Here is a 72,089-nt window from a genome sequence, read left to right as displayed (position 1 = left end):
TTAGTCTTTAAGGTGCCAGGAGAGCTTGTTTTTTCAGCCACTAATGTTAATCCCATGAATGCAGTAACAGCAACAACGAAGAGTTTTTAGAGTTTACAGGTAATCTTTTTTAAGAATCATCAAAGAGCAAAACAAATTATGAATTAGAGGGAAATTATATGGCAGATGATTCACACAGGCAATTTCAGCCAAGCAAAGCACAAGTCTACATGCAAGAACAAAAGCAAAAGGCATCTCCTTGGAGGAGAAAAGATGCTTATTGTGGGAAGGGTTTAGGAGAAGCAAAAGAGGAAAGCCCAAAGGCAGTGATTACAGTCATGAATGGCTTTGAACAAAATAAATAAAATGACCATGGTATGAGAGACCAGCTATTATACCCCTCCTCTTCCGAGGAGACACCTGTATATGTGCTTTTGTTGAGGGATGTCTGGTATGAGGCTAAGCCATCGACATCAAAGTAACCTAAACAGTATAATAAGTGATGTAAAGTGATGAGCAGAGGTGACATAAATCATCTGATATCCAGGGGATAGAATGGAAACATACCTCCATAATAGGTCGTTGGCTGGGCCGTTGGTAAAGTTCAAGGTGAAAGTGACAATGCAATGTAATGCCCCTTTAGGGGGTGGTGTCAAATGAAGAGGGACATTTTACTTTTCCTGCAAGAAACAAATGGGGCATTCAAATGGGGAACATTTAAAGACGCATTTTGTAATAAGCTGCTTTAAGCATCGCAAAGAAGGGGAAGTGTGGGGAACTTGTGCTTCTGCTCCACATGCTTCTGGGTTTTTCTTCTTGCTATCAAAACCACAGATCTTTAGAGTGGGAAGAGATTTCATAGGGCACCTAGCCTGAAATTTGCTCAATGCAGGATCTGTGGGGCAGGATGCAAGTACAACATCCCCAACAGATAGCTATCCAACCCTTGTCTTAAATACAGTGGAACCTCGGTTTACGAACACCTCGGTTTACGAATTTTTGGTTTACGAACGCCACAGACCCACCTGGAATGGATTAATTCACTTTTCATTACTTTCAATGGGAAAGTTCGCTTCAGTTTATGAACGCTTCAGTTTATGAACCAGACTTCCGGAACCAATTGTGTTCATAAACTGAGGTACCACTGTACCCCCAGTGGAGGACAGAACCCCACATCCTAGAGATCTGTTGATTGAATCTTGCTGTTAGGAAGGTTCTCCTAATGCCTTGGCACAAAGTGCTGCCTTGACATTTTCTCCTGATTGGTTCTAGTGCTGCCCCTTGGAGCAAAATGCCATATCTTCTGCAAAGGGTGTAGAAAACCTTTGGCTCTCCAGATGGAGCTGAACTACAACTCCCTTCAGCCCCAGCAAGCATGACAATGGCTAGGGGTTGTGGGAACTGTAGTTCAGCAACATCTGGAGGGCCATAGGTTCCCCAGACTTATGTCTATGTAACAGCCCTGTTTGAAGATGGATGTCCTGTCTCCTTTATTCCAGTGGTGGCTCCATGTTTTGGGTGTCCCTTGGTAAGAAGCCCTCAATTGAGCCCTCTCTGAGGGACTCCACTTCCTCATTGCTACTGTGTGCATGGGTCAGCACCACCCATATAAGTGAATAACGTACCTGAGTGAGTGAAAAGTCAACAGCTTTTCTGTTGGTGCTGGTGTCTGTCACAGTACAGGGAAGAAGACCATTCTCTCTTGTCTGGGGAGAATGCACAATCTGTGGGAATTTTCAGGGTGACAGGAGAAGATATATTGTTTATTAATATCCTTCCTAATTTGCACTATCAAGTTCCTTTACTTAGCAGAGTTACATTTCCCTTTTTACATGCACAGCAGATAGCTGGTTGCAGGCTCGTTTGAGCCTCTCACTATTATACAATTCAGTCTGTCTCAGATTGAATTGTACGTTCCTGGTAGGTAACCTTGAATCTCTCTTAAAAGAACAAAGACACCACAATCTTATTCAAAGTCAAAAGAAGTTTACTCACATCAGTTCACAGTTGGATCCCTGAAGGCAGACTTACTTACAAATATGTACATGCGGATCTACCCCATATGGGGGAATAATCCCAGTGCTTCTGCTAGCTGAGAGCTAGCAGAGCAGTCCTGGTCAAATGAAGAAGGAAGTCAAAAAGAGGAAGGGTGCTGCATGATTCATCCTTTTGTTACCTGGACAGGTTAGGTCACGCCCACCTTCTATCACATGCAAAAGGAAGGATGCTCCAGCCAGGAGGAATAGGAAGTTTCAACTGGCTGGACCAAACATTCCCTCACATGTCTTCTCCGGCATTACAAGGAATGTTGTAGTTGACTGCACATCCCACATCCCACACAATCCCCATACAAGGGCTGCATATATAGAGGGAGGAGTAGTGCATGAATGCAGCCCACAATAGACCATGTAATGCAAATATTGCAAAGTGGGCTGACGTTCACAGATGTTCTTCCTTAAGGGAAAGGGAGCCTTCCAATGCAACGGGAGCTTCATAGCTGCCAAAGGGTGCAAGTATAGAGCTGTCTCTCTATTGGAGCCTTTAGAAAAGCACACTTGGCGTAGGATGTCCTTGTCCACCTTGGAGCCCCTTCTCTGGGTCTCTGACTATGCAGGTAATTGTGTGATTGAAATCAATATGGGGAGAAATAAACATACAGAGGATAAAAAAAAAAATATCTCTGTGGGCTTTCGGCTGAGTGCCTCGGATCATCAGCGTCTCCTGCATGGCATGGAAATGGTTTGTCATCAGGAGTTCAGCGTGTGGCATGTGCTGAAGAGATAAGATCTCTATTTTTTCCCCTTACCTCCGAAATTAACATGCTAATACATTGTCCCCAAAGAAACAAGGAACATAATCAAGCCCTAAGTACATAATTATTCCTATTTCCAATTTAACATTATCTAGCTGGGGTGGCTTGAACTCGGGCAGGAAGCCAGTTTCGTCTTCCTTCTTCGTGCCAGTTTCCTAGGGTGTCTTCCTGTCTGCATTATATGAGCATAATCTAGGCACATGGTCTCCACCGGTATCATATATTTGGAATTTATTTTCTCAGATGCTGTGCGGCCGAATATAATCCTTTGGCAGGGAAGTTGGTGGGCGGGGGCAGTTGGTGGAGGGAGAGCAGGGGCTCGTTGATGGCGCATGAAGTCTCCTGTTTGGAGCCGTCTTCTTTAACACAAAGCACACATGATGCCACAGCTCAGAGCTGCACTCCTGAGCTGTCATCTCTAAATTGTGGAGGTCACCGCAGGGATTGCCGGCATGTTAATTATGTCAAACAAAGGAGACAGTGACTGATTTCATATTGTCAAAGGAGATAAAGTTGTATGCTCGTGAGGCTGTGACAAATATGAAGGGTAACTCTGCAGGAAAAAAATGCCTTTGAGTGATTCCCACTCCGTGCCTGGAATTGTGTAAAAATAGTATCACACGAAATAAGTTGGTGTTTGTGTGTATCTCGTGCTCTGTAGCAATCTCTTTATCTTCATTTTTAGTTTATATGCAATAGCCGTTAAAAACTAGGGGTTTGTACGTGCCTCAAGGTTTTCCTTTCTTCTGTATCCGTGCTTAGAAAAAAACACACTGATTTGCTTCTGAGTCACTCCATCCACTTTGGCTTGCAATTTGGCTTCTAAGATGCTGCTTAGAAAATGAAGTTCTGTGACCCTCATTCTTTCTAACGGGCAATCGAAATACTGCTATGATCTTCCTGCCACTTTTAGCCAAAGCAGGTTAAATTTGTAGGTACAGGGAGGCCCTCCAGAGTGGATTAAGCTGGCCACACTGTAGATAAGCAAGTCTATGCAAAAGCCTTTGACTGTGTCGACCACAGCAAACTATGGCAAGTTCTTAAAGAAATGGGAGTGCCTGATCACCTCATCTGTCTCCTGAGAAATCTCTATGTGGGACAAGAAGCTACAGTTAGAACTGGATATGGAACAACTGATTGGTTCAAAATTGGGAAAGGAGTACGACAAGGTTGTATATTGTCTCCCTGCTTATTTAACTTATATGCAGAATTCATCATGCGAAAGGCTGGACTAGATGAATCCCAAGCAGGAATTAAGATTGCCGGAAGAAATATCAACAACCTCAGATATGCAGACGACACAACCTTGACGGCAGAAAGTGAGGAGGAATTAAAGAACCTTTTAATGAGGGTGAAAGAGGAGAGCGCAAAATATGGTCTGAAGCTCAACATCAAAAAAACCAAGATCATGGCCACTGGTCCCATCACCTCCTGGCAAATAGAAGGGGAAGAAATGGAGGCAGTGAGAGATTTTACTTTCTTGGGCTCCTTGATCACTGCAGATGGTGACAGCAGTCACGAAATTAAAAGACGCCTGCTTCTTGGGAGAAAAGCAATGACAAACCTAGACAGCATCTTAAAAAGCAGAGACACCACCTTGCCGACAAAGGTCCGTATAGTTAAAGCTATGGTTTTCCCAGTAGTGATGTATGGAAGTGAGAGCTGGACCATAAAGAAGGCTGATCGCCGAAGAATTGATGCTTTTGAATTATGGTGCTGGAGGAGACTCTTGAGAGTCCCATGGACTGCTAGAAGATCAAACCTATCAATTCTTAAGGAAATCAGCCCTGAGTGCTCCCTGGAAGGACAGATCGTGAAGCTGAGGCTCCAATACTTTGGCCACCTCATGAGAAGAGAAGAATCCTTGGAAAAGACTCTGATGTTGGGAAAGATTGAGGGCACTAGGAGAAGGGGACGACAGAGGACGAGATGGTTGGACAGTGTTCTCGAAGCTACGAACATGAGTTTGACCAAACTACGGGAGGCAGTGCAAGACAGGAGTGCCTGGCGTGCTATGGTCCATGGGGTCACGAAGAGTCGGACACGACTAAACGACTAAACAACAACAACAATGGGTTCTTATTTATTTCATGCCTATTGCCTATTGAGATCAAGCACGAACCTTCACTTTACTCTTTTCAGTGCCTGCTAAAAACTTTCCTGTTTCGGCAAACCTACCCAGATGCTTAGAAAGTTGAAGTGATTTTAATCTGTTTTAGTATTTTAACTTTTGTATTTTTCAAATTAGAGTTGAAATGTTTCTTGATTTTACTGTTTTATCTCTTTGCAAACCGCTTTGAGGTGTGGTTTGTTTTTGTTTTTATATATAAAAAAAAATCAAGCAGTGTATAACTTTTATGAAATAAAGTAAGTAAACATAACAAGTTCATGAATTGCTTCCCGTGAAGCATCTCAAAACAACATCACAACACAATGGAAATGCATATAAAACAATTGCAATTGTTTTATATAAAACATATTAAAAAACCCTCAAAATATATTTTTTAAAGTGTTAAAATAATTCTGTACAAAAAACAATGTAGAATCCAATAGACCTACAAACTGGGATTTTAAAAAAAGTCCACTTAGAAGACTAGTTGGAAGAGGAAGGTCTTTGGTAGACACCAAAAAGACAACAGGTAGCTGACACCCTGGTGATATCAAGCATTATTACTCAATTCTTTGTTGGTTGCACCCATCAGTTCCTCACAGGTGCATGCAGCCAAAGCAGAAGGATTTAACCTCTCACTCATCAGCCAGTGAGTGATGGTTAAATCTTGCTCAAAACGCTGCAGGAGTGAACTCACCATTCATCTGCTGAAGAGCAGAGGGCCCAGTCCTTCTTGGAGTTGCTGTGTCAATGCTTTCTTTGCAGACAGTAGGACAGGACTCTCCCTCACCCCACTGGTCAACTCTGAGGGATAGGCGGGCCTGCCCACCTATCAGTGCTTGATGTTATTATGATGTCAGATGATTGACTTGTAGGTGTCTCTGTCCAGCTGTCAAAGTTTGTCCACAGGGTGAAGGTGTGGGGAGGGAAAAAAACACATGGAAAGAGGGCACAGAGGAGTGTGACTGAGGGTAGAAATCTCCTACTTTAGCAGAACTGGAATATCTTCTCTGTACTAAAGTTAAGAGCGCTATATTTTGCTCTGCTTATTTCTGCCCATGGTTTCTCTCTGGCCACACCCATTTTTCACCTCTGACCACTGGGATACAGCCAGTGTTGCTCATTATGGGATGGAACCCTCAGGCTGAAAATGATGTCTCACCCCTGATACAGAATACAGTGGTACCTCGACTTACGAATTTAATCCGTTCCAAACGGACCTTCGTAAGTCAAAAAAAGTCGTAAGTCGAAGCCAATTGGGGGAGGGGGATTTAAAAAATCCGTAAGTCGAAAAAATCCTATCTGAGAATTTGTAAGTTGAAAAAATCCTATCTAAACCGCATCCAAAATGGCGGACGGAACTCTGTTCAAAACTCAAAACATTCGTAGGTCGAGTCATTCGTAAGTCGAGGTACCACTGTATAGTATATTGAGAACCCATTGCTAGCGTTAAATGCAGTTACTTACAAATCTCAGACAGATTTCAATCACCTGGAAGCCTGAAGCAGACCATGTTGTCTTATGTCAATAACATTTTGCACAAGCCCCTCAGGTGAAGAGAGACTGGAGGGGTGTCCTATAGCTGCCTGAAACCCAATACTTCCTTCCTTGCAGGATTAGAGTCATATTGTCAATATCATGTCAATGTGAAATGGAAACAGCAGTGTTTACAAAATTAACAAATGGACTTCAAGTTAAACACTGGGCAATTTGTGAGACAGCCTTGACCAGTCTCAAGGGATTGCTTGCAGGTGAACGTTCTGTTTTTCTTTCTGGATTGACTTACATTAACATCATGTCATTTTAAATTGCTTTTCTTTGGAAAATAGGCTGGCGGCATCATTTTAATACCCTGAGTGCTCTTTCTGTTAACTTTCCTCCCTACTTTGCTTTTACCATGAAAAATCTAGGGACTGGGAGAAATTTGATGTTTGTTTGCATTTTAATGAGAAACTACCTAAGCTGCACTTCTTGAACCGACACACGAATTGAAGCACAGTTATCCTTTGAAATTTGCGGTTCTCTGAATTTTGTGATGCATTTAGCCAGCAAAACACTGTGCAGAAAAATGCATGTATTAGGCGAAAGTGTGCATACATTAATGAAAACAGCATACCAAAAATGCATCACAGTAGGGAACGTTGTTTGCAAAAAATATGTCTAGAGTCAAAACGGCTTGCAAATATGTGTATACAGTCATACCTCTGTTTATGATTACAATTGGTTTTGGGGAGCCGGTCACTCCCTGAGTTCGTTGTTCCCCGAGGCACGCTTCTGCGCACGCGCAAGCTGCGCAGATCGCTTCTGCGCATCCAAGCGCAGCGGAACCCGGATGTAAACACTTCCAGGTCCGCGGTGGTCGGAAACTGAAGCGGTCGCAAACGGAGGCGGTATTGGGAGAAATTCATTCTAAAATGCTGGTGAATTTTCATGAGGATTTAGAAAGAAAATTGGAAAGGTGGAGAACTGAATTTAAGATAGGGAAAATGAGAAAGTGAGGAAAAAATGAATTGACAGATCCATGCATCCCTAGGGGGGAGAAAGCTACACACAACACATTGGGTGTATTTTGGCCCACACCTAGTTCAGAAGGAGAAGACTATTATTTCACAGGCAGTATATACCACATTGCATAGTTTCAGCTCTTTGGGGCAAGTACAAGTTCTGAATTGCAGGGGGGGGACGAGTCTGTATACTGGTCAGTAGCCAGTTTTGTTGTGTGGGGCTGCTTTGAGAAAGGGGGGATGCAGTAGCAGGTGGGATGGGTTGGAGTGGACTGCCTACTTGGCTTCCCAACATCACTGCTGGTTTCTGCGAGGAAGAGGGGAAGGGGTGAGGAACCAGGGTGCGGTGTGGGCACAGTAACTGGTAGGCACTGGGAAGCCAGGTAAGCAATGCAGCAAGCTCCGTCCACACTGCCTAGCCATCTTCTGCTGCCTAACTGCTTTCTCAAGACAGCCCACACAACAAAACGAGGATGGCTTGCCCATCAAATTGTTCAATAAGTAAAGGTAAAGGGGCCCCTGACCATTAGGTCCAATCATGGACGACTCTGGGGTTGCGGCGCTCATCTCACTTTACTGGCCGAGGGAGCCGGTGTACAGCTTCCAGGTCATGTGGCCAGCATGATTAAGCCACTTCTGGCGAACCAGAGCAGCACACAGAAGCGCCGTTTACCTTCCCGCGAGAGTGGTACCTATTTATCTACTTGCACTTTGATGTGCTTTCGAACTGCTAGGTGGGCAGGAGCTGGGACCGAACAACGGGAGCTCACCCCGTCGCAGGGATTTGAACTGCCGACCTTCTGATCGGCAAGCCCTAGCCTCTGTACTGATAATAGAAAACAACTTATATATAAATAGTAGCCTGCTGCTGTACCTGGTGAACAAACACCCATTTAATGCTGTAACCTGCCCTGGGGCCTTGGAGTGGGTAGTAAGTAAGTAAGTGAGTGAGTAATTAAGTAAGTAAATAAAAGATTTGCCAAGTTTTCTGTAGCCCCTGCGCATGTCCATTTAATAGCAACTTGATATCCAGATATTCAATGGCGATTGTGCTTCTCTCAAAGCTATGTTTCCTGACTTCTGCATATCCCGCCATTGTCAAAGGCAGAGGAACATCCCGTACTATTTTTTTTTCTGGTCAGTTGGCAACCCTGCATTGTGCTGGTTTAAACATGCTACTAAAACGAAGTGCAGCTAATGACCAGACCTTTGCATACTATCCCTTCCCTGCTTCCCAGATTTCAACCCAAATTATGCTGGAGGGATTAAAGTGACACCCTGAAACGCTATTAAAATGTACATGTCTTGTTTGTTTACTTTTGAGGTCTCCCTATGATCATAGCTTGCTTGGATCTAATCATGCGATTTGCTAGCCCTTGTCACTCCCACCCTTTTATGTATATCCCGCAAGTTTTCAAAAGCCCATCTATCAGCATCTTGATAGTTTCTTCAAAAGATCATGTAGTGTCTAGAAAACAGATCTGCCAGACAGGCTTGTCGTATACACACATATTTTGTTATTAAATGTGTTCAGGCATGAATTTTGGCAGGGTTTCTTCACAGCTCTCTTGAACTTTACTTGACACCTTTTGTGGCACGTAATATATCTGCGAAGCAATACTAAGGAAGGGGGTTTAGCTTTTTTTCATTATGAGCCCACAGTTCCCTTCTGTAAATATTGTCTGGAGGACATCACTGACTAATCATTATACCAAATGGAGAGATCTGGGCTGCAGGAGTTCTGGACCAAATCGACTGCTTCTGCGGTTTTATTTAACTGCACAGTGTCGAGAGAAAGTTAGGAATGTGGGGCTCTGTCACCGCAACACTGTGACAAGAGAGGGAGGGAGACGATGTTTCTGAAACAGGAAATACCTTGAGGTCCAGAATGGTTGGTAGGCTTGGCCAACAAGCCAGAAAAATACTGGAGAAGCCAGTCATCCAAAAAGACAAAGAGTGATCATACTATTTTTCTCCCCCACACACATAAAAGATACGGATTTATATCACTAGTGGGTACCTCCCCACAAAAGGTAGTCAGGTAATTTTGTGGTCTGGACATTGTGATCACTATACATGTGTGAACACGAGACATATAAGAGTAAATACCACAGCACAAAGGGCAGCCTACACTCCAATGCTCAGCAAGCCAAACCACATTCAAAAATTTGGGCTGGGTAAATTTGGGTTTGGCCTGAAATTAAGGGGCAGGGGGAGGATTTTTGCAGTGAGAGCCAGGAACATTGTGCTCAGTTCAGACAATCTTCTGAATGGAATTGTTCAGCCCATGGTTTAGAGACTTGTCCTCTTTCCGCTCCTTTCACACAGGTCAAATCCAAATCCAAATCACTTTATTTCAGCTTTAAGCTCAAAGACATAACAAAACAAGAACAGAAACGCGCATGAATTGATTTACAATTAAAAGGTAAAATAGCTTAAAGGATATACAGAATTAGATAAGGATATAATAAAAGAATTTCAAGTTGTATATAACAATCCATTCCGTCTCTTGTATGTCAAAACAGAATTTTTTTGCCATTTGTAGAGTTTCAAACGGATTTGTGTCTTGCAATAAAAAAGCAAGGTGAGAATCTTCCAGATGCCCGGGGAGTTTTTGAATTAGCGGGAGCAATAAATTCTTCCGGACAGCACAATATAAAGGACATATAAACACTATGTGCTGCAGGGTTTCAATCGAGGAGTTATCACAGGCACATAAAACTGAAACTTGGCCCTTAGAAAATCTGTGAAAGAGGACATTTGAGCGGAAAACATTAAAACGTGCCTTAATAAAAGCAAAACAATGAGTGGCAATAGGAAGGGATGATAAGTAAGCTGGCACTTGAAATGAAGGATTAACGCCCAAATGCCACGGAGAACATGTCTCCCCACCAAACACCCCATGTAGGAACATGTGTGGCCCTTTTGTTTAGTGGTTAGTCATGTCCGACTCTTCGTGACCCCATGGACCAGAGCACGCCAGGCACTCCTGTCTTCCACTGCCTCCCGCAGTTTGGTCAAAATCATGTTTGTAGCTTCAAGAACACTGTCCAGCCATCTCGTCCTCTCTTGTCCCCTTCTCTTTGTGCCCTCCATCTTTCCCAACATCAGGGTCTTTTCCAGGGAGTCTTCTCTTCTCGTGAGGTGGCCAAAGTATTGGAGCCTCAGCTTCAGGATCTGTCCTTCCAGTCAGCACCATAGCTGCCAAGTTATCCCTTTTTTACAGGGATTTTCCCTTATGCTGAATAGGCTTCCTCGCGAGAAAAGCGAAAACTTGGCAGCTATGGTCAGCACTCGGGGCTGATTTCCTTCAGAATGGATAGGTTTGATCTTCTTGCAGTCCATAGGACAGACAAGAGTCTCATCCAGCACCAAATCTATCCCTATCTATAGCTAATTTGGCAAGCTATGTTTAGTGCTCGTCCCCAGCAGACCAGGACCAGAAAATATGTGCACTGCAAAACAGAGGAACGAGTATACCGAGGGACATGGGTTTTCTAGCACCTTAGACAGCAAATCAACCCCCTTTGCACCCTGCCTGCCAGCCTCTGCTGGCTGCCTGCTACCTGTGGAGTGACAGCAACATCTTTCCACAAGCATGGCACCCCCTTCCAGCAGCAGCCAATGGGAAGCCATGAAACAGGAAGTCCAAGGGTAGGGAGGGTCCAGGATCCCGAGCCAGCCCTGCTGCCATCACATGATAGCATCCAAGCCCAATCACTGTGCCATCTCCAAACTGGCACAGCAATCTGCCAATCCCTACCTTCTACCTCAGCCAAGCAGGAAAGGAAGTTGTGCCACAGCCTTTCTATTCTAAAGAAGACCTCATTTAATTGTTCTGTGAAGATCTGATCCTGTAAAAATAAAAATTGCCTTCTTGACCATAAGTGAAAAAATGCTAGGCACACCTAGCATTTCTGAGTCATCTACTGTATGTAATATAAAAGAAATGTTCAGGCAACTTGTAATTTAAAACAAATACACAGCTTGATGTAACAAATCAAAACTATGAAAACTTCCTGATGACTCATAGAATTCAACAACTAGCAGAATCTCCCCAGTGAATGCAGACACACATGGAAACTCAGATCAATCAAACAAACCACACAAAACAATATTAAAATCCTAGCTGGCAAGGTATGTAAAAATTGCTATAAATGCTGAAAACTGTGTAAAAGCCTGGGAAAGCTTTTACACAGAAGGAAAGCCTTCACCTAATTAATTTTGATGTACATGTGTGAGAGGGTTTCAGTGAGTTCCGGTGACTCCACTAGCTCTTACATGCGAGTTCACCCTAAATGGATGTGGTCTTGCCCCAAATCAGCACTGTGATTGGCCACCACTGGCAGAGGTGGGGGGTAGGGAGGACCACCTGGGGGTCTTCTGCCACCTGAGGCAGCTGGGACAGCTCTGAGTCCAGAGTATATGTTTGGTATTAATTGTGGTTCTTATTTTCAGCCTGCAAATGATATGTACCGTACTGGCCCGAATATAAGCCACACTTTTTTTTCCAAATTCCGACCGTGAAATGTTAAAGTGCAGCTTAAATTCGCGACCTTACAAAAATGGGCTTTTTACAATATCGCTGCTGAAACAGACATATGGTAAAACGGAACAAAAAAATGTTTTATTGCCAATTTGCGAACTTTAGTGCCTGCGGAATTGTAGCAACTGAATAGCGATATCAATTTTAGCAATTGTTTGGTGCCTTTTGTGGGCTTGCAAGATCAAAGGCTTCAGTTGGCTCAGAGTTACAAGTCCACCAGCTGCCGTGATTTTCAGCCTGTAGCCCAATTTTAAGGGAGCAGCTTATATTCGGGTACTGTCTCTCCCCCCCCAAAAAAGTTAAAGGTGCAGCTTATTTGTGGGTGCCAATACGGTAATTGTGTTGCACTGCATTTTCTTTGCATCAAAATAAGTGAGGTGGAAGAACATAATGAGAACGCAATGTTGCATAAGTTATGTAAATTACATAATGACTGCCTAACTTGGGTAATTTATGTGATAAGTTGCTCTATTTTATAAAGTGACATAATCAGGTGAATTACATATGTTCACTATGGTGGACAGTGAATAACACACTTTAGGGTGGAATTGGAACTGCAGTGGAATGGAGACAGGGCTTCATGCAATGAATCCATTGCAGAACACAAAATTATCCCACCTTACATTCCTATGGTAAACTAACCTTGGTCTGATCCAATAGGCCTCTTCTTATGTCGGGAAAGAGAATAAGTGGCTGTTGGAGGGTGGGTGGGGGTTTCGTTTTTTTCCAGCAGCAAGTCAGCTTTTATTTTATTTTATTAAAAAATGTTTATTTCTGCCTTCAGCCTGTCCTAGCAAACTTATCAGAGAGAAAAGCAAGGCAACTGGCAGCTAACTACCCAAATACAGAGGTGAGTTGAACGCACAAAGGTCTGCCAAAATGGATATAAAGCGGGAAGGTGGGCAAGCTTTCTATTTGTTTCCTTAACCGGGAGAAGTGCGATTGCCCTCAGCGATGCAGTTACAATGACCATGGACATTCCTGTTAGTCTTTTGCCAAGCTGGACAAAGTTCACGCAAATGTTGTTTGTAGAGCTCAACCCATTTCTTCAAGAAAAGGAAAGTTCCCTCCCTCCCGTTCTTCCTTTCCTTTCCTTGTTTGCCCAGGCGTACGAGCCTCCACACCCCTGCTCTGTCCCCCCCCCCCCCAAGTGTGGACAAATGGCAAGAGGTGATAAGAGACATGGTTCCCCTTCAGGCTGTGAAGCTGAGAAGCTTATTGATAGATTTATTATGCAGGACTTGGTGCACTCTTGGAAACTATATTTAAACTCAACTTCAGCTTTCTTTGTGAAACTGAAACGGAGAGGAGAGGTCAGGGATAAATGATGGGACCTCCTCTCTCTGCAAGGCTAAAGATGGGCTAGTGCAAACTAACAGCTGGGTGCATGTCTCCTACAAAACATGGGAGGGAAAGGGAAAAAAAGAGGATGCAGTCGGATGTTCCTTCGTGATTGGTTTGCCTTTGGAGTGGAAACAAATTTGCTTGCGGTTTATTTAGATGGCACCACCCGTGTACATGGCACTTTGTAGCAACTTTTGCCAGCTGTGGACCAAAACATCTGATTATAAAGTACCAGCAGAAAGTGCCCAGCGCTGCTCAAGAATTCTAAGAAATCCAAAGAAATACTGTACTGAGATTTATAAATGGATAATGTAATTTGTTATTTTCTAGGATAAAGTGATGGGGAAGGAGACTCTTGAGTCTTCCTCTGCTGAAGCACCCCACAACCAAACTGCAGAGAACAGGAGGGTTCAGTCCTGCTGGGTGCTGCTTCACCGACACATTCCCTGTGGGGAATATAGGATTACAGCCTCTCACTCCATGACCTCAGGCATCCACTGGTTGGTATTGGATATGCAGGCGAGGTCTTTAGATGTGGAGCTAAAGCCATTTCACTGCAGTGGGTCCATGTTTCACATTTGAATAGGTTGGAAAGGGTGAAATGGCTGCAACACTGACGACTTTGTTTCTTATAAAGTAGCACTCTATGTGTTGGCAGCTAAGAAGATCAGGAGGAAATAACTAGATAAAATAGCGGTCAACTGCAAAGGGGATTCAGATATTTAATTCGGCACATTTAACTTGGGACCCAGGTGGCGCTGTGGGTTAAACCACAGAGTCTAGGGCTTGCTGATCAGACGGCTGGCGGTTCGAATCCCTGCAACGGGGTGAGCTCCCGTTGCTCGGTCCCAGCTCCTGCCCACCTAGCAGTTCGAAAGCACATCAAAAGTGCAAGTAGATAAATAGGGACCGCTCCAGCGGGAAGGTAAACTGCATTTCCGTGCGCTGCTCTGGTTCACCAGAAGCAGCTTTGTCATGCTGGCCACATGACCCGGAAGCTGTCTGCGGACAAACGCCGGCTCCCTCGGCCTATAGAGCGAGATGAGCGCCGCAAACCCAGAGTTGGACACGACTGGACCTGATGGTCAGGGGCCCCTTTACCTTTACCTGAGAATCTTCTGCTATTCTATTTAATGCAACAAATAATTTTAGTAGCTGGAAGGAACAAGGCAGTTGAGCAGCACGGCAGCTGTATCCATGACTGAGTAGCCCTTTTTAGGATCTACTCTGCTCACCCCGAAAAGGTGGAGGGGCTGGAAAGGTGCCCTAAACATAGTCTGCCTCCCTTTCCCCCTGATTGGATTACCGCGCCCAGTGGGGTCACCACCTAGCGGTCGTAAAAGACAATTGAGAGGAAGGCACGCTTGGCAAATCCGCACCGTGATGAACTCCCGCCTGGAAACCAATGTCCCCACTGTGGAAGGACGTGTGGATCCAGAGTTGACCTCCACAGTCACTTACGGACCCATTGTTAAAACCGTTTTTATGGAAGACAATCTTACTCGGCTATGAGTGATCGCCAAAGAGGAGGAAAGATTGTATGTGTGGTGCCTGATTATTTTTATGGTTACTGTTGTCTTTCTGTTTGCTCTTCTTCTGAATGATGCCATGGCTTAGGGCTAGTGCAATAAAAAAAGTTTAACTGGTAACTGGTTCCATGTTTTCTTTATGTCTTCCTTTTGTAGCTTGCTATTTTTATTTGCTGGCTGCCTTATATGCATAAAAATGAGTTTGTTGCTGTTGTTTTAAGCTGCGTCAGTTTTAAACAGCTATGGAAAGGTGACTATAAATATTTTTAAAATAGATAATAATGCACAGTTAATAATAGATAAATAATATCCCCCAGATTTGTGAATATTCATTAAATATTTGCAATTCAGCATTTTAAACATCCAAACATCTCAGAGCAACAGCCAGGGCTTGACAGAAGCACACCTCTGGCATTGTCGGACAAGGGACATGCAATACCAACCAGTACAATATCTGACAGGTGATGACTTCCAATTATAATTTAGTCTGTTTTTAAAATACAAACACCATTCATTCATCTGATCAAAGCAGGTAAACTCTGAGGTCAACACTTGGAGGGTGGGTGGTCAAATTGCCAGGTCCTGAATCTTTGCAGAAATTCCTGCGCTTGAACCCTTTTAATACAAAACAGTTTTCAACTGCCTATTGTAGGTGCATTTACTGTGCAATAGTAGATAGAGGAGATGGTGTGTGGGTAAACATCTTCCCACAAACACCAGCACAAAGGGATTATGCAGGGGAAAAGCAGGGACATGAGGAAACCTGATCCTGTTGCAAATCTCTCTCCCCACCCCCAAATGCCTCGTGCTGCTGTTTGGTGGTGGTGGAGGAAAAGCAATAAGAGATGTCCAAGCTGTACCTCACCTGACTACCTCCTACAGCTGTTTGCAATAGTAAACGCATAATTATAATTATAAAGGAACCCTTCGGTTGCAGGGGTGTCAAGCAACATCTGCACAGAGCCGAGAGTTTCTCTGCAGAGAAGGGCGGAGGCAAGATGCACAACCCCTCACAGCTGCCATCTCTCCCCCTTTGCAAAGGAGGAAGAGCTGCCCTTACACAGCCCTGAGTGAAACACGCACTCCATCGCAAACTGAAACGAATGGGTGAAATGGCTAGAAATACTCTCAGCCCAACTAACCTTGCAGGGTTGTCGTGAAGAGAAAGTATATATGGCAATCTCATGTGTGGGCTCGTGGAAAAAGTAGACCACAAACTTGACAGGAGTCAACAGTGTGATGCAGCAGCTAAAAAAACCAATGCAATTCTGGGCTGCATCAATAGGAGTATAGCATCTAGATCAAGGGAAGTAATAGTACCACTGTATTCTGCTCTGGTCAGACCTCACCTGGAGTACTGTGTCCAGTTCTGGGGTACCATAGTTCAAGAAGGATACTGACGAGCTGGAACATGTCCAGAAGAGGGCAACCAAAATGGTCAAAGGCCTGGAAACAATGCCTTATGAGGAACAGCTTAGGGAGCTGGGTATGTTTAGCCTGGAGAAGAGAAGGTTAAGGGGTGATATGATAGCCATGTTCAAATATATAAAAGGAGGTAAGGTGGAAGAGCATACTGTGTAAGTTTGTGCTTTACAGTCCCCCTCCCACTGCACCTCACTGCCCTGCACATCCTCAGTCCCGGATGGGCTGAGAGGGTTACATGCCAAGGCTTATGCCAAGTTACCCACATTCTGAAGATTAATAAGTTATGGCCAATTTGAACCCATACTTCAGTCTCTGGTCTCATTCTTTGGGGGTGGGCTCCATGGACAGGATTCAGCACGTGTGCTCGCAATATTGAGTTGGATGGTCCAATGATCTGACTTGATATAAGTAAGCTCCCTATGCAATATCACTGCAAGTTTGGATTAAGGGCATCTGGTGTGCTCTGACAATTCCAAAAGTGCTGTTCCAACGTCATTGCTTGTTCATCTTCTACATTCTGTAGAGGATATAAATGATGCTAGCAAAGAAAGTACATATTGAAAAGCACAGCTGGCTGTCGTCCTAGGCACTCCATTGCTAAAACATGGCCATGCAACAAAATCACTCCTGATGTTTTTCTTTTATCCAGATGTTTTGTAGGCTACATGGGGCCTGCAACTGATTTGGAAGTGCTTCAGACAGGAGCAGCAAAGGTGGGAGACATACCGGGTTAAAGGCCAGGAGGATTGAGGCTGTCTACTATATAGCTTCAGTCAATTTCTAGACATATCAGCCTAGCAGACAACCCACCATGCACAGGGAAATAAACAAACAAGGGATTTAGAACACTGAGTAAGGAATTCTCAAATTCATGCCTCATATTCTGTCCGTTCATAAACCATCACTGAGCTATTACAAACCCAACTTTTCATCATGCTGGGTGGCTTGATCTGTGTGTGTCAAAGTAATTCAGCAGCTGATCATAGAAAAAGCACCATGGAAGGTTGTGGCTCAAAATCCTTTTGGAAATAAAGAGAACAAAGGGAGCCAACCAGAGCACTGCCCAGTCCTGATTTGTCGGTTGATGGGGCCTGATGACAAAGGCAAGCTGCTTGCAGTAGAGAATCTGACCACCTGTTTGCTTGACCCTTGACCCTCCTGGCTCAAAACAGACTGGCTGGGACTAGGATGTGAATAAAGCTTCTCTGGATCCTGAAAATTAATCCAATTATTGCCCAGCAGCAATAATTGGGCAGGATGCATAACCCAATACATTTTTGGATGGCATCAATTTCCTGAATCCATTTCAGTTCCATTTCCATCGTGGTTTGGATACAGAAAGACCTTTATTCTACCAATGGAAGACGTATGCAGGAAGATATATAGGAGGGATGCGAATTTGTTGGTTCTCTTTGACTGCCTTGCAGTTCTTGATACATTCAGCTTTTTGATGCAATCTCAGATAGATATTCTGGACCGGCTATCTGAGATTGGGGACACAATGCCTTAGTGGTTCTGTACCTGCCCAAGACACCGGACACCAAGAGGATTTCCTCTGCTCTTATCCTGACTCAGGGTGCTAAAAGAAAACACAAAAATTTAAGATACACATGGGCTGACAAGCTGCCTGTCAAACATTAAGTCTTAGATATTGGCTGAGCTGCTGTTAGTGGTCAGAGTTTCTGTGGAGAGATCAGAGGTTTGAATTCAGTTTATTGAAATAAGGGCATCCAGTCGTACACTAAGCTGCCCTGATATCATGGAAAGTTCACAAACATTCTAACTTCTCATGGGGAAACTCAGCAGAAAAGAGAATACAGAAACAAGGAGCCATGTTGAAAAGAAGAAATCTGAGAAGTGCAGAGGTTTGAATTCAGATTAAACCAACTGGAATGAATCCACCCCCCCCCCCCGGGCTTCCTCTTTTTTCTTAAGGATAACTCATGCAACTAAAATGTATTTAAGCTTACCTAAAAATTACTTTGTATCTGATTCAGAGCCCAAAATTTTGTAACCAGATTTGCACTTAGTTAATGCTGAAGGTTTGACAAGTGGGGCTTTTTTGAATACTTCTTTCAAAGGCTTTGAAGATCTGGTTTCTGTTTACAGTGTGTATCCTTAAATATAATTTTTTATTCCTAAATTGTGCTTGTATCTCTGTGATTACAATTCCATTTTTGGTAAAGTTCTGCTCCGATGCAAGGGACCCTTTTCTATTTGTGTAAGCACAAATACAGCAATAAATTACCTTTTGCCATTATTTAAAATGACAAATGATCTGTTAGCCTTTTAGGATGTAATTTAAAAATCATTTGTCTTTGCGTGAACAACTAAGAGTCTACTTCCTCTTTAAAGCAAAGAAAGCCACTAACTGTAGATGTCTTATAGTATTTCACTGAGCCTGAGACGGGTGTAATCCAACCCCCACGTATTTGGGGAAATTCACAGTTGAGGCTAAATGGCTGTTAGAGTTTAACAAATGATTGGATCACTTAAATGGCATAACTGTGTAGGTTACAGTGGCTGAGGATCTGGTCTGTGAGGTTTCTGAGGCCTGGAAATGGGAGAATGGGGGCAGAACTGGGCAAGGAGTGGGCTTATGCGTGCTCCACCGAGTGGAACCCCTGTGCAAAATGGTGGCCAACTGTACTCTGTTTCAGACACAAAGCACTCACCGGGAAACCTCAACTCCACTGCTGTTATGTGGACAAAGAGCTCTTACACAGGTAAGCCCTCATTAGAGAAGGGGACCCAGGGCCGTCTTGAGCAGATCGCGCGCCCTGGTGCTGAGGGGCGGAGATCGCTCCGCCGCCCGCCCCGCCCTCGCAAGGCGCAATTGGTTTCCGCGCGGCTTCGCCACGCGGCGCCCTCCTTCCCAGGCCGGCGCCCAGTTTGCCAACCCCGCGCCATGGTGCACTGCGCCACCGGGGGGCTACGACAAGCCGGGCCTGAGGGGACCTCATGACTCATACTGTGGCTCTTGACTATCCTCCATTCAAGATGGCTGAAATTAAGGGTTCCCATGAGGCAAGACACAGGGATAACAAATGGCAAGAACCTTTATTGAACTAACAGAACTGGACAACAGGGGCAAAACAGCTGCTTATATACATTCCTGGGCCACCCCCACTCCCAACGTGATTGGCTGTCTAAACTTCCAAGCTGCGAATCATGACTTAGAGTTTCAGGGCCAATGGCAGAGACCCCTATCCTGAAATGTTCTGTGATTGGATATCATGTATCGAATCAGAACACAGGGGCTCAGAATCCTCAGTCCAGACCAGGCTTCCTCAGCCTCGGCTCTCCAGTCCAGTTTTGAGACTACAACTCCCATGATCCCTGACCACTGGTCCTGCTAGCTAGTGATCATGGGAGTTGTAGGTCAAAAACATCTGGAGGGCCGAGGTTGAGGAAGCTTGGTCCAGACTCAAGTTCAGGCAAACACAGACTACTGAATACATAACAATGGCTATGGCATTTAAAGTGATGGCCAAGTTCTCCCTTGGCTGTCCAAGGCAGCACACCTCTAAATACCAGTTGCAGGGAGTCATGAGTGGGGCAATGATGTTGCACCTGGTTCCTGCTTGTGGGTTTCCCTTAGGTATTTGTTTGGCCACAGAGAACAGGATGGGCCTTTGGCCTGATATACCTGGGCTCTCTTTTTGTTATTAGGTTAGTTCCTGTGCCCTGCACAAACCAAGATGTGCAGACACTGAAGCATCCATGACCATACTGTAGTCTTCACAAAAGCCGCATGTCGAGTCAATTGGTTGGAGCAGGAGCAGGGTGGCAGCTGCTTACCTGTCAGGGACTGGACAGAGGAGGAATGGTGGGGACTGCTCCCCCTTCTCCTGAACCTTCCCGAGAACAGGAGGACAGTATAGATTTAGAAAAGTGGTTTGCAGAAGGACATCGTTCAGAGGCTGCAGAGGGGAGAAGCTGGGAAATATTGGAAGAAGAGCAGCAGGAAGAAGAAGCACCAGGGGAGAGACAACTGACAGACTCCGTCTCTTTGGAAAGCATTCCTAACTCCCCCCTCCCAGGACCAGGCGTGCATTGAGAGTAGTGGAACAGAAGGCTCAGAGGCAGAAAGCTCAGATACACAGGGGTGACATAGAATAGGAGAGATGGAGAGGGTGGGACTTTACTTGGAGCAACACCATTATCTAGGGAAATGGAAGGGTGGTGCCAGAAGGTGAAGCCCCCCCCTGCATCCCCCCTGCACATGTTCCCTATATGCACAGAGCATTGTGCGTGGGATAAGACGTGGACCGGATTCCATCACATGATCGTAATGTGCTCGCCGCCACCACACATTGATTAGTGGTTTCACTACATGGGTATTCCAGGGGGCCTCACTGGGGGAGCCAGAGCAACAATGCGATCTGTGGGCGGTGGCAGAGTTACTGAAATATACTCAGGGGCGTCTTAAGCATATCTGGCACCCTGGCGCCATGGTGCAAAGATCTCGCCGGCGCCGGCGCCCCATCCCGTTGCCCAGCACGGTTGTCTGGCGGGTGCAGCGCAGCTGCCACAGGCGCAGCAACGCGGCACCACCATGGCGCCTTGCGCCACCCAGCCTTGCCTTAGAGCCGGCCCTGAATATACTCGGAGTTGAGAGTGAATTTCATGCTCTTTATTCAGCTTGTAGTAGCAAAAGAGGAATGGCTCTTTCCCCAAAACGTCTGCTATATATACATTATTTACACAATGGGCCTTGCATGATTGGCTACTTCAGGACTGCTCCTGTAGGCCAATCAGGTTGCAGATTCACTTCCGCCAGAAGCCTGATTGGCTGCTCCTGCAGGCCAATCAGGTTGCTGATTCACTTCCACCTGGAGCTGGATTGGGTGGCTCCTGCGGACCAATCAGACTGTTGCATCCTGGATCCCATTGTTCTAGGATTCAGCTCAGTACATAACAGTTACCAAGGACATCTTGTGGGTGTGGCTTTCGGTGTTGGTTTGTCACCTCTTCGGTGTTGGTTTGCCACCACACTGGAGAGCCAGTGTGGTGTAGTAGTGTAGCGGTTAAGAGCGGTAGACTCGTAATCTGGGAAGCCAGGTTCGCGTCTCCGCTCCTCCACATGCAGCTGCTGGGTGACCTTGGGCTAGTCACACTTCTTTGAAGTCTCTCAGCCCCACCCACCTCACAGGGTGTCTGTTGTGGGGGAGGAGGGGAAAGGAGATTGTTAGCCGCTTTGAGACTCCTTCGGGTAGTGATAAAGCGGGATATCAAATCCAAACTCTTCTTCTTCTTATTGCTTTGTTATTTTGCTACGTGGATCGTATAGGATTGTGAGGCATCATAACTCAGGCCTAGCAGCAACCATAGGACCCACCTGTGGTGGATCTCCCATCTTTCAGAGGGAGGGGGTATTTTTTGAATTAGAACCGAATTCATTTCAAATGAGGAAACTGTGAATAAATGCATGGCCTTTTTATTTATGCCAGAAAAATAGTCCGTCTGCCAGACGTGGCTGTACAGTGGAGATTTGACTGTGATAAGCAATGGGTTGGGATTTAGAGCAGTGTATCGCTGCCAAAACCAAGATGTCATCCGTTTGAGAGACAGATAACGTCAGCCTGAGGCCCGGGACTTTTTGGAAGCTGTGGCTGTGCAGATTGTTTCTTCAAGAATGCTTGTGTTTAGCTTTGCGATTTGAAAACTAGAAACTGTGGAGAAAGACATTCACATACAGAGAGGGAGAGACTGAAAAGGAGAGAGGACATTTCTGCCTGAGATGGCTCCTTCCGGAATCCTCGTAAGGCTGGTTCCGTGACAATATAATTAAGGAATAAGACATGACAGCCATTCATTTCTGGGTTATTACCGCATGCCTAAGGTGGCATTATAGGCACAAGACTGAGGGGAGAGTGGCTTTAATCACCCAGTAAGTGGAATAATAATCCCTTTGAAATGTGCTGTCTGGAGTGCCTTGTTGAGATGGAATTTAGAAGCAATATTAAGGAAAACAGACAGACTGGTAAATTTAGTGCGCATTAAATACTGACAAGGCTGGGCATCCCTGACAGACATTGAGAGTGGCCCATTTGGGTCAAGTTTCCATAATTAAAAATGCCCCGCAAGGTTGATTTAAAGAAAATGAAGCAAAATCCCATTCTCACTTCTTCTTCTTCTTCTTTAGCCTTTAATTGAATTCCTTTGAATGCTATTACTTACTGCTTAGAGATCTTATCTGCTGCTGACATTCAAAAGGGTTAATATCAACCAGTATTACACTATACTGCTGGATGCAGGAATGCTTCTGAATACCAGTTGTTGGAAACCACAAGAAGGCAGAATGCTGTTGCACTCGGGTCTTTCTTGTGGGCTTCCCATAAACATCTGGTTGGCCACTCTGGGAACAGGATACTGGGCTGGCCGATCCCGCAGGCTCTCCTTACATTTTTAAGGATGAAAGTTACAGTCAGGGATCGAACTAGGGTTAGGAAACATCACAGGGAATACAGATAATAAGCTAGAATCTTCCAGCTTGGCACCAGGTTTGAAGGGATGTTCAAACAACCCTGTTGTGCCCCCGCCTCGTGCATCAGTTCTCCCTGACCCCCATCAGCAGGCTTACACGTCAGACAATAGCAAGAGCATTGCTCTGAATGGTGTTGAGAGTCTCCTGTGGGTGCCTGGGAGCTCCCATTTTAATTCCCTCCTGCAGCCAATCGGAAGCTGCGGAAGACCCATCGGACGTTCGGCTTCCAAAAATAGTTTGCAAACCGGAACAGTCACTTCTGTTGTTTGCAGTGTTCAGGAGCCAAAACGTTCGGGAGCTAAGCTGTTTGAAAACCAAGGTACAACTGTATATCTAAAATCCGTTGCTTATTTGGCGCTACCCCACATTTTCTTCAAAGAGTTGCTTTGCACAGGTAACTACTAAAGAGTTATCGAAATTTCAAAAGCAGGGGGTCCGTGGCTTGGCCTTTGGAAAATAGGGGGTCCTCAGCAGTTAGCTAATTGGGAGCCACTGCTCTAGACTATTCGTGTCAACCTCCACCAGTGCCTCTTAAAATGAAGACGTGTGCAGGCGGATGCTGTTGTGGTCTTCATCCCCCTCTATTAACCACCAGAACTGGGAATTCAAAAAAACAATCTTTAGGACCAAGAGGACTTAGATACTGCCAGAATGCAGAATCGCTTCAGTAAAATATTCGGTAACTGCTAGTAAAATATTTTTGTTGGTATTCTAAGGAGGGCATAAAATTAAATTGTTTTTCTTATGAAATGGTTTATGAGGAGGAATAACTCCAAACACTATGATTCTCTGGATTTTCTTTTACTGCTTCATATAGGTTTCTGCTGTAGGCTGCATCCGGAATCAGATTTTTGGCAAGGTTTTGCCTATGTACTAGAAACAGTCCTTTGTGTGGTTCTTTGCATGGTTTCTCCCTTGTTTTATCCCATTTTATAACCACTGTGGCCCACATCTCCATGACTTTTTCAACTTTGTGCTTTCTTGGTTTTGGTGCCAATTTGCACCACCGCCCCTCTTTTGAATGGAATATTTTCTGTTTGGGGTTTCAGTCTGCCTCACTCTTTAAGAAGCACCCCAATAATAGGTCTGCATTTGTAAGTGAGCAGACCTACTGTATGTAATTGGCTCCACCCAGATTAATGCGCAGATTGGAATGCAATTCTCTTTCAGGTTTCTTGCTTCTTTGAATTTTGCTATTTCACACATCACGTCCTGCTTGTGGACTCCCAAAAGGCGTCCGGGTGGCAACTGTGAGAATGGGATTCAGAACCAGATTAGCCTTTGGCCTGATTCTTTATGGCTCTTCTTATAGGCTTCTGTTAACAAGGTCATGTTAACAAGGTCGAGTGAGAGTTGGACCATAAAGAAGGCTGATTGCCAAAGAATTGATGCTTTTGAATTATGGTGCTGAAGGAGACACTTGAGAGTCCCATGGACTGCAAGAAGATCAAACCTATCCATTCTGAAGGAAATGAGCCCTGAGTGCTCACTGGAAGGACAGATCGTGAAGCTGAGGCTCCAATACTTTGGTCACCTCATGAGAAGAGAAGACTCCCTGGAAAAGACCCTGATGTCGGGAAAGATTGAGGGCACAAGGAGAAGGGGACGACAGAGGACGAGGTGGTTGGACAGTGTTCTCGAAACTACGAACATGAGTTTGGCCAAGCTGTGGGAGGCAGTGGAAGACAGGAGTGCCTGGCGTGCTCTGGTCCATGGGGTCATGAAGAGTCGGACACGACTAAACATCTAAATAACAACAAGAAGGTTATGTTCTCTGGTCTCAGACTTTTGCCTCCACCCACACCTCACACTGGATTTTAGCAAGACTATGGGACATGCACCAGTTGGGAAAAGGTGTATGTCCACTTTGAAATTTTTTGCAGGCATGAACAGCACTGAAACTAGGATCACACATAACTTCCCAGATCATAACAAGTACAAATCATTATTTATGTTAAATAAAAAGAGCACCTGGAGGGGCCCTCACACTGTGTCTGTTGAACACAGAAGACTAATGCAAGGTCATAGGAGGAAATTTCTGTTGAGTCATCCATTCCCCCCCCCCTTACTTTGCTGTTGTCTCCCCCTCCCAAAAAGCAACAACAGAGGAGATACATGTAGCAATAGTTTGAAACCTACACAAATAAAATAAAAAACTTTACTCTGTGACAGAAAAGCTTAAGTAACAAAATCCCACTAGAATTCCCCAAAGGACAAGATAGCTCATTTTTAGAGGGGGTGTGTGTCATTGTTGTGCTAGTAAGAGGATCTGCCTTTTACTACCACCACAACAACTTTCACTCCTTAAATGGAATGAATCTGTTTTTGTTTCCTAGTATTATTTGTCATCATACTGTAGGTTGGGGAAGGGATTTTCCTCCTTTTCTCTTTTCTCTGTAAAGTTGTTGGGACTGCTGTACTCCAAAACTCAAATGGATATCCCTGTACAGGTGACATTTGCTGAAGCAAATAGACTCTGCAGCAAATAGATGGCACAGGAGAATTCTGTGTGAATATTAGACAAGTTGCAGATTATATATTCTTATTAGGAATGGGCAAATCTGTCACCCATGTTATTTTTATGTATTTTTATCTATAATTGTGTTCTGCTTTGGCATTAAATCTGAAAATTAAAAGGCAAACAACCTCCTCTCTACAAACATGTTTAAATGCATATTTTCTCTCAAAATATTATTCAAATGTTTTGTGATGTTTTAATCTGCAAAGAGCCACGCTCAAACATTTGGAGGAGTGCGAAATAGAGCGGCTAGCTAATTTCCAATCCATAAACTAGGCTGAGAGTTGCAGATTATATTGGGTTTTGCAAAAACTGAATTCCTCATGCGCTCTTGGTTCTTATAGGAGTCCGTTCAACTGTAGGTGTTGCAAACAGCCTGTAAGTCACCTACAAAATACTTATTGTGTGTGAGAGAGAAAGAGAGGGAGGGAGAAATTAGCATGTCGCCGTGGCAAGAGTTTCATTTATTAATGAAGATAAAGTTCCTGAGAGCAAAGCGAAGTGAGTTGTGCTGGGTCTGTGCTTATGAAAATTCTGCAGCCTGGAGATTAAAAGGTTTTAGGAGGAAATAATACTTTTCTTGTCGCTGGTCTTCAGTGGCAGAATGAGCGCAACAGCTGGAAGGCATATGCACAGTGTTTACTAGAGCGATTCTTACACTTTCAGACAGAAGGAAATCCTGTGCGGGATTGGAAAGTGCAGAGAGCTGTCACCAGGGAATAGGCTGTCTGTGTGTCTCTATGAAATGAAAGCTGTGTGGACCACAGACTCTGCACTGGGCACTTCCTGCCCCATTTTCTGTAGCAGATCAAGATTCCTTTCTCTCTCCCTCTCTGCTCCCCCCCCTCCAACCTTTTGGGAAGGTGGGGGGGGGGTGAATTTCAAATCTAGTGATAATATCTGCAAAGATGCTGAGGTGGTTCAGGATTTACTTTGTATCAGACTTCAAAAAAGAAGAAGCCAACAACCCATATTAATCTTGCGTTTTTTGGCAGAGGGCAATCCTGGAACGTTTGCCATCTCTTGGGTCACATAGATTGATCTTTACAGGCTAATAAGACATTTGATATCGCTTGGGGGCTGGGGGGGGGCGGCTGGGGAGACAGCGCCGATGTCTGACTACCACATACTTTGATCAAGGAGAAGCCCAGCATAGAAAACGGCAAATTGCGGCAATATCATGGATTGACCTCTTTACGGGAATGTTTGCCATTCATATCTGATGGTTAAAAAAAGAACACGCTCGTTATCCAAACCTGTGTTAAATACACAAACCAGTCGAAATTTTGTTGTTGTTGTTGCTTTAGAAAGATACACGCAAGAGATTTCAAATTTAATCACTGTCAGTCTGGTTGTAGCCAAAATAGATTCCATGGGAAGCAAAAGTAAGGGTTGAACAGACAATGGGGGCTTCGGGGGGCTCCTGAAAATATATCTGCTTTCTGATTTTTTTTTGGCCTATTATATGTCTGATATTTTCTAGAACGGAGAGCAGATCTTTATATTTACAATGCTGCTCTTGAAATGGAGGTGTGATGGATTGATACCACTGCCAGGAAAAGGGGAGTGGGGAGAAGGAGAGCTTATTTGAATAACTTAAAATTCAAACAAATAATATATAATAATAATAATAATTTATTATTTATACCCCGCCCATCTGGCTGGGTTTCCCCAGCCACTCTGGGCGGCTTCCAACAGAAAAATGAAATAAAATAATCTAAACATTAAAAGCTTCCCTAAACAGGGCTGCCTTCAGATGTCTTCTAAAAATCTGGTAGCTGTTTTTCTCTTTGACATCTGATGGGAGGGCGTTCCACAGGGCGGGTGCCACTACCGAGAAGGCCCTCTGCCTGGTTCCCTGCAACTTGGCTTCTCGCAACGAGGGAACCGCCAGAAGGCCCTCGGTACTGGACCTCAGTGTCCGGGCAGAACGATGGGGGTGGAGACGCTCCTTCAGGTATACTGGACCGAGGCCATTTAGGGCTTTAAAGGTCAGCACCAACACTTTGAACTGTGCTCGAAAACGTACTGGGAGCCAATGTAGATCTTTCAATAAATCGTGACCCTGATTGCATTGATGAATATAGTTCAGCTATTAAGTTTTATGTTGATTTCATATTTCCTAATGGCACAATGATGTCTTTTTCAAAGGCAGAAGGTGAAACAATTTAGCTACCTGTTAAATAGAAATAGGTGAGTTCCCTCTTGCTCCCCTCGGAATTGAATCAGTACTATTTGAGAGTTGTCTTGCTGGGCATTTTGAGGGAAAGTGCACAATTTCTCTCTCGGCTTGCAATGTTGATGCATGCGCATCGAGGGTTCGTCTTGCAGCGAATGCAGGTCCTGGCCTTTAGTGACTAACCGCTGGCAACATCCTAGGATGAGTCGCAGGGACCTCTTGATAGCAGCCAGTTTTTCTTTAGTATGAAGCTAGGCCTGGAGAAGCAGGGCAGAATGCAGGGGGAGGTTGAAATAGAAACTGTTACGGATGAATTTAAAATGAAAATCAGATAGAGGGGAGCTGGGGAAGCAAAAGGGACAATGATTTAAAAAGATGATACAAGATGATGTATGTGTTTATTGTTTGTATTGTTGTGTTTTTTTTGTTTTTGATGTTTTTGACGTGAATGCAGGGGGAGGTGGGAGGCGGAGTGAATTACGGCGTCTGTTCCTTTTGGATTGGCTGCCTGGTGTGTTTGTGTGTGTGAATCTGCTGACCTCTGAATGCACAGAATCCCATTCAACATTCTGAGCCGGAGAAGAATTTCCAGTGGAAAGGGTGCACCCAATATACCCATGCACTATGAGCTGGACAGATCTGTGTGCCAAAGGAAGACAGTATAGAATTTGGAATCATCGCTTTGTGTACGAAGGCAACTTTAGTGGTTAGAAAGTTAGCCTTCTCTAATTCACAGCATTGTTGTGAGGATGAAATGGGGGAGGAGGAGAACCATGAACATCACCTTGAGCTCCTTGCAAGATAAAGGTGGTCTATAGAGGCAATAAAAACAAATGGAACTTTGCATTAATGGTAAACACATCTGGCCAAGAGCAGAGGTGGCAAACCTGTGACACTCCTGACATTGTTGGACTACCACAACCATCAGCACCAGCCAGCGTGTCCAATGTGTTGGGGAAGCTACAATCCCAGAGTGGCTTAGCAATCAATCCCTCTTCCCAGGGAGCTCTGGGAGGAGAACTGAGGTTTCCTAACTACTCTCGGCACTCTTAACAAACTACATCTCCCAGAATCTTTTGGAGCAAGCAATGGCAGTTTAAAATGGTATCAGGGTGCTTTAAATGCATGGTGTAAATCAGGCATCCCCAAACTGCGGCCTCCAGATGTTTTGGCCTACAACTCCCATGATCCCTAGCTTACAGGATCAGTGGTCAGGTATGATGGGAACTGTAGTCCAAAACATCTGGTGGGCTGAAGTTTGGGGATGCCTGGTGTAAATGTTGCGAACTTAGCAACAAGTTCAGACTTCGCTCTACTTCCTGGCCTAGCCTGGCCCAGGAGGGCAACATTTTTTTAAAAATCCAGTATTGGTAGTAACCCTACCCACCCATTTTTTGGGGGACAAAACTTCCAATGGCTTCCATGGGCAAAACAGGGAAATGTTTCGGGCGAATGTCCTCTGTTGCCAAATGTTCAGTTCTTCCCGGGCTGCCCTTCTGTTCAGTTGTTTTTGTTTGTGTACCAAGCCTGTCATTCAGAGGGGAACATTTTCCATTGAAAATATATTCTGGGCTGTCTGTGTTTGTCCTTTCCTCCTCCTCCCCCCAAACCCCCCCTTTCTCTAAGAGACATGCCTGTTCTTACTATTTCATGGTTTCATAATCAGATAAGGCCCGTTTTGTGTTAGGCTTTAAGTTAAATATGCTAGACTCCAGCCCAACAAAAACATAATCCAACCTGTGGGTTTGCCAAGTATCCTAGGCTTTTAAAATATATTCAGGCGGCATGGTGATATTAATAGGGAAGTAGGTATCTTGTTTCAGGCTACAAAGCAAATCATGAAGCGGAAGAGGAGAAGTGCCAACCTCTGAATAAATGTAAGACAAGCGGCATTTGTATATACAAGAAAGATAAATATTACCTGGATTAGTGCGACGTGCCTTGAGCAAAGTATGATGGTCTGTATCTGGGACTATTAAACAATGCTCCTGTACTTGCCTTGTTGGGATTACTGAGAGCTGGAGAGAAGCCTTGCCATCTATCTACCTACAGCCATTTGTGGACCAGGGTAGCCTGGCCACTGTTGTCCATGCTAAGGACCACCTCTCCCCGTATAAACCTCTGTGTTCATCATCTGAGGTCCTTCTTTGTGTGCCTCCTCCATGAGAGGTCTGGAGGGTGGCAACATGAGAGTAGGCCTTTTCTGTACTGGCTCCCCGTTTGTGGAATGCTCTCCCCAGGGAGGTTGGCCTGGCGCCTTCAATATATATATATATATAATATATATATATATATATATATATATTAGGTGCCAGTCAAAAATGCTTCTCTTCAACCAGATCTTTGGCTGATGAATATTCTACAGCTTTTTAAATGCATCTGTGGGAAGAGCGTATTGCTTTGTTGTTCTGGTTTAAGTATTTACTGTGTTTTATCTTGTATTTTATTTTGTGAGCCACCCTGAGGTCTTTTGATGAAGGATGGTATATAAATTTAATTAATCATAGAATCATAGAGTTGGAAGAGACCACAAGGGCCATCCAGTCCAACTCCCTGCCAAGCAGGAAACACCCTCAAAGCATTCTTGACATATGCCTGTCGAGCCTCTGCTTACAGACCTCCAAAGAAGGAGACTCCACCACACTCCTTGGTAGCAAATTCCACTGCCAAACAGCTCTTACTGTCAGGAAGTTCTTCATCATCATCATCCCTGGCGTCTCCAGGCAGGGCTTCCTGAAACCCTGGAAAGCTGTTAGATGGACCATAGGTCTGAATCATAGGTAGCCTCCATAACAGAAAAAAATAAATAAGCAAACCCTACGGCCAGGATAATTTGGGGTTTGTTTGTTTTTAATGACCACCCTAACTGATTGTATTATGAAACCAGACTTAGCCAACCTTGTGCCCTCCAACCTTGGACTCAGCTTCCATCAGCAACAGCTGACACAGTGGTTGGGAATGATGGGGAGCTGTCATCTAACAACATCTGGAGGGTGGCAGGTGGGGGGTGGCTGTATTCAACGTTAAGCTCTCCATAGACACATGTGCACATGCACACACATTCTGCCACTCTGTTCTGCCTTGGTCAGACCACAACTGGAATACTGTGTCCAGTTCTAGGCACCACAATTGAAGAAGGATGTTGACAAGCTGGAACGTGTGCAGAGGAGGGCGACCAAGATGATCAAGGGTCTGGAAACCAGACCTTATGAGGAACGGTTGAAGGAGTTGGGTGTGTTTAGCCTGCAAAAGAGGAGGACTGAGAGGGAGATATGATAGCCAACTTAAAATATCTAAAGTGCTGTCATGGGGAAGATGGAGCAAGCTTGTTTTCCCCTTCTCCAGTGGTAGGACCCAAACCAATGGCTTCAAGTTGCACGAAAGGAGATTCCGACTAAACATCGGGAAGAACTTTCTGACAGTAAGAGCTGTTTGACAGTGGAACGGTCTCCCTCTGGAGGTTGTGGACTCTCCTTCCTTGGAGGTTTCTAAGCAGAGGTTGGATCACTATCTGTCATGGATGCTTTAACTGAGATCCCCGCATTGCAGTGGGGTTGGATTAGAGGATCCTCAGGGCCCCTTCCAACTCAACAATTCTATGATTCTATATACTGAACTGCCATAATGACAGGTATTAACTGCTGAGTGCTACTGATGATTCTGTGACTTATAAGGTGGCTCTCTATGCCCTGGCAGCTAGGAAGATTAGGAAGAAAGAACTGGATGCTCTAGCGGTCAATTGCAAAGGGGACTCTGAGATCTAATTTGCACATTTTATTTGAGAATTACTTTTTTTATTCTGTGCAATAAGAAATTTTGGTGGATTTGACCATGGTTTTACTGCATATGTAGCGACTGCTGTTTCTCCTCCTTCTCCTTCTCCTTCTCCTTCTCCTTCTCCTTCTCCTTCTCCTTCTCCTTCTTCTGTCCTTTGGCTAGTGCAATAAAATTATTATTATTATTATAATAAAAATACTTCCATAATGATGGGTATTAACTGTAGGAGAGCCTGTCCACTGACTCACAATATGGGCATCATTATCCTAACTTTAGACCAGGAGGGAGGCTCATTTTACCTGGTGTGCGCTGTCTGTGGTGCCTTTTCCATTGATCTGTTGGGCCCGGTGCCTGGGAAAAGAGTGAGCTTTTGCCAGCCAATTCATCTTCCTTCGGTCCTTAGCTGTCTTTGGACAGCTTCCAGCTATTTATTTCTTGACTTTGGGAGAGGTTTGCCGCTGCCAAGCATTGAGAAACTCTTGCTTTAAAGGAAATCACATCCCTACCATCCTGCCGTGTCCCCGCGCGACGGCAATGGCCTTAGCAAATAGCCAGCAAAGGGACTTGTACTTTAATGCACTCCGCTTCTGGAGGTTTGTGCAAACATTGCTTTCAATGTCCTGCCGTCCATGTAATAGTTTCTTTGCATCAGCAAATGCTACAAATAAATCCCAGTGCTCTTTCTGCGGCATCACTGTTCATGAGTGAAGGAAATTCACATACCTTGGCAGTTTTTAATAATATCATAGTACATTGTGAATCAAACAGTTTTTGATTTGATGTGCAATTGTGCTAAGGACAGAACAACCCTGGGGAAGCAGGCAGATTGGGAAGTTTCCACTGAACAGAATTCAGCACTGCCCTAGTACTTTTTAATGCAATGACTTTAATAATAATAATAATAATAATAATAATAATAATAATAATAATAATACAACTAAAAGTACATTTTAAGAAAACAATAATAACGGTATACAAATAGCATAAAGGGGAACCCAAAAGCTGGTGAGGGTGATGATGGGAGAGAAAAATAAACATTTATTACGACTTAATAGTGTGTCAGGGACCCAGGCTCTGTGGGTTAAACCACTGAGCCTAGGGCTTGCTGATCAGAAGGTCAGTGGTTCGAATCCCTGTGGTGGGGTGAGCTCCCGTTGCTTGGTCCCAGCTCCTGCCAACCTAGCAGTTCGAAAGCACGTCAAAATGCAAGTAGATAAATAGGAACCGCTACAGCGGGAAGGTAAACGGCGTTTCCGTGTGCTGCTCTGGTTTGCCAGAAGTGGCTTTGTCATGCTGGCCACATGACCCGGAAGCTGTACACCGGCTCCCTCGGCCAAAAATGCGAGATGAGCGCCACAACCCGAGTCGGTCATGACTGGACCTAATGGTCAGGGGTCCCTTTACCTTCAATAGTGTGTCAACATTACTTTCAGACAGGCAACAAGCATGTCTGTGGGACTGAAACTGCCATGATCTTTCTGATTGACATATGTTGGGTGAGAGAGATGGAGAAGAGCATGGCCTTGCTCATTCTCCTTGATCTCTCGGCAGCTTTCTATAGCATTTACCACAGTATTCTACTGAAATGCTCTGGAAGTGGGAGTTGTGGGGAGTGTTACTTCAGTGGTTCCACCTCCAGAGCCATTTCTAGAAAACACCATATTTACTTGAATGTAACGGACACCTCTTTTGGCCAAAATACCTCAAGAAAATTAGGGTGCGCGTTAGATTTGATGGCCGTTTACATTCACCAGCAAACCCTTTTTTGGTTTCAAGGTTTTGAAAAATTAGATTCACAAATCACGCATCAGTAAATACGGTAGTTATGGGATGCCACTGTTTGGGACAACTCCCAAGTCAGATTCGCTTTTATAATCTGATTAATAAATCAGAATGATTTAATTCAAATGAAATAGCAAGCCTTAGATATTCACAGAGTAATCCTTAGAGTGTGTGCTTGGACTGCAACCTTAACAATACTGTCTACTCAGAAGTAAGTCCCATTGATTTCAATGAAACTTACTCCCATGTAAGTGAGAAAAGGACTGAAGCCTAATGGAATTTCCACAAGGTTATGTAGCAATGATTAAGTGGATTAAAGAAGGCCACTTTAAAGAAGGGGGGGGGTTAATCTAGATATACATATATTAAGACAAGCGATTCTCCACATTCATTTCGAGGTGGCATAGCCCCTTCTGTTAGAAACAGAATATTCTGATCAGCTCTTTCATTTTCTCTTTCTTTCTTCTTTCTTTCTTTCTTTCTTTCTTTCTTTCTTTCTTTCTTCTTTCTTTCTTTCGTAACAATTTGACACAGTAATTTCATATATATATTTCACATTGCAGTAATCAAAAGCATAGAGCCTCACACAGTTTCTTATTAAACTATGTCTAGTAAAAACAAATACATTTTGAGATAAGGCTCTTGCTCAGTTTCATAGTCGTTTATGCTGGACTTTCTGCAAGTAGCAAGAAAATAAAGCCTCAAGTCAAAACAAAAACTCCGCCACCATGTTAATAAAATAAAGAGAGATTTAAACATCCTGGGAAAAACAGTTTCCCCATCCGTATCTGGTGAGGATGCAAAAGTCTTGCAATGCAGAAAAGAAATGATTCTATAAATGTAGTAAGTTTAAATAAATGGCCATTGTGTTCAACCTGTAATTGTCATTATAATTTATAGTTGTTGCTGTTCACTTCAAAAGTCTCTCGTCTGGCATGAAAAGCAGAGAATTTTTTATTAAAAGCAAGTCACACAGATACAAAACTGAAGAGGAAATCTTTTATAACACTTGCAATTCCAACCATTTCTTAACGATAGAAGCAGGAGGGTAGCTTCTATTTGGAACTGGCTCTCTGAAGCTCTGTTTTTTGTCTTAAACACTAAAGAATTTAAATTATCAGGTCACTTAAACTATTCTAGATACTTTAGTCATGAGAATAAATCTAGTTTTATTTTATTTTTTGTTCACTCTCTCAATTTTCCAGGGACCTACTAACACTCTTTCCATTAATGCGTGTTTTTTTTTAATGCAGTTCATTTGTACTCGGGCATAATTTGTGATCTATAGCACCAGATGTGAGTTTTAAAAAAACCCCAAACACCAAAAAAACCCCTGATTTCATATGTTCTGAGGTTTTCCTGTAGAGAATTTCTTAAACCTCAGATATGGAACATCAAATCAGACTAAAAGGCCCAGTATCGGGTGTATGAGAGATGTTTTTGACACAATAGGGTCAGGAAAGTTAAAGACACATTGTTTGATGGCAATTTTGGCAGAAATGCTGAAACGCAAGGTGGGGACTTCAAATCTTATGACATTCAAGGGAAACTGGAAGACGTTGCCTTTGTAAAATATGACTTGATGTCAGGTATATGAGTTACTAGCTTTTACATGACTGATAATGAATCTCAGCGTTTAACTGAAAACTGGAGAGAGTTCCCCAGTCCAAATAGAAGCTATATTTTCAGCCGTAGCATGTTATATATGTATGTAACCCTTGAGTGGGTTACTTATTTATATTTTTTAAAGTGTTCCATTCCCCAACAGATCACATAACCTCTCTGCAATTTTAGTGATTCTTTACAGTATGTTCTACCAATACGTCATGGAATAATGTCAAGATAAAATGGGGGGCAGGGGGGAGTGCAGAGGTGTTAGGATCAAAAGTTAGTACTGAGCCGGATGATGCAAGGGATTGCGGAGGACAACCTTCACCATAGAAGCCAACTCCTAAGGGTTGAGGTCCCTTCGACCCACCAATAAAATATCCGAGGGAGCCTGTCCCCACCCCCCACCAAGTTAACGGGCATTGCCATTCAAATGGAGTGTGCGCGTTGCATCTCGTGATCGATTATGCGGGGCAGGGCTTGCCTGCTCCCTTCCGCCAATATTTTATTTGAGTTGGCACTTCTGACCCTCATAATAGTACCTTGGTTTGGTATTGATCAAACTGAGTTGTAGACAAAGGTAGTCAGTCTTGACTTAGCGCCACTCTAGTGAGTGGCCTAGTCCAAAGTGATTTGGAGCAGCAGCCATGCTCAAGCTAACTAGGTCTTTTTCTGCACATGCCTGCAAACCCAGGGCTCCCCCCCCCTCTCCACCCAGTTCTGGCACCTCTCAGGTGGGCACCATTGCCATTATAAGAGAACAAGGGAGGCGTTCATGGTGAATTCCAGCACCTCTTTTTCTAGGAAAAAAAATAGCACTGGTGAACCTTATGTAAAAATACAGGGGTGGCTAACCTGTGCCCTGCCAAATGTTGCTGAACTGCAATACCCTGTCATATTTTATCATTATTGATGCTAGCTGGGACTGATGGGAATTATAGGCGCAACAGCATCTAGAGGGCCACATGCTAGCTACCCTTGCCACAGAAGAATGGCAGTGTAATGAGGAGGAGTGATATGATAGCCATGTTCAAATATATGAAAGGATGTCATATGGAGGAGGGAGAAAGATTGTTTTCTGCTGCTCCAGAGAAGCGGACACGGAGCAATGGATTCAAACAACAAGAAAGAAGATTCCACCTAAACACTAGGAAGAACTTCCTGACAGTAAGAGCTGTTCGGCAGTGGAATTTGCTACCAAGGAGTGTGGTGGAGTCTCCTTCCTTGGAGGTCTTTAAGCAAAGGCTTTACAGGCATATGTCAAGAATGCTTTGATGGTGTTTCCTGCTTGGCAGGGGGTTGGACTGGATGGCCCTTGTGGTCTCTTCCAACTCTATGATTCGAGGAGGAGGAGGAGGAGGAGGAGGAGGAGGAGGAGGAGGAGGAGGAGGAGGAAGAGGAGGAGGTTTGGCTGTGTGCAGAGAGAGAGTGGCATTGCTACGATGCTATTGGTGCAGACCTCCAGAAGCTCAAGATGTCATACAGTGATGATGGTCCAGAATAAGTTCTTCACTGATTTCTCCATTACTGATTTAGTTCACAATCTGAAAGAGTAACACTCTCTCATGGTGGTTCTTCTAGGAGCTAACAGGTTGAGCTCTTGGCCTGGCCTTCTTCTCTCAAGAGTTACAGCTTACTAAGTAGCCCCCGATAAGGTAGAGATTAGGCTGGACTATCTCAGGCCATTGGTGGTCTCTTATAGGGACACATGTTGAACCCATTCAGGGATGCAAGTGAGGATGTAGATAATTCCAGTGTATATATTCCAGTGTATATCATGGCCTTTTTAGGGATTGTCACCTGAGCTCCTGTAGGGAGAAGCAGGGCCATGCATGCCAGCCCTGGCACCAGTGTCCCCATGCACACTGCCTCCACCGCAACCTTCCTACGTTGACTTGTGGACAAACATGCTTAGAATTTGCAACATGATTGTAAATCCTGAAAGTCGAGGGTTCCTAAGAAGTGCATTCACCCAAACAAGAATCTAATAAAAGCTGTGTGGACCTAGTTCAACTGGGAAATAGGGATTCATCTAATGCAGCCTTTCTCAAATTTGGGTCCCCAGATGTTCTTGAACTACAACGCCCATAATCCCTAACTACCGGCCATTCTGGCTAGGGATGTTGGAAGTTGTAGTCCAACAAAATCCAGAGACTCAAGGTTGAGAAAGGCTGGTCTAGTGCATAAGAACGTAATAAGAGCCTGCTAGATCAGGCCAATGGCCCATCTAGTCCAGCATCCTGTTCTCACAGTGGCCACCCAAATGTTTGTGGGAAACCCACAAGTAGGACCTGGGCACAAGAGGACTCTCTCCTTCTGTGGTTTCCAGCAACTATTCAGAAGCATTACTGCATCTGACTGTGGAAGCAGAGCACAGTCATCATGGCTACCAACTGTTGATAGACCTCTCCTCCACGGATTTGTATAATCCTCTTTTAAAGCCGTCTAAGTTGGTGGCTGTCACTGTCTGCTGTGGAAGCAAGACTTGTAGTTTACCTAGGTACCATATGAAGAAGAAGAAGAAGAAGAAGAAGAAGAAGAAGAAGAAGAAGAAGAGGAGGAGGAGGAGGAGGAGTAGGAGTTTGGATTTGATATCCCACTTTATCACTACCCGAAGGAGTCTCAAAGCGGCTAACATTCTCCCTTCCCTTCCTCCCCCACAACAAACACTCTGTGAGGTGAGTGGGGCTGAGAGACTTTAGAGAAGTGTGACTAGACCAAGGTCACCCAGCAGCTGCATGTGGAGGAGCAGAGACGCAAACCCGGTTCCCCAGATTACGAGTCTACTGCTCTTAACCACTACACCAGTATTTATATTTTATCTGTCCTGAATCTTCCAACATTCAGCATCATTGAATATCCACTATTATAAAGGGAGGGATGAAAAATTCTCCTCTATCCACTTTCTCTATGCCATAATTTTATATGCTTCTGTCATGTTGGCTCTTCCTCATCTTTTCTCTTCACAGGGGACATGCAGCAAACTTTCCAACTGAGTGACTTGGAGCTGGATTTCAGTATCCCACCCAGGCTGTCAACCCACCTTCAGCTTTGAGCATTTGAATTCTTGCTCGACTAAGTTTCCAAGAACTCTAGAAAGTCCTCGGCAGGGGGAGAAAGAGCTTTAGTTCTTGGCACCATGCTCAGAAAAAGCACGCTGAGACATGGTGGAGCAGAGTTAGCAGTTACCAGCCCTCCAGTTAGCTGAGAGTGAAGCGAATATGAACTGCAGGACAATTTAAGCGAAAGGAATTAGTGTCATTTTTACCCATGTGGAATAATTGCTTATGTAATACTTCCTTCCTGGAGGGGTGTCACCCACTCGTCCCTAAGCAAGGGTGCCATCTTCTGAATAGCAGTTTTCATAACAGAAGGGGTCGTGGGTTTGCCAGCATTCTGAGGGGACCCTCAAAAAGGATAAAGCTATTTCTGAGATGGGAAAAGGTGGTGGGTGGGGTGGGGGTGGAATCCCCACCTAGTCAAGTCAGGGCCTTACAGACCTTTGCATATAAAGCTGGATTTAGCCACTCTGGGGAAGTCACATGGCATCTTCTCCCAGGTGTCTTCAAAGTCCATGTCAAAAGGAAATGGTTCGTCCCAGTATCAGGGAGCAGAAAGCAAGGCCCACACAACTTGTCAACCTGACAAGCTGAATACAGCTTGCCAGTCGAATGCTAGGGCCTGCTTTTCTTTATTACAGGCAAGTGTAAACAAATGGGAGGTTTATCAAGTGGCCAGTGGGCCAACCATCCATCACTGGTGAACCCTCAATGTAGTGATCCACAAGTTGTGCTGGTTTACTGTACTGCACATTTTGCTGCCTGGGGTGGAACAGCAGAGGCTGGTCCATTGGGGCAAGTAGAGCACTGCACCACCAACCTCAGCCAACCGTCAGCCAGCCCCCACCTTCTTACTTAACAACCGGTTTAGGGAGTGTGGCTCTGTGAGGGGAACACGAGTCTCCTTACAAATCTCAACACCCTTAACAAACCACACTCCCCAGGATTCTTTGAGGGACATCGTGGCTCTTTAAAATGGCATCATGGTGCTGTGATTGCATACAAGTTTTGTTGGAGAGAAAGGTTTGGAAGACAGATTCCTACTCTCCAGTAGCAGAGTTAAATGCAATGGCAATTGCTCCAAGCATATTAAAACTGGGTTAGATTTGCATCTGCCCTCATCGAACTTTAAACAAATGTTGCCCCCCCCCAAATACTTAGGCTAGAATAAATCACAAGCACTTAGCTTTTCAAATAAGTGAATGCTTTGCTCACAGCATTTCCAGAACTTACAGCAAACAAGTCTCCATCCACGGGCAGTAAACCAAAGATGAAAAAAGGTTTCCAAACAACTTTAAAAGAAAAGTTCTTGGTTTCCTTACAAAAGGATCTTGCAATCTTTGGGTTAGCAAAGATGCAGGCTGTAAAATCTCCATTTTGGAGAGATTCAGTTGCTGATTTATGAGCTTCATTCTTCCAGGAAGCACAAACAGAGAGAGATATAAAAGAGAGAATGGGAGAGAGGAAAGAAAAGGCTGCAGGGAGCCTGCTAAGCTCCACCCCCCACTGGCAACCTGAGCTCAGCTTAACCCTTTTCATGGCCATCAGTGCGACTCAATAACAGTTACAACAAGTTTGCCGCTTATTTTATGTGACTGCAAACTGATGTAGGAAACTGATGGACAACTGAATTGAAGACTGGAGAAATGAAAAACTAGGGGAGACTGAAATGGACTGGTTGGCCTGTCCCTACCCAGGGGACTTGATTTCTGGACCCCTCACCATCCTCCTCTGGGCATAGGGTTTCCAGGTCAGGAGCACCCCAGATCCTGAGATGTCAAAGCCCACTCCTGAGACCTAGGGGTGTCCCCTGGTAATGTCACAGAAGCAGACGCTGGAGATGGAGGTTAATTGAGAGAGGGGAGCAGAGGAGGGCAGATTCCCCCTGAGTGTTTACACTATAATGGTGCAACCAGCTGCTACAAGTCTGAAGCTTGCAAGCTGCATGTACAGTCTTCTTAACATTATTATTATTTAATTAAAGGCACTTGGATAAACTACAGCCCCCAGAATTCTTTGGGAGGAAGCCATGTCTATTTAAAGTGGTATCAGAGTGCTTAAAATATACAGTGTGAATCTGACCTAGCACAGAAGAGAGTAAAAGTATTACTTTTCAGGTGTTGTGGTTGGCCATAGATAGACACAGAAAGTGACATTACCGTGGGGTAGAAATGGCCATGTAATCCACTGTAAAGAATCAGTCTAAGTGCCTTTAGCACTCTTAGGGGCTACCGTATAGGCATGTTGAGTTTATTTTTCTTTGTTATAATTTGTTTAAAGTCTTCTCTGCTCCGCTGGTTCTTTCTGCCCTTCAGCAACTTTGCATTCTTACCCAACTCTTTCCTTTCTTTTTAGATACTTTATATTGTCTGTCCTAATCTAGATCATCTTGTGCCTGGTTTTATGCCTTCTTAATCCCTGTTAGCACAAATTCTGCCTTTCCCCTTCAATGTTTAACTCGCGCATGGATGTAAATTGGCCTTGGGAAAAAGGGAGGGGAATCCAAACCCTTTTAAATATAATTGTAAACGTGCTCCAGGACCTGAAAGCGGCTTACAGTGTCAGACCCTGATGTCTGCAATCCCTGTACATGTGCAGGATCTTGCAAAGTTGTTCCAGGAAGTGGGTGTTTCATTTGGGTTGGGGCCACGGTCCAATCAGCACACAGTAAGAATGGATATAAAAACTTATGGCAAAACTTACCGGAAGAGTAACATTCTTGTGTCTGTAGTAGCATATATGAATCAGTTTCCATACAGTTTAGGTAGTTCCGTCCCTATAATTCCCAAAAGAAAAGTTTCTGGGTTGTTTTTTTACAAACGTTATTTTAAACATCCTTTTCAGTTCATTATATATCATTTCCCCATAAACTTTAACCTTACTACAAGACCACCACATATAATAAAAGGAACTTTCTTTCTCCCTGCATTTCTAACACTTATTTGATTTAGATTTATACATTTTTGCCAATCTACTCAGTGTTAGACATCATCGATATATCATTTTCATCATTCTCTCTTAAACCATAACATGCTGTAAATTTTATATCCATATTCCATTATCGTTCCCATGCTTCCATGTCTATATTATGACAAATATCTATTGCCCAATGTATGATTGAGGATTTTACTTATTTATTCAACACCCCACATTTGCACACACCCCAGGAGAGTTCCAGCACCCCCGAAGGGGCAGTATCGCCCACTTTAGGAAACACTGGTATACAGCATACATTGAAATATATGGCTTTGCTCAAAGAATCCTGGGAACTGTAGTTTACCCCTTGTTTAGTCATTTAGTCGTGTCCGACTCTTCGTGACCCCATGGTCCAGAGCACGCCAGGCACTCCTGTCTTCCACTGCCTCCCGCAGTTTGGTCAAACTCATGTTCGTAGCTTCGAGAACACTGTCCAACCATCTCGTCCTCTGTCGTCCCCTTCTCCTAGTGCCCTCCATCTTTCCCAACATCAGGGTCTTTTCCAGGGAGTCTTCTCTTCTCATGAGGTGGCCAAAGTATTGGAGCCTCAGCTTCACGATCTGTCCTTCCAGTGAGCACTCAGGGCTGATTTACTTCAGAATGGATAGGTTTGATCTTCTTGCAGTCCATGGGACTATCAAGAGTCTCCTCCAGCACCATAATTCAAAAGCATCAATTCTTTGGCGATCAGCCTTCTTTATGGTCCAGCTCTCACTTCCATACATCACTACCGGGAAAACCATAGCTTTAACTATACGGACCTTTGTCGGTAAGGTGATGTCTCTGCTTTTTAAGATGCTGTCTAGGTTTGTCATTGCTTTTCTCCCAAGAAGCAGGCATCTTTTAATTTCGTGACTGCTGTCACCATCTGCAGTGATCAAGGAGCCCAAGAAAGTAAAATTGCTCACTGCCTCCATTTCTTCCCCTTCTATTTGCCAGGAGGTGATGGGACCAGTGGCCATGATCTTGGTTTTTTTTTGATGTTAAGCTTCAGACCATAATTTGCGCTCTCCTCTTTCACCCTCATTAAAAGGTTCTTTAATTCCTCCTCACTTTCTGCCATCAAGGTTGTGTCATCTGCATACCTGAGGTTGTTGATATTTCTTCTGGCAATCTTAATTCCGTCTTGGGATTCATCTAGTCCAGCCTTTCGCATGATGAATTCTGCATATAAGTTAAATAAGTTTACCCCTACAGTGCTACAATTCCCATCACCCTTAACAGCCCCCGAGATTCTTTGGAGAGAAGCAATTTAGAGTGTGGATTTGACCTACATCTGCACTGCTTTTGTGTTGCATCCCCAGCCTCAACAACAGCTGCTCATGAGAAGGTGTGACAACCCTGATTCCTAAAAATCTTAGCCATGAAGCAAGCTACCTTTCAGCCAAACCTACCTCAAACAGTTGCTGTAAACATCCATGAGGAAATCCGAGAAACTGCCACATTCTGCACCCAATGAAATGATTTGTGTACATATCCCATGAGAGATGAGGGAAACTCTGCAACTTGCAAGATTTAAGGAGGACACATTTTTTAAAAAAGAAAAAACATGCATGGTACAAGTTTGTTTGTGCCCCGCTATTTGTTTCCCTTGCTGTCTATGTGCTAGACTTAAGCCTACATGAATCACTGTAATAAGTAGTGACGTGCCACACTTTTTATTTTCAATGGTACTTTAAATGTTTCCGGAGCCGTTTCTATATAAGAAAAGCATAGTCAGAATTTCTGCTTGGGTTCTTATATTTTACTAGGGTAAACAAACGAGCTCAAACCACAAAAAGCCTGTCAGGCGGAGCAATTTTGGAACATATAAGTACCAAAGCATTTCTCTTAGCCGTGCTGCTAGTGGGTGACTCAGTGCATGAAGTTGGACAGCTATTTTAAAATCACTGCCGTGGACATGGTGTGCTTCTGAGTGCATTGTCACAGATGGGTCCTATTGATGCTGCAAAGCCTACAAACCTGGGGAAGGGTGTGTTCTCTGACGCTCCGTTTCTGATTTCCTTACTGCTTGGAAACCAAAAGCAAGTTGTTTGTTTGTTTGTTTCAAATATTTTTCCTCCTGCTTTTCCAGCCCAATGAAGCACTAAAACATGAAGGAGCAAACACATTTTAGAGCAGGGGTGGGAAACCTATAGCCCTCTGGCTATTGTTGGACTCCAACTCCCATCAGCCCCAGCCAGCATGGCCCATGGTGAGGGATGATGGGAGTTGGAGTCTAGCAACATCTAACAGGCCAAAGGTTCCTCATCCCTTTGTGGAGTTTCTGTCAGAGACCAGGCTGAGGAGACCGGGAGTCTGATGCGGAATGGTGGGAGCCTCCCCTTCCCCCTGCTCCTGACCAGGATCTTGAAGCTGCCCAGGAGCAGTGGAGCAGTATAGATTTGGAACAGTGGTTTGCAGAGGGGCATAGTTCTGAAGACAAAAGTTGGGAAGACCTGGGTGGTGAACAGCAAAGTGAAGAAGAACTGGAAGAGAGAGAGAGCTAGCAGACTCTCTCTCGCTGGAAAGTGTCCAGCCTATCAATCCAAGGTCATGTAGAGTAGATAAGGTAGTGGCACATAAAGCAAAGTGGTTGTGAGATCAGGTTGCAAGGCGAGGAAGTGACTCGGGTGACTCGGGGAGAAGTGGGTGTAGACATTAATTGGGAGCACCATTATTCCGAGAATGGACTCTGTGTTCTTTCGCTGTGATCATTAGAATCTCTTTGGTAAGGGACTGTTTTGCTTTGTTCTGCTTATCTGCGGGCAAAGGGAGGCAGGAAGCTACATTCCCGAAGCCTGACAGTCTCGCATATTGCGCTCACTTGTCAACTAGTCTCTCCATAAATCCACAAATTCCCTCTGTCCTAGTCTTCTTCCGCTGCAGATTGGGAGGATACAGAAGTTCAAGACCCTACTGAGGGCAGCACTCAGCTATCTACATGACAACCCTCTTTTTTATCTATATCAGGAGTGGGGAGCCTCAGATCTGAGGGATTAATATGGCCCTCCAAGGCCTCTTTGCACCGGGTCTTGAAACTCTCCCTAGGCCACATCCCTCACCAGCATCACTAAACAGAGTACCTAGATTTGCATAAAATCATACCCTTCATAGAATCAAAGAACTGTAGAGTTGGAAGGGACCCCAACGGTCATTATCCCAACCGTCTGCAATGCAGGAATCTCCACTGAAGCATCCATGACAGATGGCCATCCAGCATCTGCTTAAAAACCTCCAAGGGAGGAGAGGCCACCACCTCACGAGGGAGACTATTCCACTGCCAAACAGCTCTTACTGTCAGAAAGTTCTTCCTGATGTTTAGTTAGAATCTCCATTCTTGTAACATGAAGCCATTGGTTCAAGTCCTACCCTCCAGAAGCAGGAGGAAACAAGCTTGTTCCATCTTCCATGTGACAGCCATTGAGATATTTGAAGATGGCTATCCTATCTCCTCTCAGGCTCCTCTTTTCCTTCAAGTGTCCCAATTTTCCTAGGACATTCCCAGAATTACAGAAGCCATCCCGGCTTCTGATTTGATCCCAGAATGTCCTGTCCCCCCCCCCTCCAGTGCCACCGCTGAGCTTAGGGAAGAGGATGAGCCGGTGCTTTCACATGCAGAGGTGCTGTGCTCTCATGAGAGCTAACTGGTTCGTGCGAGAGTGTGGCATGAAAAGAAGTGTATCCTGGTTTTCATCAGAGGAATGTTGGAGGGTATGTAAAATACGTTAATTTATAGGGACAGAATGCATTTCAACAAAGATTAAACAAAAGCACTGAAAGTTTTAAAAGCCTGGGGTGATTTATTTCTTTATTTACATCTCTGTCTAGCATCAAAAATACAAATTAGATGCTAGACAAGCCTCAGGACAGGAGTGCTGTTCTACAGCTTAGGTGCAATCATAGAGAAGGCCCACTCATAGCTACCCACTAGATCCCACTTGAGAAAAGAACTCCAATGATAGCCGCCAGGTCCAGGTAGGAATATCTGGAAGGAGAACAATGCACTGGCGGAGGAAGGGGGTGAGGGGGGCGGTCCGCCCCAGGTGTCATCCCTGAGGGGGGTGCCACCACCCCCATGCTCGCTGCATTGTTGGTGGGAAGCTAGGGATGCTGCCACGCGGACTGCTGGCGGTACCCCTGGACACTCGCTGCGTAGGCGGCAAATGACTAGGGACGCTTGCCTTGCGGGCGGCTAGCCCCGCCCCCACGCCGCTCCAGGTGCCAGAGCAGGTAGCTCCGCCCCTGGAACAATGTTCCACGTCATTTGCCCCAAGTTATTTAGAACTTCATAGGTTAAAATTGGCTCCAGAAATGAACTGGGAAGCGTGGACACAGGTTGCTCATATGGCAGGGATTTCCTTATGCTCTTCTTGTGAAAGAGGAGAGTGACCTCAGATTCCCTGACGGTAGTCATATATTGGCTCGTTGGGTAGTTGTTTTTGCCCTCTTGGTTTTATTGCCCCCCCCAATGGATAAAAATTATGCAGTGTGTACTGTATATATATATATTTGCTCATATGCACGTTCTGACTTGAATCTTGTTGGCGTATGAAGAACCCAGAGCTTGTAATAGTGGGTGATATTTCGAACACAATTTCTTGCAGGTGAACATTGCTAACCCCTCACCAACTGATAAACTCAGGGGGGAAATGTTAAGCTGAATAACAGAGGTTATGTTTCCCTTCATCTGTTCCCCTTTGGCGTCTACCAATTTGATCACAAATGTACATTGGACTGGCGCGAGAGGGGGAGGAGAGTTGGACGTACTTTCTCACTTCATCAAATATTTTTGAACTGATATCCCTGGCAATGGTGAACGTTAATAGCTTCCAGATCATCAGTAGTTGCTTTCCCTCTTATTCATTGGTGGGGTGGGCGGGAACACTCTAAAGCGATGTTCTGAAATGTCCAAAAAAAAGAATAAAATCTTCATTCATTGCCCCAGACATCAGATAAGTATGTTGCAAATAATGATATAATGAAGACGGGGCAAATTCACAAAGCAAATTGTGGTAGGATTTGGGGGGGCGGGGCAGGATTTTGTTGTTGCAAGATTAAAAGAAACATTTTCGAGAACTGAGGGGCCCTAGTCTCTTGTGGGGCCCGTTACTCTGTCATTGGGTGCCGGTAGGTTAATATGGGTGTGGTGGAATCCTGGGAACTATAGTTTACTGCTCAAAGAGCTACAATTTCACCCTTAACAAGCTACAGTTCTCGGGATTCATTGGGGGGAAAGCAAGGTGTTCTAAATGTGCTTTACATGTATTTATATATTTAAAAAGATGTCTATACTTCTTGATTCTAGAAAAATCTCAAAGGGGTTGTATGGAGGATGTGACTCAAATCGCGCTGGGTGGTTGTGCCTACCCATCTAGCTCAATATTGTCTGCTCGAAAAGAGGATTGGAAGAACTCATGGAGGGTAAGGGCATACCCTCCAACATTTTTCTGATGAAAAAAGGATGCAATAATAATAATAATAATAATAATAATAATAATAATAATAATAATAATAATTGATGCTTTTGGATTATGGTGCTGGAGGAGACTCTTGAGAGTCTCATGGACTGTAAGAAGATCAAACCTATCCATTCTGAAGGAAATCAGCCCTGAGTGCTCACTGGAAGGACAGATCATGAAGCTGAGGCTCCAATACTTTGGCCACCTCATGAGAAGAGAAGACTCCCTGGAAAAGATCCCGGTGTTGGGAAAGATTGAGGGCACAAGGAGAAGGCAACGACAGAGGACAAGATGCTTGGACAGTGTTCTTGAAGCTACCAACATGAGTTTGACCAAACTGCGGGAGGCCGTGGAAGACAGGAGTGCCTGGCGTGCTCTCGTCCATGGGGTCACGAAGAGTCGGACACAACTAAACAACAACATTATTATTATTATTATTATTATTATTATTATTATTATTATTATTACCCCTCCCATCTGACTGGGTTGCCCCGGCCACTTTGGGTGGCTTCCAACATATATAAAAACACAATAAAGCATTAAACATAAAAAACCCCTCCCCTATACAGTGGTACCTCGCAAGACGAATGCCTCACGCAACGAAAAACTCGCAAGACGAAAGAACTTTGCGATGTTTTCGGCACTTCGCAAGGTGACGTTTTCTATGGCCGCGCTTCGCAAGACGAAGTTTTTGGGGCTTTTTTTTGCCACAGCAAACCACGCTTGGCAAGACGAAATTACCGCAAGACGAAGCGACTCGCGGAACAAATTACTTTCGTCTTGCGAGGCACCACTGTACAGGGCTGCCTTCACATATCTTCTAAAGGTTGTATAAGTTACTTATCTCCTTGGCTGAGGGGTTGCATAATGCCATACCCTCCACCATTCCTCCGATGAAAATAGGAGGGACATCCTAAGGATAATAATAATAATAATAATAATAATAATAATAATAATAATAATAATAATAATTTATTATTTATACCCCGCCCATCTGGCCGGGTTCCCCCAGCCACTCTGGGCGGCTTCCAACAAAACAGAAATTCTAAAATACAGAAATCCATCAAACATTAAAATACAGAAATCCATCAAACATTAAAAGCTTCCCTAAACAGGGCTGCCTTGAGATGCCTTCTAAAGGTCTTGTAATTGTTGTTCTCTTTGACCTCTAGTGGGAGGGCATTCCACAGGGTGGGAGCCACTACTGAGAAGGCCCTCTGCCTGGTTCCCTGTAACTTGGCTTCTCGTAGTGAGGGAACCGCCAGAAGACCCTCGGAGATGGACCTCAGTGTCCGGGCAGAACGATGGGGGTGGAGACGCTCCTTCAGGTATACCGGACCGAGGCTGTTTAGGGCTTTAAAGGTCAACACCAACACTTTGAATTGTGCTCGGAAACGTACTGGGAGCCAATGTAGGTCTTTCAGGACCGGTGTTATGTGGTCTCGGCGGCCGCTCCCAGTCACCAGTCTAGCTGCCGCATTCTGGATTAGTTGTAGTTTCCGGGTCACCTTCAAAGGTAGCCCCACGTAGAGCACATTGCAGTAGTCCAAGCGAGAGATAACTAGAGCATGCACCACTCTGGAGAGACAGTCAGTGGGCAGCCTGCGTACCAGATGGAGCTGATAAACAGCTGCCCTGGACACAGAGTTGACCTGTGCCTCCATGGACAGCTGTGAGTCTAAAATGACTCCCAGGCTGCGCACCTGGTCTTTCAGGGGCACAGTTACCCCATTCAGGACCAGGGAGTCCTCCACACCCGCCCGCCTCCTGTCCCCCACAAACAGTACTTCTGTCTTGTCAGGATTCAATCTCAATCTGTTAGCCGCCATCCATCCTCCAACCGCCTCCAAGCACTCACACAGGACCTTCACCGCCTTCACTGGTTCTGATTTAAAAGAGAGGTAGAGCTGGGTATCATCAGCATACTGATGGACACCCAGCCCAAACCCCCTGATGATCTCTCCCAGCGGCTGCATATAGATGTTAAAAAGCATGGGCTTTTTCCGGGGTTGAATCAGAAACCGGGACGGCTTCTGTAAATCTGGGACTGTCCCTGGAAAATAGGAACATTTGGAGGGTGTGTAAGAGTATCACTGACTCACATGATGGCTAGTTCCTCCCTTCGGTGCTGGAGGCACCATGTCTCTGAATTGTTGGGAATCAGAAGTGGGAAGAATGCTGCTTCACTCATGTCCTTCTTGCAGGCTTCCATAGGCACCTGGTTGGCCCTTGTGAGAGCAGGATGCTAGACTAGATGGGCCATTGACTTGATCCAGCAGGCTTTTCTTATGTTCTCAGGTCCTTGGAGGTGGATTGGACTATGTGTTGTACTGAAGGCACATTCACCCCATCTAATCCTAAAACTGAGGTCAGCAATTTTATTTTGCTTGTCTACACATAGGTTTGGAAGGAAATGGTGGTCCCCGAAGTAAAGACCACCACTTTCTTTAGTAAGCCTTGTAATCCTCTAGTGTAACATGAGTAATAATATCATGTTACCTACACTATAACCAGCAAATTACCAAGACCGATCGCGGAAGTCCTTGGAGAGAATAACAATTTACTACCCGGTTGAGAACATTTGTCTAATCCAAGATGCAGATCCTAGGGAAGAAGTAGAGAAAGGCATCATTAGCTAATTATATTGTGAATACATCTATTCATTACGGCAAAGAGTTGTTCTTTATCAACATAGTTATTTGATATTACAGTAATTTAACAAGGAGAACTAATGAATATAGACAGCTACTCAGAATAGTTGAAATAAAAATGAAAGTGTCAACTTGCCAGGCAGCTGTTCAGGAGAAATAAACTGTTATTTCCAATGCACATATTAATCACTTCTCATTTTAACTTCAGCATATTTTATAACTTGACAACAATGCCTCCCAGACCAAAAATGAAAACTCTGAAACAAAGCTCACTTTATTCTGGCTTCTATTTTTAAAGGCAGGATTTATTTCTGACTCATGTGGTGGGAAGATGATTTAGGTTTTATATGTTTCCTTTTTCCAGGAGTAGAAACCAATATTAGCTCAGCCATGATTTTGAATATATGGCCTTTTAACACGTTGCATTTCTAAACCGATCCCACAAATAAAAGAAAATCAAAATATTCTGAACTTGGATATATTTTACCCCTTAGTTACTGCACTAAGAGGATAACCTCTAAGTGGTTTAGAGCAAAGGCAGATGTAATGTTTGTAATATAATGGGGCTGGTTTGAAAATGCATTTACTGTGTTCACTGCCAATCCTAAATAGCAGGGGCAGCCAATCTTGTACCATCCATATGTTGCTGAACTTGTTGCTGTTTAGTCATGTCCAACTCTTCGTGACCCATGGACCAGAGCACGCCAGGCACTCCTGTCTTGCATTGCCTCCAACAGTTTGTCAGACTCATGTTGGTAGCTTCGAGAACACTGTCCAACCATATCGTCCTCTGTTGTCCCCTTCTCCTTGTGCCCTCAATCTTTCCCAACAACAGGGTCTTTTCCAGGGAGTCCTCTCTTCTCATGAGGTGGCCAAAGTATTGGAGCCGCAGCTGCAGGATCTGTCCTTCCAGTGAGCACTCAGGAATGATTTCCTTCAGAATGGATAGGTTTGATCTTTTTGCAGTCCATGGGACTCTCAAGAGTCTCCTCCAGCACCATAATTCAAAAGCATCCATTCTTCAACGATCAGCCTTCTTTATGGTCCAGCTCTCACTTCCATACGGTACATCACTACTGGGGAAACCATAGCTTTAACTATATGGACGTTTGTTGGCAAGGTAATGTCTCTGCTTTTTAAGATGCTGTCTAGGTTTGTCATTGCTTTTCTCCCAAGAAGCAGGCCTCTTTTAATTTTGTCACTGCTGTCACCATCTGCAGTGATCAAGGAGCCCAAGAAAGTAAAATCTCTCACTGCCTCCATTTCTTCCCCTTCTATTTGCCAGGAGGTGATGGGACCAGTGGCCATGATCTTGATTTTTTTGATGTTGAGCTTCAGACCATATTTTGCGCTCTCCTCTTTCACCCTCATTAAAAGGTTCTTTAATTCCTCCTCACTTTCTGCCGTCAAGGTTGTGTCATCTGCATACCTGAGGTTGTTGATATTTCTTCTGGCAATCTTAATTCCGTCTTGGGATTCATCTAGTCCAGCCTTTCGCATGATGAATTCTGCATATAAGTTAAATAAGCAGGGAGACAATATACAACCTTGTCGTACTCCTTTCCCAATTTTGAACCAATCAGTTGTTCCATATCCAGTTCTAACTGAAGCTACAGTTAGAACAACAGTGTATTTAGAAATAAAACCTTGAGGCTGGATTCAGGCTAAGAGCAAAATCCTAACGTATGTTGATGCTTGAGGATGGTGGTTAGGATGGTGTGTAGGTTGCTCTCTGTTAGCTTCCGCTGGTGGAGAGATGGTTTTACAGTGGTACCTCGGGTTACAAACGCTTCTGTTACAGACTCCACTAACCCAGAAATGGTACCTCGGGTTAAGAACTTTGCTTCAGGGTGAGAACAGAAATCTTGCTCTGGCCGCGCGGCGGCAGCAGGAGGCCTCATTGGCTAAAGTGGCGCTCCAGGTTAAGAACAGTTTCAGGTTAAGAACGGACCTCCAGAACGAATTAAGTTCTTAACCAGAGGTACTACTATACTGTTCCTGGTTGTCCTAAATGTCACCCAGGCAGGTGGTAAGCATCCACCAACAGTTATCTCACCAGCGGTAGATCACAGCCTCAAAACAGGGCATTCCAGAGGAGAGCCCCGGCAGCTTTTGAAAAACACTGGATCCTAAGCCCCATGGATTCCCCCCCAACCCCCAACTTTGGTTCTGGCCCAGTGACAGGCTTCAGATACAATTGTGGATCCACTGCTCCATTCTGTCCTGCCCCGCTGATCCCTGTCCCAGTTTGGGTTGCTGTGTTAGTTGTGTACTCCTATACAGTGGTACCTCTACTTACGAATTTAATGCGTTCCGAATGCACATTTGTAAGTCGAAAAAAATTGTAAGTTGAATCTCATAGGAATGCATTGGGAGAAAAAATTCGTAAGTAGGAGCAACCCTATCTAAAAATTCGTAAGTAGAAAAAATCCTATCTAAACCACATCCAAGATGGCGGATGGAGCTCTGTTCGTAAGTAGAAACATTTGTAAGTACTGTAGAATTATTCGTAAGTAGAGGTACCAATGTACATGCCCGCTCTGATGTAAGGGCCATGAAGCTATACAAACCAGGTAAGCAGGTATAGGATTATGGGCCTTAGTCTCCTTGAAGCCAACTGAAGATCTATTTTCATTCACTCTTGTGGTTTTAGAGATAAATAGCGCAAACATAGATTAGGCAGAAGTAAGCCCTGTTTGAATTCAGTGGGCCTTACTCCAAGGTAAGGAATAGACCTGACGGTGTTGTCACTTTTCAATGTATCAAATCCCAAACTTTCTCTGCATCTTTTAAGGTCTGCTTGATAGTCAATGGCTTTGCGATCTTGTTAAGCCCTTCAAAAGTATCTGGCAGTAAATTCTGCAGCAGCAACAACTACAGTGCTCTCCCTCTCAGATACCTTTTGGGATGACAAACAGCTGAGCTTGTCAGTAAGGATTTTCTCCACTTGTCCCTCGCTCATGTGTTATGGGAATGTGTTTGCACTTAATACTGTATATGTGTGTGTCTGTGTGTACTGTCTGAAGTATTTTCCAGATGCAGCTAAGCTCATATTGCGAAATGTTTCTTGAGGTTTTATGTTAAACTCTGGTGCCACGGTGGCCAAGAGGGTGTGAATTTGCCAGAACTTGCAGAGTCCAGCCAAAGGTTTCAAATGCAAAGTGCCTTGCAAGCTGTGGGATTAATTCTCCACCATGTCTAATGGTCAGGGATGATGGGACTCCAACAACATCTGAAGAGCATCCATGCTCTTAAGGAAAGTGATCAATAGAGCCTGTGATCAGAAGCACGTTTCCTCTGGACAAGTAAAATTATATTATTTAGATGGCCTTTTTTTTACTTTAACTGAGCACTCCCCAAGTTTTCGGTTTGGCCTGGCACCAATATTACAATGTGGTTCTTACCAGGCAAAACACGTTTTTATTTATCCATGCATTTTAGTCTGTGCAGATCTTAGTCTGCTGTTAAGGTTTTTATCTAGTTGGCATTCACCTGTCTCAGGAGACAATGGAGGAGTGAGCCATTGGGGGTGAAGTCAAACTGTCAGAGAGTTATAGTGCCTGCTGTGGCTGTTGAGACCGATATGGGAGAGACATGTTTGTTGCAGCTGGGGCAGATGAAGGCTTCTGGCTGTGCTGATGCAGGTGTTCCGTGGCATTCGTTCTTTCTGTGCTCCTTCCAAAGGTCATTCCTTCTCTGGTCACTGCTGCGGATGCGCCACCTAACTGGCTGTCTTCAGGCACTGTGGTCATCTTCATGTCACATTTGCAGACATCTTTGTAACACAGAGTTGGTCTGCCAAGGGGCCTGGTGCTTGAAGCCAGCTTCCCATAGACCATGTCCCTGTGGATCTTGCAATCTGTGGTCATGACCAAGTCAGTGTAGACATTGCTGACACAGAAGTGGGAACATGCTGGGAATTTAGGATTGGGAGAGCACATTTTTGACTGTCCTGTCATGTGATGTTCAAAATCTTCTTGATGCAATGCTCGTGGAAGGCGTTGAGACATTGCTCCTAGCAAGTGTCAGTTGCCCACATCTCATTACCATAAAGCAGCTTGCTCTGTTGTTTCATTACTGTAGCAGGCCTTCCTGTGTGTTTTTTTTTAAAAAAATATTATTCTTTATTGAAAATTATTCTGCCCAGCTTTCACAACGGAGAGCCATGACACTTCAGAGGTTTACGCTGCCTTGCCAAAGTCAGCTGAAGACCTTGAACAAGCTGGGGAATTGACATCTTCCGCAAGTGACAGCTGTCAGGCTGCCATGTTCTAACATGCAGGCAACTTGCTTGGTTGTGCTACAGAGCCTGTTCATGGGACTGACAGCTGCCAGGTTCCTATGCTGTGTTAGTGCTCTGCTCAAAGCTAAGTCTTCAAAAGTCGATAACGATGGATAGCTGTCGCACCACAAGCACTTTGAATGTGTAGGTGAGTGGTGGCGCATCTGCTTTGCATGCAGAATGTCCTTGGCCTAATCCTGAGCATCTCCAGAAAGGACTAGGAGAATCCTCTGTCTCAAATCCTGGATAGCTGCTGCCAGTCAGTGTTGGCAATGTTGTTCTAGATGGGCCTGTGATCTGACTAGCTCAGGGTGAGGTCATTTCCAGGGCTTTTTTCAGCCAGAACTCACTGGAACTCAGTTCCAGCACCTCTCAAGTGGGCGCCATTGCCATTACAAGAGAACAAGGGAGGCGTTCATGGTGAGTTCTGGCACCTCTTTTTCTAGAAAAATAGCACTGGTCGCTTCCTGTGTTATTGTGCTCAAAGGTATTTGGCTTTTCGTTGAAGAAATGGGGAGAGAACATAAACATCTGCCCCCGGGAAGGGCAGCAGGAATACCTACTGCATCGGGAAGAGCACTCAGACAAACACCTGCTACTTTCCTCTGCTGCCACCACCTTTAAGGAGGGCAGAAGAAGGAGACATTTAATTCCTAGGGTTGGGGAAGAAAATTGTTTTGGTTCACATTTAAAGGCAACCCTAGCTAATCCGAACTTTCCGAAACAGTATGCAAACTGACACACAGCCCTCTTTTGAAATTTGCATTTTTCCAAATTTTTCAGTGCAGTTCTCCAGCCAATTAATGTGTACAAAAATACCATATTTTCCGACGTATAAGACAACTGGGCGTATAAGACGACCCCCAACTTTTCCAGTTAAAATATAGAGTTTGGGCATATACTCGCCATATAAGACTACCCCTCTTCCTATGATCGTCCGTGGGCTGGACATGCCCGCGCTGCCCATATCTAAAATGTCCGCAGCACCAGAAATCGCTTCTGTGCATGTCCGGAAGCCGAAAATCGCATCTGGACATGCGCAGAAGTGATTTCCGGCGCCGCTCTGCCCATTCTCAAAATGTCCGCAGCGCCAGAAATTGCTTCTGTGGCTGCGTATAAGACGACCCGACGTATAAGACGGCCCCTGACTTTTGAGAAGATTTTCCTGGGTTAAAAAGTAGTCTTATACGCAGGAAAATACAGTACATATACAATAGTAAAGTGTGTATTTAAATGCATACATTAGTGAATACAATGTTGTGCATTGTATTAGTGGAAGTTGTTTTCCCACCCATCAATAGGCCCCTGTGTACAAGAAGCTTCCAGTGTGTGTGTGTGAGTGTGTGTGTGTGTGTGTGTGCCTGACAGCATCCATAGCAGGATGGACTTGATCCTAACTTAAACAAAACATGTATTGCATTATTTTAAATATTTATCAAACCCACGATTACACATTGTTCAGGGGGTTGCTTTGCATTGTTTGTAACACTCAGTTTAGTTTAGTTTCTGGCAAATATCCCATTTTATTTTGTCAATGAACACTTTACATGATTTACAACCCAATAATTACCGTAGGTTACAATATTACATAAAGCCAATGCCCACATACAACCATGTTTTGTACGTAGCATACATCTGGAGCATACATGCGTGAACCGTGTGTAACAAGGTTCCATCAAAACATCTTGTAAACATGCATGATATGATATAGGGAAAATCTTATGAATCTTGAAATCCAGGAGTTTGATGGACAGCAAAACAGCATGACTCCCAGCTGAGCATCCACTTACGTCTTCCGCCGAAGCCAAGAGAACTTAAAAGTACTTATCGTTGGTTGGATGGAGCTCTGTCCTTGTAATTGGAAAATGCCTGCAAAACCCTTGAAACGAGACAGTCAAGTCTGCGGGTGTAGAGGCTGGGATAAGAGGGGAACACACAATGCTGGCATGCCATTTTATTAAGTGAGACGTGATCTTCTAGAGTGTCTCCAACAAGCAGTATATTGCCTGAGCTTTCATGGAAATCCCTCCTGGCTCACACTGCATTAGTACTCCTTGGGGCTCGTCCTGCTTGCATTTTTACAAGCTTTCCCCCCCCCCTTTCTCCATTGGTTCTCAATCTCACCTCGGTGACCCAATTCAAGAATGTTTGTACTTTATTTTACATATATTTTTTTGGTCTTTTCTCCACCATGTGTGCTTGGATTATCGGCACAAATGGCCAGCTCTAAAAAAAATTCCCAACCGTTTAATGGCAACTCTCGGTTTGTTCCTCTTCTAGTAACATAAACAGCAGCAACAGACACTTACAAATATGATCGTGCTTTAAAGGTATGGTGCAGATGTGGCCACCTTCTAATGCTGGTCTAGCCAGCCTTCGTACATGGAATGGAGGTGGGCACCTTCTTGTCACTTGCCTCAGGCAGCAAAATGGCTTGGGCCAGCCCCGCCTCTGAGAGGCAGGTGGGTGAGGTCTCCTCTCTCAACTCAGCAAGGGCTGCCATTTTGCTCTTCCTCTCCCAGGACAGCCACTCCTTCTGGCTGCTTGAGCAGGAGAGATAAGACAAAGAAGCACTCTCCTTTGGTCTGCGTGAGCAGGCCCGGTGCCAATACATGGGAGACTTGGGTTCAGGGCCGTCTCTAAGCATATCTGGCGCCCTGTGCTGCGAAGATCCCTCTGGTGCCCTCCCCCTCGTTTCCCAGTGCGGCTGTCTGGCAGGCACAAGGGCGCGGTGCCCCCCTGGCGGCCCGGCACCCTGGCACCTTGCACCACCCAGCCTTGCCTTAGAGCCGGCCCTGCTTGGGTTACTACTGCTGCCACTGCATACTTGTGGCCTTCAGCCATTTGTCGGTTTGTGATAGAATGGAAGGCGGCCCAGAAGCATCACTGAGCAGAGATGGTTCAATTGTAGTAGTAGTAGTAGTAATAATAATAATAATAATAATAATAATAATAATAATAATAATATATCATTTATACCCTGCCCACATCTGGCCGGGTTCCCCCAGCCACTCTGGGCGGCTTCCAACAAAATACTAAAATACAGAAATCCATCAAACATTAAAAGCTTCCCTAAACAGGGCTGCCTTGAGATGCCTTCTAAAGGTCTGGTAATTGCTGTTCTCTTTGACCTCTGGTGGGAGGGCATTCCACAGGGTGGGTGCCACTACCGAGAAGGCCCTCTGCCTGGTTCCCTGTAACTTGGCTTCTCATAGCAAGGGAACTGCCAGAAGGCCCTCGGCACTGGACCTCAGTGTCCGGGCAGAACGATGGGGGTGGAGACACTCCTTCGGGTATACTGGACCGAGGCCATTTAGGGCTTTAAAGGTCAGCACCAACACTTTGAATTATGCTCGGAAACGTACTGGGGCCAATGTAGGTCTTTTGGGACCGGTGTTATGTGGTCTTGGCGGCCGCTCCCAGTCACCAGTCTAGCTGCCGTATTCTGTATTAGTTGTAGTTTCCGGGTCACCTTCAAAGGTAGCCCCACATAGAGCGCATTGCAGTAGTCCAAGCAAGAGATAACTAGAGCATGCACTACTCTGGCGAGACAGTCCATGGGCAGATAGGGTCTCAGCCTGCGTACCAGATGGAGCTGGTAAACAGCTGCCCTGGACACAGAATTGACCTGTGCCTCCATGGACAGCTGAGAGTCCAAAATGACTCCCAGGCTGCGCACCTGGTTCTTCAGGGGCACAGTTACCCCATTCAGGACCAGGGAGTCCTCCACACCCGCCCGCCTCCTGTCCCCCACAAACAGTACTTCTTTCTTGTCAGGATTCAACCTCAACCATAATTGTCTTAATTATGCTGGGCGCATCCCTGTTGTGTTTGTTGTACATAAGGAGTAGCACTTGCATAGTTAAGACAATAGAGCCAAAAAGTTCTGGCATGCTGGCTGGAGCCCTGTGTGCCCACCTGCAAACTAATATGCATGGAGTCCCACTGAGCCTCTGCCTGCCGTGGCCATCGTGGCACGAAGCGGCCTTCTGAGCCGGGAGGTCAGGCATCCAGCCTCCACCTCTTCCCCGCCAGAGGAGCCACACTCCAGCTGCTGCCCGCCTCCTCCAGCAAAGCTGGGCGCATCGCCGGCAGCGCCGTCCCGTCCCAAGAGGCTTCCTCCACCGCTGCTGGTGTTCCCTCCTTAAAAAAAAGTCAACAACTCTGGGAAACCAGGGGGGACGGGACGGGACACCGGAGGGATCTTTGCAACACAGCGCTGGTGCCCTGCGCTCGGGCCAGGGTGGTGGGGGTTGTACTTTAAATTGACAAATCAGTCCAAACCTCTATGTCGGCTTCTTCAAGGGGAACAGTCAAACAAACATGTTATTGGCAGCTCATTGATAGCAAGACAAGGCAGTTTGTACCGTGACAACAGTGTTGCTTGATCCAAATCTGTCATATAGCCAGAGATCTTTCAGCGAAACCGATTGCCTATAATGCATGGTAGTCTAGTAGAGACAGAAGTACTACTACTTCTTCTTCTACTACTTCTTCTTCTTCTTCATCTTCATCTTCTTCCTTTTTGATATGTTTAGCAAATTATTATTATTATTACTTCCTTCCTTACCAGAGATTTTATATTTTTCAAGTATCAAGGGAATGGAGGTAAAGAATGGACTTGAAATGGCTGGGATGCTTAGAGGTACAGGTGGCTGATTCTGTCCATCTGGGTCTCTAATTTTTTCAGTCTTAAGTTTAGGTCTCTGCATTTCTACATCAGTTTGTGATTTTATTTTTTTTAAGCCCTCCTGGAAAATGCATCAGTATTTTACTGCTAATTTCTACAAACCCACATTCCCACATGCAGTTCCCCTCGTATAACACATGTTTGCGTGTTATTTTCATGACTATATGCATTTTTACACCACAGTATATGCATATATATATATATATATATATATATATATATATATATATATATCACACTGCAAAATTCGGACAAGTGCAAAGTTTGAAGGACAGCTGCACTCCGGTTTGCGTATTGTTTTGGAAACGCGAATTAGGTAGGGTTGCCTTTAAATGTAATCTGAACTGAATTTCTCCCCCATTGCGAGTTGGAGGCTATCCCCAAGCAGAAAAGTATTCTGTTTGCCTACTTGGCATTTAAAATCCGAATCTCCTTTTTTATCCCCAAAGAAACACACACACACACGGAATGAATATCGCAGCTGAGTAACTTCAGCTATAGAAAGTTCCTTCATTAACTCAGTTGTTCTTTAATTCATAATAGAACTTAAATAAAGAGTGACTTATAGACAGCTGTTTCTAATATCGAGTCCCTGCCCTACATGAAAGGCGCATTATTTCTGCTGCAGCCTCTCTACCCTTGGGTGTTATCAGCCGAACAAGTTTTGAACCCACCTAATGCATTTTGAGGTAGCTGAGGTTTATTTTTCTTTCAATAAAATAAATGGTTTTGTAATTAAATTTCTGCACTGACTGAGCTTAATGGCCACATTGACAAGTGCTAATGTATGGGAGCAGAATGAGTTTGAAATGAAACATGCTGTTTTCCAATCTGCAAGCAATTTTGCACCAAGGCAATCAAATATATATATATATATAAAAACCTTGTGCCAGTGAAACATTTTCATTAATCTGCGAGCTTAATGCACACTGCCCACTCAGCAAAGCAAGGACACTTTAAAAAGAGAGAGAGAGAGAGAACGAAAGGGGGGGATCTTTTTAAAATCATGAAGTGAGCCGTTGTTTGAAACCATTTTGTGGTCTCTGGCAGCAAGGACTGTGGAAATTTGCTGACTTTACACCCTGAAAAGTTGCAGCTGTCTCTATGGAAGTTGCCTGTTCTGGTCTTGGCAATAATTCAGCTTTCAGAAATCTGTCGCTCTCTCTTCTTCCCTCCCCCACCCTCCCCTCTTTAGCCAAATTTATTTTTGAATAAATCTTCTTGTCGAAAACTGAGAGGAGCTATTACATATTTGGACTTCATTTACGAAACCACTTCAAGTCATCAAGAGGCGCGTTGCTTGCCCCGCCTGTCCTGTTTATGTTACTTTCATGATTGGAAAGCTCGACAGGACGGCATTCTGCCGTCGCCACCCTGAGTGTGCGCTCACGCTCACACACACAATTTCTATAGGTAGCACTAAATTTCGACACAAGCCCTTTTTTTATTGCTGGACAGATAAGAACTTGCCGAAATACATTGGCTTTCATCGGGCTCTGTAAACTTTATTTAATCTTCTGGCCACTAGAGGGTTGACTTACAAACAGCTGCATCGTACAGGGTTCTTCAGCAGCATTCTTTCCAAAAGCCATTAAAAATGGGGAAGGAAACACATCCACACAGCTTACCAAAATCAAGACATTTCATCGAAAATGGCCAACTAATACTCTTTGTCCAACGGAGCAACCGTTGCCTCTGCCACCACCTGTGTCAAACTTGAAAATGTCATAATTGACCGCTGAGACTTCAACACAATTTATTTGTTCAGGAGTGGTGCGTTAAAAAAGATGTTGTAGTTTTTGTTCCCTGGCAGTGTTTTCACAGCAAGGGTACAACTAGATGCAACATGGGTGGTGATGGTGGGGCAATCTGATAGGGTCTACAGTACTGGGGAAAGGAGAGAAATTAGTTTGTCTTTTAATATGAAATTGCTAAATTTGCACTTTCCCAAATCAAAATTCATTTTATCTTCAAAATTTGCACGTCTCTGAATTTTGCAACCCACTTCTCTAAAACGATTGGCACTGTCCATAAGAAATCCAGTTGCAGCAGACTTAACTTAAACTTACAATAACTTATAATGTCGGAACCTTAACACTAAGCATACTATGTACAGAACATCACACCAGTGGTGGAGCTTCATGCTCCGGCACCGTGGGCGGAGAGCAGGCGGGCATGTAGCTGACATGCGCCCCGGGGGGCATGGCGCACGTCCCAGGGGCATGGCACCCAGTGCAGGGGGGGCAGCCGTGATTGCACCCCACTGGGATTGTGGTGACGGGGGCAGTACGCTCCCCCACCCCCCTCTTCCTTCGCCAGTGCACCACACCAGAAGGGAGATAGAAAGAGAAAGTGAAAGCCAGGCTCCTTCTGGCCTTACTATTATAGTCAGCATGACATTGAAGAAAAGATAGCAGAACCAGTTTAAGCCAGCTGTACTCAGCTTCTCTGAAGGAATAACCCGAACATCATGGACCTTCTGCTTCTTTCTTTCACACAGAGAAGCTTCCAGAACCCTCTTGGATTAATTAGAATAGGAAAGATCTCTACACATCAGATCAATACTTTCTGCACCAAGAAATGCAAACTGACAACTATACATGTATCTCTATGTTCCCCCTCATTCCTACTTCCTACTTAGGTGAGGATGAAAAACAGCAAATGTGAAGGCCACTGTGGGAACAGAATGCTTGACATGGAAGGCTATTGGCTTGATCCAGCTGGCTCTTCTGATGTTCTTACCTCTACTGGGAAATTCCTGTGCTTATAGAAGCTGGTTTTAAAAACTTTGGGCACACACGGCAGTGCGCAGCCGTAAGCAGCATGTGCTTAAGTTCAGGCAGAAGCTGGGTCTGAACGCACCTGTTGATCTGGGATAATGGCTCAGACAATTTGACAGCAGCAGGAACTGCGAATTGAGGGTTGGGCTGCAACCACCTATGGGAATTCAGCTGCATGCTTGAGTCGCTAATAATAATAATAATTTTTATTTATACCCTGCCCCTCCCGGTTCAAAAACCCGGGTTCAGGGTGGCTAACAACAAATTTAAAACACTTAATCGTAATACAACATAAAAGCAGCATAAAATACAGTATCAAAGCATGAATAACAATGAAATTCAAGTTCAAGAATCAATTTCAGGAAAATCCATCCAATAAACATTAGATAGTCACCAGGGTTAGCTGGCTAAATTAGACCTACTTGGGCCAGTGAGGAGGCCAGGGGAGAATTAGTTGTGGGGTCCCAGAGCGGGTAATCTTCATAAAAGGGGGGAGGGGAAAGAGAAGGGAAATAAAAGATCAGGCTGAGTTCAAATTAAAGGCCAGGCAGAATAGCTCTGTCTTACTGGCTCAGCGGAAGGGGGTTAAATCCTGTTGGGCCCTAGTCTCATGGGACAGAGCATTTCACCAGGTCGGAGCCATCACTGAAGCCCCTGGCCCTCATGGAGGATAGGCTGATTTCCTTAGGGGTCGTGACCTCTAAACTATGGTTATTTATGGACCTTAAGGTCCTCTGCGGGACATCCCAGGAGAGGCAGTCCCATAAATCTTCTTCTTTGGCGATCACTCGTAGCCGAGTAAGATTGTCTTCCATAAACACAATTTTAACAATGGTTCCATAAGTGACTGTGGAGGCCAATTCTGGACCCACACGTCCTTCCACAGTGGGGACATTGGTTTCCAGGCTGGAATTGATCACGGTGTGGATTTGCCAAGCGTGCCTTCCTCTTAGCACGTTTCTCCCTTGCGTCCTGAGATCGAGTTTCTTCAAAGCCCACGACACCTTTGGTAAAGGCTGTTCTCCAACTGGAGCGCTCGCAGGCCAGTGTTCCCCAGTTGTCAGTGTTTATACTACATTTTTAAAGATTTGCCTTGAGACAGTCTCGTAAATATGAGGGCCTTAAGCCACAAAGGGCTTTAAAGGTCAAAACCAGCACCTTGAACCTGACTCTATACTCCACCGGGAGCCAGTGCAGCTGGTAAAGCACTGGGTGAATATGCTCCCATGGCAGAGACCCCGTGAGGAGCCTCGCTGCAGCATTCTGCACCCGCTGGAGTTTCTGGGACAGTTTCAAGGGCAGCCACACATGCTAACCCACACATGCATGGTTTGGTTGCTCTGCAAGTTTCTGGTCACCGTGCATCTCTAATAAAAGGATTCTGTTTGCAATCTTCAGCTACAGAAACCAGCACAGGAGAGGTAAAAGTATGGCTGATTATAATTATGCAAACATTCCTGCAGCCCGTGGCAATTTATGGGGTTAATGAAGCCTCTAAAGAAAAGTTCAGTCCAGTATCCTGTTTATGAATTGGGTTGATCCCAAGTGGATTTCTGTTTGTTGTAGGTCACTGGTTTTTAATTTTTAAAAAATCCAGCGAGATTGTATTATATTACGTATCAGGTATCATCGTTTGTATTGTGGTTTAAAGTTTGTTTTACTCGTGTATTTGTATTGTTAGCCGCCCTGGGCTCTCGTGAGAGAAAGGGTGGGATATAAGAAATAAAAATAAATGGACAAGCGATAAATAGTAAATAAGGAAATGGCAGCTCAGCGGAAAAGAAAACTCTGCCAAGTGTTGGCTTCTTTAAAAAGTGTGGTGATATGCTGGGAACTGCTACTCTAAGGCCAGATCCACACCAGACATTTAAAGCATATGCAGTGCAAATTTAAAGCACATCACTTTCTCCAAAGAATCCTGGGAATTGTAGTTTAGCCCTCACCAGCAGCCTTAACAAACTACAGTTCCCGGGTTTCTTGGAGGGATGTTGTGTGCTTTAAACGTCTGGTTTGGGTGTGACTTTTAATAATGATGATGATGATGATGATGATGATGATGTATGGGAACAAATTCCTCCCCTCTGTCCATCTAAATCATGCTTCATAATATACCCACTGAAATGACTGAACGTGAGTTAGCCATGTTGTGCTCAGGGTAGACCAGCTGTAGAGCTGGTTGCCAGCAAAAATGGTCTCCATGTGAAGTGTCATTATACTGTGCAGGAGTGGGGCAGGATGCCAGTGAGGTTGTGGTGGTGCCAAACTGGTTGCTCCGCAACAAGCCCACGCTACCTTTCAGCAATAACAGTGCTGGGAGATCTCATCTATGGTCCTGCCCGTCCCTCCCACAGAGGAGGAGGAGGAGGAGGAGGAGGAGGAGGAGGAGGAGGAGGAGGAGGAGGAGGAGAAGATTGTACCCCGGCTGTCTAACTAGGTTCCCCCAGCAACTCTGAGTAGCTTCCAGCAGATGTAATAACACAATAAAACATCAGACATTAAAAACAGCCTTGTCTTCAGATGTTTTCTAAAAGTTTATAGTTATTTATCTCCTTAACTTATGATGGGAGGGCATTCCACAGGGAGGGTGCCACTACCCAGAAGACCTGGTTCCCTGTAACTTCACTTCTTGCAGTGAGGGAAATACCAGAAGGCCCTGGGAGCTGGACCACAGTGTCCGGGCTGGACAATGTGGGTGGAGACGCTCCTTCAGGTATACAGGGCTGAGTGAACTTAAGGTTGTCATGTCCATTGATTTCAGTTGGTCTGCTGTGAGTACATAACCCATTTACAGAGCACAATGTGTGCCTTCCCATATAACCTAGCTAGGAGACACATTAAATAAGCAGTGGAAGTGGTTATATGGGGCATTTCACATAAGCACATAAAAGATTGAATATGGAAACCAGTTATTTAAAATATAGGGATATGCTGATAGAAGAAGGAGACCAATTTAAGTTAAAAACATATGAACAGTTGAAGAATAAGCTTGATGATTGGCTCCAATATCATCAGATTAATGAAGTATTTAAATTGGATAGGAAACTTGGTTTTCAATCAGAGAAGTCAAAGTTGGAAACAGAATCGTTAGAACCAAAAACAAAAATACTTTCCAGAATGTATTAAGTTATTGCTTGAGTGGCATACGAAAGATGAGCAAACAAAGAATGTCATGGTACTGTGGGCAAAGGATGTGGGACATAATATCTTGATGGAAGGTTGGGAAAAATTATGGAAACAGAATGTGAATTTTACTGCGTGTAATCTTTTAAGAGAAAATATAATGAAAATGATGTATAGATGGTATCTTACACCAGTAAAATTAGCCAAGATTTATCATAATCAAGATAATAAATGTTGGAAATGTAAGAAAGAGGAAGGATCCTTTTATCATATTTGGTGGACTTGCCCACTAGTAAGGGATTTCTGGGAGAAGATTTATAATGAATTAAAGAGAGTGTTGAAAAACACATTTATTAAGAAACCAGAATCCTTTCTATTGGGTATAGTTGGAAAAGAGATTGGCAAATGAAAATGGATGTGGATGAAATGAAAATGGATGTGGATGAAATGAAAATGGATGTGGATGAAAGTGGATGATTGGCAAATGAAAATGATGGAGTACATGGAACTGGCTGAGATGACCGGGAGAATTCGCGACCGGGGAGAAGAAGCGACTGAAGAAGAGTGGAAAGATTTTAAAGTTTATCTAAAAAAGTATGGTAAAATTGTATATTAAGATTAAATTTAGAAGTTTATAGAAACTGCGGGTTTAAGTATTATGTTAAGTAAATTGATGTATGAGAGAATTGAAATTGTAAAGAGTTTTAAATAATGAATTGGAAATTGCTAAAGATGAATGAGAAGTGAACCGCAGATAGAGGGAACTCGAGGAAGTCCCCTCTAATGATGTTAAGGGGAAAGGATTATAGTCTTTGGATTTTTGTGTTGTTGTTTTGTTTGGTTATTCTTACAATGTTTTCTTTTGTTACTTTTGTTTGTATTTGTTGTGTTAAAGTGCTGTGTTTTCTTTTCTGTAAAATTAATAAAAATTATTTTTTTAAAAAACAAAACAGATGGGGCATTTCATGCACATAGTCTGCTACAGTCCAGTTTATGTTGTTCTACCAAGTGATGAAAAATACACTCCAGGAAATATCACTGATAGGTGGTTTTGGACTACTAGTGGGTGTTTTCCACTGGAACAACAGCACCAACACCCAGAAAATTCAGAATCCAGGGTTATTTTATATTGGCATAGCTCAGTTGGTACAGCATGAGACTCTTAATCTCAGCGTCATGGGTTCGAGCCCCACATTGGGTGAAAGATTCCTGCATCGCAGAGCAATGGAATAGATGACCCTCGCGGTCCCTTCCAACTCTGTGATTCTATGACATTATGGACTGAGAAGAAAGTGTGTCTGAAGTTGTAGTCAGCTTTGAACAAATGTGCTGAAAAAGAGCTGCAATACAAAGCAAGAGAGCTTCAAACAGATGAACTTTCTTTCCTGGCATCCAAGTTACCGCCTTCCAATTCATAGTTTGGAGCGCTTTTGAGCCAGTCCGCAGGATGATGGCAGAAGGAACAGCATGAGGCATTTAAAACCAAATTTAACACACTGAAGTCAAAAGGATATGATTATGTGTATCTAACTCTTCCTCAGAGTAGACCGATTGAAATAAATGAACCTAAATTCTTTGTGTACACTAACTTCACTAGCTTCTGCTCACTGGCATAGCATTAGATATGGCTTGTATTTGTGCATCTCCTTGCAATGACATTTGTCCTGCAAGACAGGACACAAATATTTTAATAAACAAACCAACAAAAATATAGATAAAGTGTATATCTGAGATTATTATAAAAATAGCAAACAGGCATGCACCTGATTGAAAAACCACTCCAACTGGATTTACGCTGACAGCAACCCACATTTTTAAAATCTTTGGGAAGCCACAAACAATGTAGTCTTTGTGTTCATCATGGGTAGCCTGTTGGATTATTTAATTACAAACAGCCATATACTCCAAAGACCGCCTTTTAATCTCAGGAAATTAGAAGGGACATGAAAAAAAGGAAAGGAAAGGAAAGAGATTTGTAAGCAAAACGTAAAATTTTGACTAATCATAAATAATAACACATATGGTCAGTTTCAAATGACGTGCTTAATCTTTTCATTCATATTGGGACACTTTTTTGTAACTTTAGAAGCTTGTTGGGGTTTGTTTAGAGTAAAAAAAGGGGGGAAGCAACCTGAGATTTTGAATTTCTTATGTTGCTGTCCTTTTTCCTCCCAAGGTATATTTGATTTATTCCATGTGGATTTCTGTGTGTTGGGCTGTTGTTGTTTTTAAATGTAGGCTGATGAGAAAACTGCTTAGTTGATTAATTATCCACTTTTAACCGAGTCATCAGAAAATATATTTGTATAATACCCAAACCTCCATTTAGATCCTTATTTGGAGTATGAAAGGGTGCTTAACTATTAATTACCATTTAATGAACGAAATCTATTGCACACAGTGTTAGAAAGGCCACCTTAAATGCTTTATTTTACAATAATGAACCAGAATCAAAACAGCCTTGTCAGGGGGAGGTGGACAACTGTGTCCTCTACCACTCTAATTAATCATCTGAAATTTAAATTGACCAGTTTACTGGGGGAGAACCAGGCCCGTTATTTTGTGTTAAAATGTTCACATCGGTCCTATATTCCCTGCATTTTCTCAGCATTTATATTGGGTAAGTATCGTGTCTGTCACACACATGCATCAATACTTCTATCACACATATCTCATTCATTGTCTGCAAACTTCATGCATGCTTAAATGCAGTGCTCTTTTTTATTTATATAGTCACTGTGATGTTGTTACAGTATGTGCACACTTTAAACATTGGGGGGGGGGGAGTACCCCCAGGAAAAATGCCCTGGTTGTCTGAATAGAGGCAACAGAGGTTGTATTCAACATAGTGCTAAGCAGGTCCTTCAGTGCATGGATTTTGCCTTGCCTAACGGAACAGTCTCACTACATAGGAACATTGGAAGCTACCTTATCCTGAGTCACGTAGCTCAGTACTGCTTGCAAGGCAGATGCTCTACCACTGAGCTAGGCTCCATCCCCTCCCAAGGGCACCATCGCCTTGCCACCGCAATTGAGGGAGCCAGGGCACACAACATCAGCGTGCCACACACGCATGCAAACTTGCACGCACGGCCACTGGGGAATTTTGAGGGGGCCTGGCCTATTCCTTGAAAATTGGGGGGTGCCCCCTGCCTCCCCTAGATGGCACAACTGCACCCCTCACATCTCTTTTGGGGTTTCTCCCAACTCTCCAGAGTAGATCTAGGGACACCATGTGCTGGGGGAGGAAAGGGGGGGGAAATCCCCTTGTGCTATAACTAATCCTAGCCCTAGGTGCAGGATGCAGCAGCCAGGCTGCTGCTGGCAGGGGTGCCAACTTTAATAAAATATGGGGGGGGGGGTAATCCCCACCCTGCATAATTGATCACAAGGCATGGAATATGCATACTATTTGAATGGCAATGCCTGGGGAGGGGGGCTGGCTCCTCAAATATTTTCCGGGGGGTCGGGTGGGGAGGAAGGGACCTAGGAGTTGGCTCCTATGGTTGCTGGGCAGGCCCATGCAGAGCTTGTGTGAGTCCCAAAGCAGGAGTCTTCTTGGAAGAAAGTTATAAGCTGAAACAGCATAAGCCCAGCACCTGGGCAAATGTACCTGGCTGTTCTCCCCCCGCCCATGGACATGCCGATGGGGCCATCCAGCCAACAACATGACTGACCGAACCTAAAGGGTGCTCATCAATGGCTCCTCTTCATCCTGGAGAGTAGTGACTAGTGGGGTGCCACAGGGTTCTGTCTTGGGCCCAGTCTTATTCAACATCTTTATCAATGACTTGGATGATGGGCTTGAGGGCATCCTGAGCAAGTTTGCAGATGACACCAAATTGGGAGGGGTGGCTAATACCCCAGAGGACAGGATCACACTTCAGAATGACCTTAACAGATTAGACAACTGGGCCAAAGCAAACAAGAGGAATTTTAACAAGGAGAAACGTAAAGTACTACACTTGGGCAAAAAAAAAAATGAAAGGCGCAAATACAGGATGGGAGACACCTGGCTTGAGAGCAGTACATGTGAAAAGGATCTAGGAGTCTTGGTAGACCACAAACTTGACATGAGTCAAAAGTGTGATGCAGCAGCTAAAAAAGCCAATGCAATTCTGGGCTGCATCAATAAGAGTATAGCATCTAGATCAAGGGAAGTAATAGTACCACTGTATTCTGCTCTGGTCAGACCTCACCTGGAGTACTGTGTCCAGTTCTGGGCACCACAGTTCAAGAAGGATACAGACAAGCTGGAATGTGTCCAGAAGAGGGCAACCAAAATGGTCAAAGGCCTGGAAACGATGCCTTATGAGGAACGGCTTAGGGAGCTGGGTATGTTTAGCCTGGAGAAGAGAAGGTTAAGGGGTGATATGATAGCCATGTTCAAATATATAAAAGGATGGCATATAGAAGAGGGTGAAATGTTGTTTTCTGCTGCTCCAGAGAAGCGGACACGGAGCAATGGATTCAAACTACAAGAAAGAAGATTCCACCTAAACATTAGGAAGAACTTCCTGACAGTAAGAGCTGTTCGGCAGTGGAATTTGCTACCAAGGAGTGTGGTGGAGTCTCCTTCTTTGGAGGTCTTTAAGCAGAGGCTTGACAGGCATATGTCAAGAATGCTTTGATGGTGCTTCCTGCTTGGCAGGGGGTTGGACTGAATGGCCCTTGTGGTCTCTTCCAACTCTATGATTCTATGTGCACCATTGTTAGAACATCTACACTAGTTCAAGGTCCCTGTATTAACTTGCAATATTAACTCCAATACTTGGGCGACCTCATGAGAAGAGAAGACTCCCTGGAAAAGACCCTGATGTTGGGAAAGATTGAGGGCACTAGGAGAAGGGGACGACAGAGGACGAGATGGTTGGACAGTGTTCTTGAAGCTACGAACATGACTTTGACCAAACTGCGGGAGGCAGTGGAAGACAGGAGTGCCTGGCGTGCTATGGCCCATGGGGTCACGAAGAGTCGGAACCAACTAAACAACTAAACAACAACAACAAATTAACTTGAAGCCCTGAACAACTCAGTCATCTTATATGAGACTTTCCCTGTTTTGCAAGAGAGAACAGGGTGCCTCTTCTAATCTGACACCTCATTAACTGGGGAGCCCCTTTTGAACCAAGTCATCCTTCATTTTATTCTTTTTTGATCCCCGCTAAACACAGAAAACAGCCTACTCAGGAACGTCATTTCATTTTGTATATTGTGTTGTTGTTTTTCAATGACAGGTGTAACCAATTAAGTGTGTCCCTGTCTGTCCTCCCTGCTGAGTTCTGCAGGGGCAACAACACTGAAACAAAGATGGCAGCCGGAGCCACACACTAGACTGGCTGTAAGGAGGCAGGCAGGTGGGTCCCGGCTTAGGGGAAACTGAGGTTGGTGTGGCAGGGCCCCATTCATCCTAATGGACCAGTGCCTGCTGCTTCTCCTCCCACTGTATGTGTGGAACATGAAAAGGCTGAAAAATCCCCTCAGCTTGGTAACCATATAACTGGACTATTAGCTAAAGTCAGCATTAGTCAACGGTTTTGAAGATGAAAACCCCCTCCTGAGTGTGAAGCAGTAACTTATTACTGTTTTATTTTATTAATGTCTTTTGGCTTTGGGTGTTTTATCACAAGCTCCATAACCTTTCGGTCCCTCAGGCAGTATTTCACCATTGCTGCTTTCAAAACGAGTCACTATTTATAATATACATACCGTATATTACAATCATTAATTTTTTTCAACGTTTTATGAGGTGTGCTTATTACATGAAATGGTGTGTCTGGCACTGGCAAATCTCTCGTGCATTCCCCCCCCCCAAATGTTTCCTTTCTCTTGGCAGGTCCAGCCAGAAGGAATAATTTTCTGTGGGCCACGCATGCTTTTCCATACCTTTTTTTTTTTCCTTCAGGGGAGGGGCGGGATTTGTCGCTTCTTTGGGAAGGCCTTATAATTCACAGAAACACAGATTTATGCCTGGGCCTTTCTTTTCCTTTTCATTTTGCCAAGCCTTGCCAAACCCTCACATTTTTGTTGGCAACCTTTTGTGCCTTGCCCAGCTGAAAAGGGAGGCTCATCTAGTCGCAGGGCTTGCCCTTCTCCTCCTTTCCCCTCTTTTCCGGAGTGTCTGTTCTGGCGCATGCTGCTGCGTCCTCTTCGTTATCAGGACTACCTGCCACATTTCACGTCTTCCATCACCGAAACATTTTATTAAAAATAGGCATTCATCCCCATCAGCTAATGTTCTGTATTTTGAAGGTTTCATGGACCCTCTCCAGCCTGAGACGCCCTCTCCAGGCAAGCAGAGAGAAGGATCGTGGTGTGAGGGAGTAAATGGTTACTTCACTCTCAGAGCTTCTCTCCTCCCCCCCCCCCGATTTTTTTATTATTTGGTTTTACATATTAGAATTGACAATCATACCACAACACATCACAAAGTACAAAATTCCCACGAATCTTTGGACTTCCCCCTCCCCCTCTGTGGGGCCCATTGTTGAGCCCTATCTACTGCATCTTTTATAATAATCCAGTATTTTACATCTCCATTACCTCCATAGTTCTCATTACATTACATTACAATATAATAATAATAATAATAATAATAATAATAATAATAATAATAATAATAATAATAATAATTATTATTTATTATTTATACCCCGTCCATCTGGCCGGGTCTCCCCAGCCACTCTGGGCGGCTTCCAACAGAAGAATAAAACACAATAATCTATTAAACATTAAAAGCCTCCCTGAACAGGGCTGCCTTCAGATGTCTTCTAAAAGTCTGGTAGTTGTTTACCTTTTTGACATCTGTTGGGAGGGCGTTCCACAGGGTAGGCGCCACCACCGAGAAGGCCCTCTGCCTAGTTCCCTGCAACTTGGCTTCTCGCAACGAGGGAACCGCCAGAAGGCCCTCAGTGCTGGACCTCAGTGTCCGGGCAGAACGATGGAGGTGGAGACACTCCTTCAGATATACTGGAGACGCTCCTTCAGGTATACAAGTGTTATTGCAATCCCGCTAACAACTTTAACTGTTTACATTGGTCTCCAAGGTAAACCAAAAATTCCCCCCATTCCTGATTAAAGTTTTGGTCTTCCAGGTTTCTGACCCTTCCGGTAATCTTTGCCATTTCGGCATAGTCCATCAACTTAATCTACCATTCTTCTCTGGTCTGGTAGGGACTTTGTCTTCTTTCCAACTCTGGCCTAACAACATCCGTGTGGCTGTCGTTGCATACATGAACAGTCTTTTCTGCTCCCTTGGGATTTCAGCACCAGAGTTTCTGGTCTCATCCCCTTCACTGGCCTTCACTGAGGTTCCTCCCAGCCCTTATATGTAATGCAAGAGACCTGCCCCTAGCTTAAAATCAAGCTCCCTCGAGTCCTAGTTTCCTCCACTCCCAGCAATCTCTTGCATTGTGGACACAGGCTCCAGGCTTGCGAGCTAGTTCTTTATACTGCCCTATCACAGGGTTGACATCAGAGTCAGCCTTGTCAGGTACCTCCTGTGGCCTGCACACCAAAACATCTCATTATCAGTTCCTGGAGTGTTGTAGCACCTCTCTCTTGACGAAGACCAACATCCCAGGGTCAGGCTGTCACCAACACTCCATGCATCGGCATTGGTGACCACACTCTTGAGGTGGTAGGTGATTTTGTCTACCTAGGTTCCGCCATAACTAGCAACCTCTCCATCAACGCTCAGCTGGACAAGTGTTTTGGCAAGGCAGCTATGGTAATGGCTTGCGTCTCCAAAAAGGCATGGGAGAATATTATACTAATGTCCAATACCAAGATGAAGGTCTAGCAGGCTTCCATGTTGAGCATGCTACTTTATGGAAGTGAGTTGTGGGCAGGTGTGATGCCTCAATGCCTTTCACATGCTCTGTGTCAGGAAGATTTTGGGCATCACATGATGGGACAGTGTCTCAAACAAAGATTTGCGCTCTCACAAGCCCACATTGCCAGCATGTTCGCAGCCCTATGTTCCAGTATTGTGATTTACATTTTTTTCTTTATTATCAGTACATTATTTCCTCTGTTAATTGCATCTATGTGAAATCATCATCCGTTGAACAGTTATTTCAAGGAATTAATTGCTATTTAGTGCAGAGAGACGTGTGAGAGGCTGAGCAGATGAGAGCGAGGGAAATCAGCCAGTAACCTGTTTGACCCTTTGGTCAGTGCCAGCCCAGAAGGGCATGGTATTTTTAGAGGACCATGTGGCTCCAGTTGTTTTCTGCATTCTCAAGATTCTGACATTCTTTGTCATGAAGAACGAAAGTCTTGTGTGGCTAGAGAGGAAGTGGGAAGTGATTTACTTTAAAGGATTTCATGGTTTGCTCCAGGAGAATGGCCAAGATACTGACCTGCTTTGGAGAGCAAACCCCAAGGGGAGAGGTAGTGATATTTTAATACTTTTAACTGTCCTTCTCTCAGCTCTCGGCCTCTAGTGGAAATTGGCAGTGTCAAATATTTCGCTGTGGGAAATAA

This window comes from Zootoca vivipara, chromosome 3, assembly GCF_963506605.1.
Source record: "Zootoca vivipara chromosome 3, rZooViv1.1, whole genome shotgun sequence".
In the NCBI taxonomy this organism is placed as follows: domain Eukaryota; kingdom Metazoa; phylum Chordata; class Lepidosauria; order Squamata; family Lacertidae; genus Zootoca; species Zootoca vivipara.
Note: the sequence above shows the minus strand (reverse complement) of the source record.